The following is a 72,089-nucleotide window of genomic DNA, read 5'->3' as shown; positions in this document are numbered from 1 at the left end:
CTTGGTATACCTTTAGGAGTACCAGCACCAGCTCAGCCACCTGCTCTTTCCTCCGAAGTCTGAGTCCCAGCTTTACGGGACCCCTCCTCCAAACTTTTACATTCTAAAACTCCATCCCTTTCTTTTGCTCCTGCTGCCATGTGGGTAATAGTTGAGTCCCGCTATTACTCCGTGTTACCTCTGTGTTATTTTTTTAGTTCTCTAATACCAGCTTCAACACTTCCTTGTTTTAAAATCTCTGATGTGTGATTTTTACTTTTCCGACTGGTATAAAATGCCTACGACGTGTCAAACAATGTACTAGGTCACTTATGATATTTTTAAAATTTTCAGTAAAACACAATTTGATAGATAAAAACCATGGTTATTTCATAATTAAGAAATTTATGTCTCAGAGAAGTTCGATAATGATGCTTATAGTACTTCCAGGTTACTGCAGTCTGTCTCACTGTAAAGGCTTTGCTCCCTGTCACTAAGGAACACTGTAGTTGGACAAAGGACTTTGGAAAAAAACAAAAAAAGGAAAGCTTTTGGCATTATTTCTAGGATTATGGCTAAAGCCAGGATTATTTCTATTCGCTTTAAAGATTTCATTTGAACGAGTTTGTAACTAGAAAGCAACTCTTCTTATAAAAATGCATTCCAAAGCTAAGCTCTTGTAGCAATCTCCTCCATGATTGGACGGTCTACTCTATTTGGGTAACTTCCTTCCATTTACCTCTTGTAGATATTGAAGGCTGGGGAGGGGCTAAAATATAAGTTGGCCTCAAGAATTCTATAAATATTATTTCAATGCCTACAATGTAGTATTACGCCTCCTTTTTTGCTTGATTTTTGGTAGTGGTGGTTTGGTGACCTTTGAACCAACCAAGCACAAGTTTGTCAAATGTGGAACACAGAAGTTCTTACATGCAAGGTACTACATCTAACACTTGGCAACCTTTGTCTGTTCTCTTGAGGGGAGTCTAAAATGTATTTCAAAATAATAAAGTCCTAGAAGGCCAGTACTTGGAAACATTTGGCTAACTTAGAACAGTTCAAGTCTGCATCATTTTGAGTCTAGATTCTAGCTACTTTCTTCCCTTGTGATACTGCTCTTTGTTTTGTTTTTGTTGTTGTTTTCTCTCCTAGACAGTTACTGACCTAAGATTTCCAAATCCTATACAAATATAGAAATGTAGAGAGCTGGCATATTGTGGCATTGAGGGTTATAACCATACCCATTTTCAATTCTCTAGAGGTTCCAGCACCTGCTTCCCTTCCCACTACTTTAGGACTGACAAGGGGAAAAAGCTCTGTTCTTTATGACCTCCCCACATTAGAACCTCAAGGACATTTTCTTAAAGAACAATGTTATAAAATGGAAGATGTGCATTACTGAAATGAGCTTGTATTAATGCTACACTGCATGCATAGATGAGATAAAGAGGAATGTTGGGACTGGATTCTAACCATGATACAGTCACAAGGATTCAACTTACCCTCATCCCCTAAGTGGCTAGAATACTGAACAAGATATATGAAGAAGCTATTTTCAGATATTGGAGAACAGGAAATGCAGGAATATCATGATGCCTTAGGAAAGTGCAACATTGGAGGTGAACCTCCATCATCCTCCAGGCTTTCTGCCTTGGGGCATATCCCCAATGACCATGCAGGGAGCAGGGTCACAAGAAGAGCATAGTGGCCTCACTGAGGTGAGGAGAGATATTGAAAGAAGAGATTCTGGAGAAGAAGAGAAAATCTGTGGAATAAAGACCTCTAGAAATAAGTATGGAGAGTCTTCTTTATTCTTGGTGAAATCCTTAGTTGTGCATGCATAGAGTAAAACTTCAATGAAGTCACGGAAAGAATGACCAGAGGGCTGTCAACTGAGCGATTCCTGGGGCTTATACAGGGCAGAGAGTGTTGAATCTGTGGCTAGAATGGAGATAGTCAGTACTCAACTGGGGCATTCAGAAGAGACCCCAGAAATGTACTGTCTTGGTACTAGGACTGAATTATCTTTGAGTAAAGGCTACACTAGACCCACCTTAACAAAGCTTAAAACAAGCATTGGAAAGAGAAGCTTATCTGCAAATAACTTAGATTCCTGTCAGCACAAAGACCAATGCTATTTAAAGGAAGACAACAAAATTCAGGCACTCAATAATATTACAGTCACAATATCCAGGTATCCAGTCAAAAATTATTATACAGGACAAGAAGCAGGAAAATGAGATCTATAATCAGAAATAAAAATCTCTTAAGAGAAACAGACCCAGAAATGACAGAGATGATGAAATTAGCAGACACAGACTAAAACATATAAATATGCTCCAATGCTGAGGGAGTTAATGAATTTGAACATAATGAAAAGATAAATGAAAGATAAAAGTCCTAGAAATAAAAAAAATACTATAACTGAAATGAACATTTGCTGGATAGGATTAAGAACAGATTAGAAACTAGAGAAGAAAAGATTAGTGAACTTGAAAATGCAGCAATAGTATCTATCCAGGGTGAAGCACAGACAGAAATGAAGACTGAGAAATCCTTTGGCTAAAAAGAGCTCCCTTGCTCTTTTTAAATACATTCCCCGAGGGAGTTTAAATACATTCCCAGAGGGAGGGGCAACCACGACCCAATGGCTGTATGATACGAAGGTATAATCATTCCAGGATGTGGGCACAGCTGTCAGCCTTATGAAGACTGCACTCCTGGCAGCTGGGCTTATGTGTGCCTCATCTTGGACAGGAGATAAAGGAGCACAAGGTGGCATCCACTTTTGTTTGTTTGTTTTTGTTTTTTGAGAAATCTTGGAGTTGACTATGGAGTGTTACAAATAAACTCTGATTTATGCAAACCCTTTCTATGAAAACTCATTTAAAAAGAAAAATCACAATAGTCTTTTTTGTTTGTGATACAAAAGTCTTCCTTTAAATTCTTACTGCACTTTTTTTAAAAGTTTGTAAAATGAATTTACAGACAACCATAAATTATTTAAAAAACAAAGCTGCTTTTCGTGACAAGTAAGCTCTAAGAGGGCAGGGATTTTTGGTTGTTGCTTTCATTTATCCTTTCTTGTTGTCCCAAGCATCCAGAACAGTGTCTGTTATACCTAGAAATGCTAAGTTTTAATAAATACTGAATGAATAAATCAGTGAATCAAACAGGCTCTATTAAACAAGAAATAGTACTTTCTGTTGTTTTCCTCAAGGTGGTGCTGTGTAGTACAGTTTAAGGGCCACCTTTAAAACTAATGCTTTTTTCCTAATACAGCTTTGATATCTGATCAATTTTCTTTTATTACGTAGTTTTTAAATCTTCCCAGATCTCTGATTTTCCAGTTTTTTAGATTTATGTTCCTTGTGGGCAGAGGCTTACTAGATTGTCAGAGGCATTGGTTTTCTTGCCTTTTCCTCCCCTTGTTTATCTCTACCTAGTTGTACAAGTAGACTTGCCTTTGAACACTTCCTGAAAGATACTACATCTACTGCTTTATTTCTACCTACTATCTCTATCATTTATTATAGAAAGATTTATCTAAAGGCCTTCATACATTTAATGTTCAAGGTTTCATTTCTCTGTCTCTTCTTTTATCCAGATGTCTATTGTCCCGTATTTTTCTCAGTCGAATTTTAAATTGACCAGTTTCTTTGTTAAATAACTTTATTGAGATATATTTGACATAGAACAAACTATACATATTTAAATTATACACTTTGATATTGTGATCTATGCATACACCTGTGAAACTATCACCACAATTAAGATAATGAGCATATCCATTACTCCCAAAAGTTTCCTCCTGCCCCTTGGTGTCACTCTCCATTCCATTCCCCCTGTCTTTGCCCCACCCCATCTGAAGGCAATCACTGATGATCTCCTCGCTTTCACTATAGATTAGTTTTCATTTTCTCGAGTTTCATGTAAATGGAATCATACACTGTTTTCTCTTTTTTTCCTGGGTTTTTAAACTCATCATAATTATATGTATCAATCTTCATTTATTTCTGTGTAGTATTTCTTTGTATAGATATACCATAATTTGTTTATCTGTTCACTTATTGGTATACTTTAGGGTTATTTTATGTTTCTGGCTATTGCAAATAAAGCAGCTATAAACACTCATGCATAGACCTTTCCCTGGACACTTTTTTCTCTTGGATAAATACCTAGGGATGGAATGCCTAGATCATATGGTAAGTGCATGCTTAATTGTACAGAAATTTTCAAACAATATTCCAAATTTTCCAAATATTCCAAATTTTCAAACAATATTCCAGATGTTATACCATTTAACATTCTCACCAGCAGTGTATGAAAATTTCAGTTGCTTCACATCCTTGCCAACATTTGGGTCAGTCTTTTTCATTTTAGCTATTCTAACATACATATAGTAGCGACTGTCCTCTTTTTATTATTGATTTGTTTGTGTTTAGATACATTTTCAGATTTTCATAAATTCTATGAAATCTTGTATATACTGACTTTAATTATTAGACATAAAGGTGAAATATATGAAAGAAGAAAATGTCTTTGAAGAAGTGGGGGAGTAAAATTATGGGGGGTTATTCTCAAAAAGATTGACTCTAGAGACAATAAGGTCCACGTAGTAAGTATTAGCCTCGCATATAGGAGAAACTAGTACAAATCCAGGAGGAATAATTTGAGAGATATCATGAAACCTTTTCATCATTCCCCTTCTCCTCTGAGATCTCCTATTAGGAGAACTCCAATGACATATTTTCCCTTTGGCTCTTCAAAATGTTTCTATCTTCAAGAGTTTCCGTTTGAAACCAAATACTACTAGGAAAAGGACTACCTAAGGCCCATTCTGTCACCTAACACTGGATGAGTTTAAGTTTTGTAAGGTCTTATGGGCAAGTAGCCTTACGGTCTACAGGCTATTGACGTAACTGCACCATCAGGGCAGTATCTCTCCTCTTTACCCTCCTATAAAACTCTAAAGATTTCAGGCTATTCATAAATGCAAATACCTGACTGAGCTCTGTGGAGCTAAAAGTGTGCTATGCCCGTTCCACTGCTGCAGATACTCTGTTTTACCACAGATAATGTGCATTCTTTCACATTGTTCATGAAAAATTAACAATCTAAGCACAGGTGAATGTAAATATAAAACAATTAAATTTATCATAACAAATATGTCCATATTTGTCAACTCTGTGAGCACAGATAATCTCTGTTTTTTATTAAAATAAAGCATCTTTAATTGATTGCTCAGATAATTTCTTTTCTTTTCCAGTTTGTTCTTATGTTTTCTTTTTGGCTGATATTCAAATTCAGGAGATACACAAATTCAGATTCAAGAGATACACAAATAAAATACAGTACATACACAAATGAAACGCTAATAAAATCATCTCTATGGAACAAAGGCAGGATAGTCTACCAGAGGAATAAAAGCAAATGTGAATAAGAGATTTTTACTCTCCAAAACTATAGGCTTCATTTGGCCTCGAGAGAGCCACTGGGCAAGGCATCTTGTGACAGAAGCCACAGGGATGTTGCTAGGGCTATGAGATAGGAGCAGTATACAGAGTCCTCACCTAGAATGAATGGGCAGAGCTCAGAGAGAGACACGCCGTTGACAATGCTTCTCCTAGCCAAGGTTTTCTATGCAGCCTCCCATGGATCAACATACGTTAATCAACCCACACATCAGTATTTTCATCCTTTAGAAGCAATGATAGTATTTGCACTGGGAACTGTGATGTATGTATTAATGGGGCAGCATGAGTCAACTGTAGTAAACTTTCTAAATAATTATTTATTTACTTTTAAAATAAACTTTATTTTTAAAGCAGCTTTAAGTTCACAGCAAAATTGAGTTGAAGATACAGTGATTTCTCATCTATCCTGTCTCTACATATGCATAGCCTCTGCCATTATCAACATCCCCCACTACAGCGATGCAGTTGTTACAGCTGATCAACCTACTCTGACACATCGCTATCACCCAAAGCCCCTGGTTATGTTAGAGCTCACTGTTGGTGTTGTACATTATATGGGTTTGGACAAATGTATAATGACAACTATCTACCATTATAGTATCATACAGAATTGTTTCACTGCCCTAAACACCCTCTGTGCTCAGCCTATTCATTCCTCTCTTCCCCCTAACTCCCGGCAACCACGGATCTTTTTAATTTGTTCCAGGATATTATGTAGTTGGAATTGTGCAGTATGTAGCCTTTCATATTGATTTCTTTTACTTAGAAATGCATTTTAAGTTTCCTATATGATTTTTCATAGCTAGATAACACATTTCTTTTTATCACTGAATAATATTCGATTGTCTGCATGTACCATGGGTTATCCATTTACCTACTAAAGGACATCTTGGTTGCTTCCAAATTAGAGCAAAATTATTAATGAGGCTACTAAAACATCTATGTGCAGGTTTTATTGTGGACATACATTTTCAATTCTTTTGGGTAAATAACAAGGAGTGCAGTTTCTTGATATGGTGATGACTGGGAGAGTAAGTTCAGTTTTGAAGTAAGCTGCCAAACTGCCTTCCAAAGTGGCTGTACCATTTTGTACCCACTGGCAATGAATGAGAGTTCTTACTGATCCCCACATCCTCACTAGCATTTGGTGTTGTAGTGTTCTGAATGTTGTTCACTCTAATAGGCATGTAGTGGTATCTTGTTTTATTTGAAATTCTCTGATGACATATGATATGGAGCATCTTTTCATATGCTTATCACCTGTTTATCTTATTTTGTGAGGTATCTGTTCAGGTGTTTTGCCCATTTTTAAATCAAGTTGTTCATCTTCCCATTGTTGAGTTTTAGGAGTTATTTGTACATTTTGAATAACAATGTTTTATCAGATACATTGTTGGCAAATATTTTCTCCCAGTCTATGGCTTGTCTTCTCATTCTCTGGAGAGTGTCTTCTGCAAAGCAGGCAGTTTTTAATTTTAATGAAATCTAGCTTATCAATTATTTCTTTCATGGATTGTGCCTTTGGATTCATATCTAAAAAGTCATCACCATACCAAAGATCAGCTAGATTTTTCTCCTATGTTTTCTTCTAGGAATTTTATAGTTTTTGCATTTTACATTTAGGTCTGTAATCCACTTTGACTTAATTTTTGTGAAGGGTATGAGGTTCTTTTTTTGCATGTAGATGTCCAGTTTTTTCAGCACCATTTGCTGAAAAGACTCTTTGTTCTACTGTGTTGCCTTTGCTCCTTTGTCAATGGTCAGCTGACTGTATTTATGTGGGTCTATTTCTGAGCTTTCTATTATGCTCCATTGATCTATTTGCTCTTTCTTTCACCAGTACTGCACTGCTTGGATTATTGTACTTTATAGTATGTCTTGATGTCAATCCTCCAACTTTTTCTCCTTCAATATCGTGTTGGGTATTCTGGGTCTTTTGTATCACCATATAAACTTTAGAATCAGGTTGTCAATATTTACAATATTACTTGCTGGCATTTTGACTGAAATTGCATTGAATCTAAAAATCAAGATTGGATGAACTGACATCTTGACAATATTGAGTTTCCTGTTATGAGCATGAAATATCTCTTTATTTAGTTTTCCCTTGATTTCTTTCATCAGAGTTTTATAGTTCCCCTCACATAGTTCTTATAGATATTTTGTTAGATTTCTGTCTAAGTGTTTCATTTTTAGGGGTGGTGATGTAAATGGTATTGTGGAGACTAATTTAGACTCCACTTGTTAATTGTTGGTAAATAGAAAAGCAATTGACTTTTGTGTATTAACCTTGCATCCTGCAACCCTTCTATAATTACTTTTTAGCTCCAGAAGGTTTTTTTTTGTTAATTATTTTAGATTTTCTACATAGATAATTGTATCATCAGCAAACAGAAACATTTTTATTTCTTCCTTCTCAATCTATATACCTTTTATTCCTTTTCTTGTCTTATTGCATTAGCAGGTAACATATTTTAATGTATATTTGTTATCCCCCTTCCTCGCCTTCTCCCTTTTCTTGATGCCTGGCACATGCTGGTGATGGTAGGATTATACCAAAAAGCTATTTAAAATGAATTACATAGTATTTTGAAGTTAATAAGGTGATAACTAAGACTTTGATAGAGTTTAGCAAGTATTCAGAGTAGGGGAAAGAATAATTGAATGCTGATATTATTATGTAACCCTCACTGGAAATACTCAATGACTTGGTCTATACTTAACTTGGGCTTATGTGTAAAGACTCTGGTGCTATACCACCTTTGTCACTTTGATCAATTTACCAAACATTTCTGTGCCTTAGTCTGTCCTACTGTAAAACTGGGATAATGATTGTGCCTACTTCATGAGGTTGTTGTGAGGATTAAATTATTTAGTCTACACAAAGCTCTTAGTGAATTCCCTGGTACATAGTAAGCATGATTTAATAATTATTATAATGGTGGTACAATGTCAAAAATATTGCCTCTCAACACTAAAGAAAATACAAGAGGTACAGATGAATAGAGAGTTAGATATTCCAAACTCAAACCCTTTGATGAAATTAACATCTTTCCTATCTCAAAATTAATTTTTAAAGACAATTTTGAGACAGGAAAGATTTAATATTTTTTCAGAAATCTTCTTATTTCTGCCTCTGTTGATCTATAATTGACTTTAGCATTTATATTCTATTTCTGAAAAGCAGTTTTATGCCCAGGTATTGTGACTTTATTGTTTCACTTTATTCATGCCTTTAGCCCTTTGCATTGTTGCTATAGTTAAGTACCTTGCTTTCCTCCTGGCCTTGTAATGCAACTAATTCCTTCAACATGATCTTCGTTAATTAAAACACAGTCCAGAATTATTGCAAAATAGAAACATTTATACATTTTCTAGTATTTAATTTGTGTTTTCCAACTCAAGTGTGCCTGTTAAAAAATCAGAACCTCTGAAGACATGGATTACAGCCTAGGGACCAGGATTTTCAAAAGAGTTTGCAATCCAGATAGATATGTATAAGTGCAATGGTGAAATAAATACTTTTATTAGTTAGGGATAAGCCTTTCATATTTTTTACACAATTTTAGCATCAGAAGAGGCCTTCAGAATTCTCCCATCCATCTCAATTTCCTTAATCCAGAAAAGGCATGTCATTTACCAAATACAGTTTAAGTGGCAGAAGAAAGGCCAAAACCTATAGATTTCCAGTGCTCCTTATATCATATTCTTCTTGCCATTTTAATTCAATTTTATTATTGTTAAGTCAATGTATTTTGAAATTTAAAAAAAAATTATTTTATTTTTCGTTCTTTGGGAGATAGAAATAACACTATTAAACAACAAGCAGAGTCAGGTATATTGATCTGGAGGACAGAAGAACTAAAATTCACATACTTGTATTCTTTTCTTGAATGAATAAACATGTATTTTAAAAATCACAATGAGTATAGTCTTCATCATGGTCATCACCATCATTACCTTCAATCAATCCTTACTTTAGTCACTCAATTTGATTAGTTAATGCCAGTCTTTGAAAATGTTAACAGGTCTCTAATACCAGTGAGTAATATAATTGTTGGTCAAATATCACAAGAACATCATACAAGCTAGCTGAGTCAGAGGACATTGGAAAACAGTCCTAGTCTAGTGCTATAAATACAATTTCCCAGTTCAGGTCATTACTTGAAAGCCAAAAAATAAATCTGGGATTTTCTGTCAGTTAGGAAGACTAATCCTGTAAGAGATGCAGGTTTATAGAGAAGATATTATTCTAAATTTCTCTTGATTTTAACTGTACCACTGAGCATCTAGCCTGGAGGTGGTTTTGGTACCAGGTAACATCTGACAAAATAAGAGTTCAGAATGGAAAAGACTTATTTTACCTCAAACCAATTATGGTCTCCACTTCATTGATGCAGGACCAACTTATCCACTAGGCACAGTAGCACAGGGCACATGGCCAGTGACACTTTTAGGAACCCATGAAAATCTTACTTTCTTTCAAAACCAAAAGAAAAAAAATAAACTTTTAGGGTCAAATAATGTTTTAATTTTTTCTCATATCAAAAAACACAATGTTTTAGGGTCCACACAAGTTTAACAGAGAAACAAGATTTTAACTATTTAAAGTTACATACAAAATAATTTTTAATATTGGTATTATTATGGTGGGAAGGATCTATGAAGGCAAAAATTGCAAGTGTCCATGAAAGTCATAATGTTGCCCTGCATTGATTCATTATCTTTAAATATATTTGCTATTGTCTGATGAATTAACCATCACCACACTTTTGGTTTCAATACTTTTATGATGGTGAATTCTAGTAATCTCCCTAGGAGAACAATGCTGCTGCATATAACCTTTTGATTGTTTTCTAGTTATTTGTTAAATCACAGCCAATAGAATATTTTCGTATCACTTGCTTTCTTAGCTCCTTATTTGTTCCCTAGTCCCCACCCTTTCCTGCTTTCCTTTCCTACAGAGCACACTCTAGAATACCCAAATAGTATCAGGTAACTGATCAAGAAAATCTATTATGGGATCAAATAATAATTCGTAGTTTCAAATTTAATTAATATTCAGCCATTTGAGCAATCATGGAAAAGGTTCAGGTTAAGGTAATGATGGACCACTGAAAAGCAATTAACCTTGAGAAAGATTTATGAGATTTCTTTCTGTTTGCCATATTTGTTTTCCCTGAATGCATAGAGAACTTCCAGAGAAACACCAGAGCTCACTTTGAAAATGCTGGTCCTCCAATCTGGGCAACCGCTTGACATCACTCAAATTCTCCAGTGGATTTCTCTATGTAATTATCTATTCAGGAGATTACTTTTCTTCTTCCAATTCCAAATCTTAATGCCTCAAGGTCCAAGAGTTTGAGTTTAAAATAAGAGAACAACAGATTACTTAAAAAAAAACAAAAAACAAAAAACAAAACCCAGAGACATTAAAGCTGATAAATAGATAATATTTAAGCATCTTCTCATACCATCTTTGTTAAGACTAAGGGCTGTTTCTTGCAATTCTACATCAAGGGAACTCATGACCAGAGACTCCCGATATAATTTAATTAATAGCCCTGATGTAAATAGAGGTGTTGTTTTGCGAGTAAATTGAATGCTGTCTGTTTCAATGTCAAAAATAAAATCGACTCCATTCTCATCCATTTTCAGGGCACCTTGAGAAGGTCTGTCTTTCTGGCTATCTCCTTCTTTTCATGCTTGACATTATATATTTCAAACATATTTATTTCCCTAGTAAGCAAAGACTGGTTATTTCAACTTAATATTTTTTTAGTTTAATTAAAATTTCTTTGTTTTAATTTATACTTTTTTATAAATTTAAAAGTATATAAATTTATACTTTTTTTTGACACAGGAAATAATTTATACTTTTTTTTTTTTTTTTTGACACAGTCTCACTCTGTCCCCCAGGCTGGAGGAGTTCAGTGTCCTGAACTTGGCTCACTGCGACCTCTGCCTCCTGAGTTCAAGCAATTATTGTTCCTCAGCCTCCTGAGAAGCTGGGATTATAGGCATGCACCACCACATTCAGCTAATTTTTTAATTTTATTTATTTATTTTTTTATTTTTAATAGAGTCAGGGTTTCATCGTATTGGCCACGCTGGTCTTGAACTCCTGACCTCAAGTGATCTGCCTGCCTTGGCATCCCAAAGTGCTGGGATTACAGGCATGAGCCACTGCACCTGACCTATACATTTTTTTTTTTTTTTAATTAAAGAGTATAGAGAGCTAGACACTGGAGATTAAACCACATGTAGCTCATGAAAGCCAAACTCCTATGAGTTGAAAATCTATCAGAAACTAAGCTTGAAGTCTGTGCATATTAGGCTTTTCAGAGGATCTGATTCACATTGATTGACCATATACATTAAAATGATCACAAAATTGTTTGCAATGATAGTTTACCTAGTATGGTCAACATCACAGTCATCAACAAAGACAGTCCTGGCTCTCACGATGGCAGTCATAACATGGACTTAACAAAGATTGTCACCACAAAGCAATTGCTGCATTGGACCAAATCAGTGTTGGGACCAAAAATGCTTCAAGGTTTGGAGAAGAGAGAGAGTTTACTCTCTGAGTAAACTCACTTGAAGACAGTTACACAAAGGGGATGGATTTTACATGAGAGAAGAGATTTTACAGGGGAATTTGGGTGAAGGGGATGGTGTAAACACAGAAACAGAAATGAATCATCAGTAATGACTGATGAGAAAAATAAATAATTGAATGGCAGGTTTTAGAACCTTGAGGTACAGGAAGAGATCATCAGATCTAGCCTCTTGATTCTAAGGAGGTAAGGTTTTATTATCTCATTTTGCAGATAAAAATGTATTTTAAGGACAAACTATCTGGGGAGGTTAAATTAGGTGACTAAGTCTTTAGTTCAGTGATTTTTAAAAATAAGTTTACTGCATATGAATCACCCACAGAGTTTTTTAAACATGTAGATTTCGAGCTAAAACCCTCCAGAGCCCGACTCACTAGGTGGGCTGGGGCCTGCGATTTCCATTTTTTTATAAGACCCTCATATGGTCACCAAATGTGGGAACCTCATTTGGGAGACAGTGCTTTGATATTATAGATAACCAGGGAATATCCTGTGCCATATTCCTACGTTAAGAATAATCCTGATATAGGGGCGGAGCAAGATGGCCGAATAGGAACAGCTCCAGTCTCCAACTCCCAGCGCGAGCGACACAGAAGACCGGTGATTTCTGCATTTTCTTTTTTTTTTTTTTTTTTTTTTTTTTTTTTTTTGAGACGGAGTCTTGCTCTGCCACCCAGGCTGTAGTGCAGTGGCCGGATCTCAGCTCACTGCAAGCTCCGCCCCCGGGTTTACGCCATTCTCCTGCCTCAGCCTCCCAGTAGCTGGGACTACAGGCGCCCGCCTCGTCGCCCGGCTAGTTTTTTTTGTATTTTTAAGTAGAGACAGGGTTTCACCGTATTAGCCAGGATGGTCTCGATCTCCTGACCTCGTGATCCGCCCGTTTCGGCCTCCCAAAGTGCTGGGATTACAGGCTTGAGCCACCGCGCCCGGCCTGAGGTACTGGGGTCATCTCTCTAGGGAGTGCCGGACAATCGGTGCGGGTCAGCTGCTGCAGCCTGACCAGCGTGAGCTGAAGCAGGGCGAGGCATCGCCTCACCTGGAAGCGCAAGGGGGAAGGAAATCCCTTTTCCTAGCCAGGGGAACTGAGACACACAACACCTGGAAAATCGGGTAACTCCCACCCCAATACTGCGCTTTAAGGAAACAGGCACACCAGGAGAATATATCCCACACCTGGCCGGGAGGGTCCCACGCCCACGGAGCCTCCCTCACTGCTAACACAGCCGTCTGCGGCGATCTATCCGCAAGGCAGCAGCGAGGCTGGGGGAGGGGCGCCCGCCATTGCTGAGGCTTAAGTAGGTAAACAAAGCCGCTGGGAAGCTCGAACTGGGTGGAGCTCACAGCAGCTCAAGGAAGCCTGCCTGTCTCTGTAGACTCTACCGCTGCGGACAGCGCACAGCTGCAGTCCATTAGGGGAAAGAGCGGGGCCGCTGCAGACCCGAACGACTCTGTCTGACAGCTTTGGGGAGAGCCGTGGATCTCCTAACGCGGAGGTTGAGATCTGAGAACGGACAGACTGCCTGCTCAGGTGGGTCCCTGACCCCTGAGTAGCCTAGCTGGGAGACATCCCCTACTAGGGGCAGTCTGATACCCCACACCTCACAGGGTGGCGTCACCCCTGAGAGGAAACTTCCAAAGAAAGAATCAGACAGGTACACTCGCTGTTCAGCAATATTCTATCTTCGGCAACCTCTGCTGCTGATACCCAGGCAAACAGGTCTGGAGTGGACCTCAAGCAATCTCTAACAGACCAACAGACAGTCCTTCTGACTGTCAGACGGAAAACTATCAAACAGGAAGGACACCTATACCAAAACCCCATCAGTACGTCACCATCATCAAAGTCCAGAGACAGATAAAACCACAAAGATGGGGAAGAAGCAGGGCAGAAAAGCTGGAAATTCAAAAATAAGAGCGCATCTCCCCCTGCAAAGGAGCGCAGCCCATCGCCAGCAACGGATCAAAGCTGGTCAGAGAATGACTTTGATGAGATGAGAGAAGAAGGCTTCAGTCCATCAAACCTCTCAGAGCTAAAGGAGGAATTACGTACCCAGCGCAAAGAAACTAAAAATCTTGAAAAAAAAGTGGAAGAATTGACAGCTAGACTAATTAATGCAGAGAAGATCATAAACGAAATGACAGAGATGAAAACCATGACACGAGAAATACGTGACAAATGCACAAGCTTCGGTAACCGACTCGATCAACTGGAAGAAAGAGTATCAGCGATTGAGGATCAAATGAATGAAATGAAGCGAGAAGAGAAACCAAAAGAAAAAAGAAGAAAAAGAATGAACAAAGCCTGCAAGAAGTATGGGATTATGTAAAAAGACCAAATCTACGTCTGATTGGGGTGCCTGAAAGTGAGGGGGAAAATGGAACCAAGTTGGAAAACACTCTTCAGGATATCATCCAGGAGAACTTCCCCAACCTAGTAGGGCAGGCCAACATTCAAATTCAGGAAATACAGAGAACGCCACAAAGATACTCCTCCAGAAGAGCAACTCCAAGACACATAATTGCCAGATTCACCAAAGTTGAAATGAAGGAAAAAATCTTAAGGGCAGCCAGAGAGAAAGGTCGGGTTACCCACAAAGGGAAGCCCATCAGAATAACAGCAGACCTCTCGGCAGAAACTCTACAAGCCAGAAGAGAGTGGGGGCCAATATTCAACGTTCTTAAGAAAAGAATTTTCAACCGAGAATTTCATATCCAGCCAAACTAAGTTTCATCAGTGAAGGAGAATAAAATCCTTTACAGATAAGCAAATGCTTAGAGATTTTGTCACCACCAGGCCTGCCTTACAAGAGACCCTGAAGGAAGCCCTAAACATGGAAAGGAACAACCGGTACCAGCCATTGCAAAAACATGCCAAAATGTAAAGACCATCGAGGCTAGGAAGAAACTGCATCAACTAACGAGCAAAATAACCAGTTAATATCATAATGACAGGATCAAGTTCACACATAACAATATTAACCTTAAATGTCAATGGACTAAATGCTCCAATTAAAAGACACAGACTGGCAAACTGGATAAAGAGTCAAGACCCATCAGTCTGCTGTATTCAGGAGACCCATCTCACATGCAGAGACATACATAGGCTCAAAATAAAGGGATGGAGGAAGATCTACCAAGCAAATGGAGAACAAAAAAAGCAGGGGTTGCAATCCTAGTCTCTGATAAAACAGACTTTAAGCCATCAAAGATCAAAAGAGACAAAGAAGGCCATTACATAATGGTAAAGGGATCAATTCAACAGGAAGAGCTAACTCTCCTAAATATATATGCACCCAATACAGGAGCACCCAGATTCATAAAGCAAGTCCTTAGAGACCTACAAAGAGACTTAGACTCCCATACAATAATAATGGGAGTCTTCAACACTCCACTGTCAACATTAGACAGATCAACGAAACAGAAAGATAACAAGGATATCCAGGAATTGAACTCATCTCTGCACCAAGCGGACCTAATAGACATCTATAGAACTCTCCACCCCAAATCAACAGAATATACATTCTTCTCAGCACCACATCGCACTTATTCCAAAATTGACCACATAATTGGAAGTAAAGCACTCCTCAGCAAATGTACAAGAACAGAAATTATAACAAACTGTCTCTCAGACCACAGTGCAATCAAACTAGAACTCAGGACTAAGAAACTCAATCAAAACCGCTCAACTACATGGAAACTGAACAACCTGCTCCTGAATGACTACTGGGTACATAACGAAATGAAAGCAGAAATAAAGATGTTCTTTGAAACCAATGAGAACAAAGATACAACATACCAGAATCTCTGGGACACATTTAAAGCAGTGTGTAGAGGGAAATTTATAGCACTAAATGCCCACAAGAGAAAGCAGGAGAGATCTAAAATTGACCCTCTAACATCACAATTAAAAGAACTAGAGAGGCAAGAGCAAACACATTCAAAAGCTAGCAGAAGGCAAGAAATAACTAAGATCAGAGCAGAACTGAAGGAGATAGAGACACAAAAAACCCTCCAAAAAATCAATGAATCCAGGAGTTGTTTTTTGAAAAGATAAACAAAATTGACAGACCGCTAGCTAGACTAATAAAGAAGAAAAGAGAGAAGAATCAAATAGACGCAATAAAAAATGATAAAGGGGATATCACCACCGACCCCACAGAAATACAAACAACCATCAGAGAATACTATAAATGCCTCTACGCAAATCAACTAGAAACCTAGAAGAAATGGATAATTTCCTGGACACTTACACTCTCCCAAGACTAAACCAGGAAGAAGTTGAATCCCTGAATAGACCAATAGCAGGCTCTGAAATTGAGGCAACAATTAATAGCCTACCCACCAAAAAAAGTCCAGGACCAGATGGATTCACAGCTGAATTCTACCAGAGGTACAAGGAGGAGCTGGTACCATTCCTTCTGAAACTATTTCAATCAATAGAAAAAGAGGGAATCCTCCCTAACTCTTTTTATGAGGCCAACATCATCCTGATACCAAAGCCTGGCAGAGACACAACAAAAAAGAGAATTTTAGACCAATATCCCTGATGAACATCGATGCAAAAATCCTCAATAAAATACTGGCAAACCGGATTCAGCAGCACATCAAAAAGCTTATCCACCATGATCAAGTGGGCTTCATCCCTGGGATGCAAGGCTGGTTCAACATTCGCAAATCAATAAACGTAATCCAGCATATAAACAGAACCAAAGACAAGAACCACATAATTATCTCAATAGATGCAGAAAAGCTTTTGACAAAATTCAACAGCCCTTTATGCTAAAAACGCTCAATAAATTCGGTATTGATGGAACGTACCTCAAAATAATAAGAGCTATTTATGACAAACCCACAGCTAATATCATACTGAATGGGCAAAAACTGGAAAAATTCCCTTTGAAAACTGGCACAAGACAGGGATGCCCTCTCTTACCACTCCTATTCAACATAGTGTTGGAAGTTCTGGCTAGGGCAATCAGGCAAGAGAAAGAAATCAAGGGTATCCAGTTAGGAAAAGAAGAAGTCAAATTGTCCCTGTTTGCAGATGACATGATTGTATATTTAGAAAACCCCATGGTCTCAGCCCAAAATCTCCTTAAGCTGATAAGCAACTTCAGCAAAGTCTCAGGATACAAAATTAATGTGCAAAAATCACAAGCATTCTTATACACCAGTAACAGACAAGCAGAGAGCCAAATCAGGAATGAACTTCCATTCACAGTTGCTTCAAAGAGAATAAAATACCTAGGAATCCAGCTTACAAGGGATGTCAAGGACCTCTTCAAGGAGAACTACAAACCACTGCTCAGTGAAATCAAAGAGGACACAAACAAATGGAAGAACATACCATGCTCATGGATAGGAAGAATCAATATCGTGAAAATGGCCATACTGCCCAAGGTGATTTATAGATTCAATGCCATCCCCATCAAGCTACCATGACTTTCTTCACAGAATTGGAAAAAACGGCTTTAAAGTTCATATGGAACCAAAAAAGAGCCCGCATTGCCAAGACAATCCTAAGTCAAAAGGACAAAGCTGGAGGCGTCACGCTACCTGACTTCAAACTATACTACAAGGCTACAGTAACCAAAACAGCATGGTACTGGTACCAAAACAGAGATATAGACCAATGGAACAGAACAGAGTCCTCAGAAATAATACCACACATCTACAGCCATCTGATCTTTGACAAACCTGAGAGAAACAAGAAATGGGGAAAGGATTCCCTATTTAATAAATGGTGCTGGAAAATTGGCTAGCCATAAGTAGAAAGCTGAAACTGGATCCTTTCCTTACCCCTATACGAAAATTAATTCAAGATGGATTAGAGACTTAAATGTTAGACCTAATACCATAAAAACCCTAGAAGAAAATCTAGGTAGTACCATTCAGGACATAGGCATGGGCAAGGACTTCATGTCTAAAACACCAAAAGCAACGGCAGCAAAAGCAAAAATTGACACATGGGATCTAATTAAACTAAAGAGCTTTTGCACAGCTAAAGAAACTACCATCAGAGTGAACAGGCAACCTACAGAATGGGAGAAAATTTTTGCAACCTACTCATCTGACAAAAGGCTAATATCCAGAATCTACAAAGAACTCAAACAAATATACAAGAAAAAAACAAACAACCCCATCAAAAAGTGGGCAAAGGATATGAACAGACATTTCTCAAAAGAAGACATCCATACAGCCAACAGACACATGAAAAAATGCTCATCATCACTCGCCATCAGAGAAATGCAAATCAAAACCACAATGAGATACCATCTCACACCAGTTAGAATGGCAATCATTAAGAAGTCAGGAAACAACAGGTGTTGGAGAGGATGTGGAGAAATAGGAACACTTTTACACTGTTGGTGGGATTGTAAACTAGTTCAACCATTATGGAAAACAGTATGGCGATTCCTCAAGGATCTAGAACTAGATGTACCATATGACCCAGCCATCCCACTACTGGGTATATACCCAAAGGATTATAAATTACTCTACTACAAAGACACATGCACACGTATGTTTATTGCGGCACTATTCACAATAGCAAAGACTTGGAATCAACCCAAATGTCCATCTGTGACAGACTGGATTAAGAAAATGTGGCACATATACACCATGGAATACTATGCAGCCATCAAAAAGGATGAGTTTGCATCCTTTGTAGGGACATGGATGCAGCTGGAAACCATCATTCTTAGCAAACTATCACAAGAAGAGAAAACCAAACACCGCATGTTCTCACTCATAGGTGGGAACTGAACAATGAGATCACTTGGACTCGGGAAGGGGAACATCACACACTGGGGCCTATCATGGGGAGGGGGGAGGAGGGAGGGATTGCATTGGGGAGTTATACATGATATAAGTCATGCACATGTACCCTAGAACTTAAAGTATAAAAAAAAAAAAAAAAAAAAAAAAAAGAATATCCTGATAATTGACAATACTTGATTTATCTCATCACTGGTATTCGTTACCTGTTTTCCTAGTTTTCAAAATTTCTTTCACAGCTGAAAAATGGAGGTCTGTCATCATTGCCCAGGAATTTGGAAAGTTCTGCAAAAATCTGAGTCCAGGAAGAATGTATTTGGCTTGAGCACCCCACTTAATATATATATATTTTTATCCCATGCGGAGAGATAAGCAGCTACCTACCCAAAGCTGGATTCAAAGCAGGGAAGCAAATCCTATCTCAAACTGGTTTACAAATGTTGCAACTTAGAATGTGATTAGGGCAGTGGTATTTCAGAGAAGGGCGACTACTGACAGTCATGTGGGTGTGGGAGATAAGAGGACGTATATTATTTAAAAACAGCAAAAAAAGCAGATAGTAAATTATGATATAGTAATAAAGAGAGGGGAGTACAAAAAAAATACAGGATTGCAAGTCAAGAAGTCTCTGTGTGTGATCCTAGTCAACTTGCTTTAACTTCTGGTGCCTGCTTCATCCCCATCCTAATTCTCCCTGTCTTCATATTTCTTTTTCAATTAGCAATAATTGCACCTCAGATAAACCTCATTGGCTATGTTCTGCCACTGCACAAAGCTTTCTCTCTCTCTTTTTTTTTTTTTTTTTTTTTGGAGATGATTTCAGTAGGCTTCTAATTTGGTCTCCCAGTCACAATTGCCAGTTGCTCCTTAAACTAAGCCACTCTGCAACTAGAAATCACCTTGTTAAAACTTAAAACTTTAATCATGCCAGGCACAGTAGTTTACGTCTGTAATCCCAGCACTTTGGGATGCCCAGGCGGGTGGATCATCTGAGGTCAGGAATTCGAGACCAGTCTGGCTAACATGGTGAAACCACCGCTCTACAAAAATACAAAAATTAGCTGGGTGCAGCGGCAGGTGCCTGTAAGTCCCAGCTACTGGGGAAGGCTAAAGTAGAATTGTTTGAACCCGGGAGGTGGAGGTTGCAGTGAGCTGAGATCACACCACTGTACTCAAGCCTGGGTGACAGAGCAATATCTCAAAAAACAAATAAACAAACAAACAAGAACAAAAAAACTTTAACCAGATTTCTGAACAAATTTTCCCACTGGCAAGATCTGAGGACTTCCCTGTTGCTGAGGGACAAACTCCTTAGCATGACCTGCAGCTACAAGATCGCCTGTCCCCAAAGACTGACACCTCACGCCCTCATCGCCACCCTTCCGCACACTTTCAGCACTAGGTTGCTTTTTCCTTATTTCTGCCCATGCACTCGCCCCGCCTCCCTGCCAGCCTCCTTACACTGCTTTTCCTTCTGGTCAGCCCCTAGAATACCCTTTCTCTCCTCCTCCAGCTGGCAAGCTTGTACATATTCATCGTTCTACATTTAGCTCGGTGACACTTTTTCAAGGCAGTCTTTCCTACTCTTTGGATGGAGTTGGCACTTCCCTAATAGTTCTGGACTAAGTACATCTAGGTTGCAGTGGCATTTATCTTTTGACGACCCTCCTGGAATTTCCCAGCCAAATGAGTGAGAAACACTGTTACTGGCAGGTCTGGGCTTCAAAGTTAATTCTCCTCTTGTTCTCATTGGAGGTAGAATGGATCAGTCAGTCATATTCTTGTGCTATTCTCTTTCCATGAACATGTATAAACAAGATGAATTAGTGGGAAGGCTCACATTTCACTATAGAGGACAGTCATCCTCTTTCCTTACTTGTAGGTTCTGAAACATTTCTTCCTGGAAGCCTACCTATTTGTCCCACCGCGGTGAATTAAAGCAAAAACATTGGGCTGATACCATTACTCATTTGAAAGATACGTCAAGACTGTCCCTTCATCATCTCAGCTCACAAACCAGTAAAATCTCCCTTGAATACATTCAACAGAGTTTCTTATTGAGCAAAGAGCTTGAATAGGCACAATCATGGAGGAGTCATGAAACCAGGAAAAAATAAATAGTGGAGCCAGATCGACTTTAAGTGGCATAATGCTCTGTTTCTGCAGGATTTTCCACCTCCACTCCTTAATCTCATTTTAATCTCTATTGCAGTCATTAGATTCTAATACCATACATAAGGCCCAGCAACCTGTTTTGTTGCTGTGGTTTTATGCTAAGTGGATGATGTGGCGCCAGGTTTGGGAAATGTGAGCATGGAATTGATAACTCTCATCTGTGTAAGCAGTTTCATCCAAAATTCTTCCTCTGCCCGAACTCCTACCCCCACCTCCCAAGCGGGTCCATGATTGTTTTCGATCCTTTTTAGGCTCAATAAACTCCACATTCCCTGGCAAGTGAGCAATGGAAAAATGATGATCCTTGCTTTCTGAACTGGAAACACAGGCATAACATGGTTAAAGGGAGTTCCCCTTGACTTCTGAGGCAAATGAGAGAGGAGCTGGAAAAGTGCCTGATGCAAATGATTAGATCAAAGGGAATTCTTTGTCCCATGTCAGGTGGTGTTCCACATAATGCACACCTTGCAGTGCACAAAGTTAATAAGTGCTGTGGCCATCTATAGCTGTTCCTCCTCAAGGCCACCTCCTAATAGCAATAAATTGTGAGATGGACCTTCTCACAGCTTATTAAGACCTTTTATCTTAGCCTCTTTGTTTTTCAAAATCTTTCTGTGGCAATTCAATAAAATCACAATTCAGCTGTCCCTTTGTAATTACACCAGGAAAGGTTTGTGAACTAATTATTTCATGTATTCAAGCAGCAGAAGGGTAATTTATCAGGATGACAACATTGGGCAATGGTTCCTAAATCTGACAAGTATCCAACTCCAGGTGTGCTCTTGCTGTGTCAGGACTCCCTGCTCCACCCTAGGCCTCCAGATCTCTAAAGGGATGGGATATTACAGGCTATTTTTTAAAAGTTACCCTTGCCAGTACATGATTAGTTCTGTTTCAGAAAGACTTGTCTAGTGCCCTCTTGAAGGGCTTCTTAACATCAGTCTCCCCTTGAGAGGCTGTAAAAAGTGCAGATTTTATGTCCAACTCCAAAGGATTCTAATTGCTGGTTGGTGTCTAGAAATAGGCATTTTTAACAAACTGCCCAGATGCTTCTGAAACAGGTGGCCAGTGTATTTCACTTTAGGGAACCCTACTCCATTCAGGGTTTGGCCAAAGGTGGGCACAGGGGGAAAGAATATCACACATTTTTGAGGCTCAGCTGTTGTCTCTTCAAGGCCAGTTTCAAAGCAGACCTCCAAACATTGCATCTACTTGCGACTAGACACACCAGTGCCAGAGAGAGAATGAGGATGGGGAAGACGACTGTGGGGTCAGGGCTAGGCTCTTCCTCTAAGGGAGGAGGCCACCCCTCATATTGTCTTATGCCCAATTTCTGCCTCCAAAGAAAGAAGAAGTAAAAACTAAAAGACAGAAATGAAAGCCACAGGCAGACAGCCCGGCGCCGCACCCTGGGCCCGGTAGTTAAAGATCGACCCCTGACCTAATTGGTTCTGTTATCTATAGATTACAGACATTGTATAGAAATGCACTGTGAAAATCCCTATCTTGTTTTGTTCTGATCTAATTACCGGTGCACACAGCCCCCAGTCACGTACTCCCTGCTTGCTCAATCAGTCGCGACCCTCTCACGTGCACCCCCTTAGAGTTGTGAGCCCTTAAAAGGGACAGCAATTGCTCACTCGGGGAGCTAGGCTCTTGAGACTGAAGCCTTGTCGATGCCCCCGGCCGAATAAACGCCTTCCTTCTGTAACTTGGTGTCTGAGGAGTTTTGTCTGCCGCTCGTCCTCCTACACCTGGTGTATCTTGCTGTTTAAAGGCACATAACCAGGCAGACATTCATGCCCGCCCGCCTCATCTGCTGTAACAACTCCTCACCAACCTTGCCTGCAATGTCTTCCTGGCTTACATCCCTCCCTTTCCCCAATTTGATTTCAGCTCCAACTTTTATATTGCCACTAGAATTATTTTCATAAAAGGTAACTTTTGTTTCTCCAGGTCTTAACACTCTGCAAGCATACAGAATAATTTTTCCCGACCAAAACCAGACTCCGCTGGAAAGGATTTCAGGCCATTTGTCATTTGGCCTCTTGTACATTTCCAGCTTTATCTTCTGTGCTGATTCAAATAGCATGAACAAATGCCTCTGCCTGCAACGTGCTTTCCATGACTGTTTGGGAGACTCTTCAACTTTCAACCTTAAACTAAAGCATGATTCATCATGTGAAAGCGTCTATGACCTGTCCAAGGAGAATTACTCTTCTCTTTGAATCCTGCACATACATGTGCCATAGCTCCTATTACTCTATATTATATTTATTTATTTTAAAGTCTATTCAGCACAAAAGACTGCAACCATGTTTCAATATTATTTTATCTCAATGTTTATTCACATTAATATTAATACTTATTAATGAGTAAAAGTAATAATAGGAGCTATTCAATGATTGCTAATTACTGTGGCAAGCTTTTATGCTTTATGAGTTATGTGAATTATGCCACTTAATCCTTTTGCCATGTTAAGAAATAGGTTCCACCCATAAAAAACTGCCAGTTAATGTTAGACAAAAGGTCTGACTTCAGAGTAGGCACTTTATATTCAGTAGGCTCTTAGTAAACATTTGTTGAATGAACAAATTATTGGTATATAAATAAATGAATGAATAAATGATGCCAAGTTTTCAGAAGGTTGTTAAGTAAAAAGTTATGGCTGTTGCTACTAGCAAATGACCTGCAGGGGGTTCTTGGGCAGTATTTCTATTGGCAGAGAGAGCAAAAAGGAGGTACTAAAAGTGGTTTTTTTTTCTGTCTGAAAATTGCTTCTTCAACAATGAGGCTCACAAAGAAAACTAGAAGATAGATATGGAAATAAAATTCATGTGTAAAGAAATATACCGGAAAAAAATGACCTTAAAAGTTAAGTCAGTGGAGGGAGGGTGGGACTATGCATGGTATTTTGACCTGTTTATGCCCTGATCACTCAGTGTCTCCCTTCCTATGGCTGAAGCCACTCCACCCTTTTCCGGAGGCTTAGCCTTGCCTCCACTTCTGGAACAAACCCTGTCCTGGGAAAGCCCAAGTTTGACTGAGTCCTTGCTTAGAGACAGCATCACCTTGCCCTCTGATCTTGCAGCCCGGGCTCTAAGGCATTAATGTCCCGGTTCTAGTAATTGAGCTTTCTTCTTGTTTTTGGGACCCGGTGCCTATTTTGTGCAATAGATCCAGGGTGAAGTTGCTGGTGTTACCCCAGTGGCTGGCCTCATGTTGTTAATCAGACTCCTGGTCAAGTCCCAAGTGTGCCTTGTCCTAGAGATCCTGCTACCTCCATAAGAGGCCCACCCGACAGTGTCTGCTCACCTGGATCTCCGAATGTGCTTGGCGCTCTAGTAAAGGTACCACATCTGGCACATCAGCTTAGATTAGCGAGTTCATCTGGTTAAGTTGATGGTAGTTTGTCACCATCTGCCATGATCTATTTAGTTTTTTTCAGGGCCTAGACAGGTAAATGGAATAGGAATAGGATAAAGACCACAATCTCTGCATTCTTAAAGTCTTTGATGGTGATGCTAATATCTACAATCCTTTTAGGAATACAGTATTATTTATGATTTACCATCTTGGCTGCTGTGGAGGCTGGGGCAGAGGAAATAGCCGAAGGCCCAAGAAACAACAACAAGAAAATCTAAGTAGATGCTTAAATGTGTCCAGTACAGAGGGTGAATATTATAACTGCTAACAAAGTATACATCAGACTATAATTTAGGAAAAATAGAAAGACACTAAGAAAATAAGGTTTCAGTATGGAAGAGAACATAAAAAGTTAACTCTGTTTTGAAGCTGGTTGACTCAGAATCCGCGTGACTTTGAACAAGCCATATAACATACTGGGACCCTATTTTCTCATCCATAAAATAAAGAAAATTCATTGGAGGTCAATAACAGCAGCATAATTCCATGATTTTTAAAATTATTTTTTCGGTGTCATTATAAAATCTGTGTAATTAAAGGAATCTAGGGGAAGAGTAAAAAGTAGTACATTTATAAAACAACAATATACTTTACACTTCATGAAAGAAAAATAACATTTTGGAAAAATTAACTTAAAATATCAAAAAGTAAAGCCTAAATACTATGTGTAAAATTATCACATACCTTCTTCCATATATTTAAATGTTTTCATTTGCACTTCCAAATCATATTATTAGACAAGTATCTAACAATTAAATAGTGTACTTTTAAAAAGATATGTTCACTGAGGTTTTATGTTCCAGATATTTCTGTGGCTTTGAAATAATTGTGTTATACTCTGCATTACTATTTCTGTGGTAAGGGTTATTTTAAAATAAAGCCAATACACTTACTTAAGTAAAAAAAACATGAATATGGGAACTGAGAGTATGTCATGGACTTGATTTAATAGTCCATGTTCTGGAGTTCAGAGGAACTCAGAAGTATGTCAAAGGGCAAGGGAAAAAAAAGCCATCCAGAAAGAAGTGAGGACAATGTCCCTTGGTCTGATTTGTGAGAAAGTATGAATTACATTTGCAGAGTTTGGAAAGACAACTAGGAAAAAGAGCAAGAGCTGGAATAACTGCTTCCACGTTCCAGGGCAATCAGAAATCAAAACTCCAGAGGGACCTGGATAAAGGAAAATTTCACTTTGGAATTACTGGGAATGTTTAAGCTCATAGTCTTGCCTGAGAATCTTATTAAAAGGATTCTGATTCTTTCCTTTGGTTATACTAGAAAAGGAAAAGAAACACAGTCTTTAAAACTTGGACATGTTAGGGCAAAGAAAAAAAGCATTTCCAATTAGATGTTTTCCCTAAGCCTGAACTCCTTTCTTTCGGAATTTAAGAAATAAATAATTAAGATAATTTTAAAGAATATAAGCATATTCCAGGGAATATCTTGGAGCTGCAGCAATGCAAATATTAAAAATGTAGTTAAACTTCAATGATTATATGAAAAAGCACAGGCTTCAATGTACAAACAAACTTACAACCTCCACAATTTTTTTGCCAAAACATTAAATTATTTCCCCAGAAAAAAAAGACATAAGAGAAATCGTTGAAAGAAATCGGGGGGGCGGAGCAAGATGGCCGAATAGGAACAGCTCCTGTCTCCAACTCCCAGCGCGAGCAACACAGAAGACCGGTGATTTCTGCATTTTCAACTGAGGTACTGGGGTCATCTCACTGGGGAGTGCCAGACAATTGGTGCTGGTCAGCTGCTGCAGCCGGACCAGCGAGAGCTGAAGCAGGGCGAGGCATCGCCTCACCTGGGAAGCGCAAGGGGGAAGGGAATCCCTTTTCCTAGCCAGGGGAACTGAGAAACACAACACCTGGAAAATCGGGTAACTCCCACCCCAATACTGCGCTTTAAGCAAACTGGCACACCAGGAGAATATATCCCACACCTGGCCGGGAGGGTCCCACCCCCACGGAGCCTCCCTCATTGTTAACACAGCAGTCTGCGGTGATCTAACCGCAAGGCAGCAGCGAGGCTGGGGGAGGGGCGCTCGCCATTGCTGAGGCTTAAGTAGGTAAACAAAGCCGCTGGGAAGCTCGAACTGGGTGGAGCTCACAGCAGCTCAAGGAAACCTGCCTGTCTCTGTAGACTCCACCTCTGGGGACAGGGCACAGATAAAAAAACAACAGGGGAAGCAGCAGAGGCCGGTGCAGATGCGAACGACTCTGTCTGACAGCTTTGAAGAGAGCAGTGGATCTCCCAACACGGAGGTTGAGATCTGAGAACGGACAGACTGCCTGCTCAAGTGGGTCCCTGACCCCTGAGTAGCCTAGCTGGGAGACATCCCCCACTAGGGGCAGTCTGACACCCCACATCTCACAGGGTGGAGTACATCCCTGAGAGGAAGCTTCCAAAGTAAGAATCAGACAGGTACACTCGCTGTTCAGCAATATTCTATCTTCTGCAACCTCTGCTGCTGATACCCAGGCAAACAGGGTCTGGAGTGGACCTCAAGCAATCTCCAACAGACCTATAGCTGAGGGTCCTGACTGTCAGAAGGAAAACTATCAAACAGGAAGGACACCTATACCAAAACCCCATCAGTATGTCACCATCATCAAAGACCAGAGACAGATAAAACCACAAAGATGGGGAAAAAGCTGGGTAGAAAAGCCAGAAATTCAAAAAATAAGAGCGCATCTCCCCCTGCAAAGGAGCGCAGCCCATCGCCAGCAACGGATCAAAGCTGGTCAGAGAATGAATTTCAGGAGATGAGAGAAGAAGGCTTCAGTCCATCAAACTTCTCAGAGCTAAAGGAGGAATTACGTACTCAGCGCAAAGAAACTAAAAATCTTGAAAAAAGAGTGGAAGAATTGACAGCTAGACTAATTAATGCAGAGAAGGTCATAAACAAATGACAGAGATGAAAACCGTGACACGAGAAATACGTGACAAATGCACAAGCTTCAGTAACCGACTCAATCAACTGGAAGAAAGAGTATCAGCGATTGAGGATCAAATGAATGAAATGAAGCAAGAAGAGAAACCAAAAGAAAAAAGAAGAAAAAGAAATGAACAAAGCCTGCAAGAAGTATGGGATTACGTAAAAAGACCAAATCTACGTCTGATTGGGGTGCCTGAAAGTGAGGGGGAAAATGGAACCAAGTTGGAAAACACTCTTCAGGATATCATCCAGGAGAACTTCCCCAACCTAGTAGGGCAGGCCAACATTCAAATTCAGGAAATACAGAGAACGCCACAAAGATACTCCTCCAGAAGAGCAACTCCAAGACACATAATTGCCAGATTCACCAAAGTTGAAATGAAGGAAAAAATCTTAAGGGCAGCCAGAGAGAAAGGTCGGGTTACCACAAAGGGAAGCCCATCAGACTAACAGGATCTCTCGGCAGAAACTCTACAAGCCAGAAGAGAGTGGGGGCCAATAGTCAACGTTCTTAAAGAAAAGAATTTTCAACCCAGAATTTCATATCCAGCCAAACTAAGTTTCATCAGTGAAGGAGAAATAAAATCCTTTACAGATAAGCACCACCAGGCCTGCCTTACAAGAGACCCTGAAGGAAGCCCTAAACATGGAAAGGAACAACCGGTACCAGCCATTGCAAAAACATGCCAAAATGTAAAGACCATCGAGGCTAGAAAGAAACTGCATCAACTAACGAGCAAAATAACCAGTTAATATCATAATGACAGGATCAAGTTCACACATAACAATATTAACCTTAAATGTCAATGGACTAAATGCTCCAATTAAAAGACACAGACTGGCAAACTGGATAAAGAGTCAAGACCCATCAGTCTGCTGTATTCAGGAGACCCATCTCACATGCAGAGACATACATAGGCTCAAAATAAAGGGATGGAGGAAGATCTACCAAGCAAATGGAGAACAAAAAAAAGCAGGGGTTGCAATCCTAGTCTCTGATAAAACAGACTTTAAACCATCAAAGATCAAAAGAGACAAAGAAGGCCATTACATAATGGTAAAGGGATCAATTCAACAGGAAGAGCTAACTATCCTAATATATATGCATCCAATACAGGAGCACCCAGATTCATAAAGCAAGTCCTTAGAGACTTACAAAGAGACTTAGTCTCCCATACAATAATAATGGGAGACTTCAACACTCCACTGTCAACATTAGACAGATCAACGAGACAGAAAGTTAACAAGGATATCCAGGAATTGAACTCATCTCTGCACCAAGCGGACCTAATAAACATCTATAGAATTCTCCACCCAAATCAACAGAATATACATTCTTCTCAGCACCACATCGCACTTATTCCAAAATTGACCACATAGTTGGAAGTAAAGCACTCCTCAGCAAATGTAAAAGAACAGAAATTATAACAAACTGTCTCTCAGACCACAGTGCAATCAAACTAGAACTCAGGACTAAGAAACTCAATCAAAACCGCTCAACTACATGGAAACTGAACAATCTGCTCCTGAATGACTACTGGGTACATAACGAAATGAAAGCAGAAATAAAGATGTTCTTTGAAATCAATGAGAACAAAGATACAACATACCAGAATCTCTGGGACATTTAAAGCAGTGTGTAGAGGGAAATTTATAGCACTAAATGCCCACAAGAGAAAGCAGGAAAGATCTAAAATTGACACTCTAACATCACAATTAAAAGAACTAGAGAGGCAAGAGCAAACACATTCAAAAGCCAGCAGAAGGCAAGAAATGACTAAGATCAGAGCAGAACTGAAGGAGATAGAGACACAAAAACCCCTCCAAAAAATCAATGAATCCAGGAGTTGGTTTTTTGAAAAGATCAACAAAATTGACAGACCGCTAGCAAGACTAATAAAGAAGAAAAGAGAGAGGAATCAAATAGATGCAATAAAAAATGATAAAGGGGATATCACCACGGACCCCACAGAAATACAAACTACCATCAGAGAATACTATAAACACCTCTACGCAAATCAACTAGAAAATCTAGAAGAAATGGATAATTTCCTGGACACTTACACTCTCCCAAGACTAAACCAGGAAGAAGTTGAATCCCTGAATAGACCAATAGCAGGCTCTGAAATCGAGGCAACAATCAATAGCCTACCCACCAAAAAAAGTCCAGGACCAGATGGATTCACAGCTGAATTCTACCAGAGGTACAAGGAGGAGCTGGTACCATTCCTTCTGAAACTATTCCAATCAATAGAAAAAGAGGGAATCCTCCCTAACTCATTTTATGAGGCCAACATCATCCTGATACCAAAGCCTGGCAGAGACACAACAAAAAAAGAAAATTTTAGACCAATATCCCTGATGAACATCGATGCAAAAATCCTCAATAAAATACTGGCAAACCGGATTCAGCAGCACATCAAAAAGCTTATCCACCATGATCAAGTGGGCTTCATCCCTGGGATGCAAGGCTGGTTTAACATTCGCAAATCAATAAACGTAATCCAGCATATAAACAGAACCAAAGACAAGAACACATGATTATCTCAATAGATGCAGAAAAGGCTTTTGACAAAATTCAACAGCCCTTCATGCTACAAACGCTCAATAAATTCGGTATTGATGGAACGTACCTCAAAATCATAAGAGCTATTTATGACAAACCACAGCTAATATCATACTGAATGGGCAAAAACTGGAAAAATTCCCTTTGAAAACTGGCACAAGACAGGGATGCCCTCTCTCACCACTCTATTCAACATAGTGTTGGAAGTTCTAGCTAGGGCAATCAGGAAGAGAAAGAAATCAAGGGTATTCAGTTAGGAAAAGAAGAAGTCAAATTGTCCCTGTTTGCAGATGACATGATTGTATATTTAGAAAACCCATTGTCTCAGCCAGAATCTCCTTAGCTGATAAGCAACTTCAGCAAAGTCTCAGGATACAAAATTAATGTGCAAAAATCACAAGCATTCTTATACACCAGTAACAGATAAACAGAGAGCCAAATCATGAATGAACTTCCATTCACAATTGCTTCAAAGAGAATAAAATACGTAGGAATCCAACTTACAAGGGATGTCAAGGACCTCTTCAAGGAGAACTACAAACCACTGCTCAGTGAAATAAAAGAGGACATAAACAAATGGAAGAACATACCATGCTCATGGATAGGAAGAATCAATATCGTGAAGATGGCCATACTGCCCAAGGTTATTTATAGATTCAATGCCATCCCCATCAAGCTACCAATGACTTTCTTCACAGAATTGGAAAAAAAGGCTTTAAAGTTCATATGGAACCAAAAAAGAGCCCGCATTGCCAAGGACAATCCTAAGTCAAAAGGACAAAGCTGGAGGCGTCACGCTACCTGACTTCAAACTATACTACAAGGCTACAGTAACCAAAACAGCATGGTACTGGTACCAAAACAGAGATATAGACCAATGGAACAGAACAGAGTCCTCAGAAATAATACCACACATCTACAGCCATCTGATCTTTGACAAACCTGAGAGAAACAAGAAATGGGGAAAGGATTCCCTATTCAATAAATGGTGCTGGGAAAATTGGCTAGCCATAAGTAGAAAGCTGAAACTGGATCCTTTCCTTACCCCTTATACGAAGATTAATTCAAGAAGGATTAGAGGCTTAAATGTTAGACCTAATACCATAAAAACCCTAGAAGAAAATCTAGGTAGTACCATTCAGGACATAGGCATGGGCAAGGACTTCATGTCTAAAACACCCAAAGCAATGGCAGCAAAAGCCAAAATCGACAAATGGGATCTAATTAAACTAAAGAGCTTTTGCACAGCAAAAGAAACTACCATCAGAGTGAACAGGCAACCTACAGAATGGGAGAAAATTTTTGCAACCTACTCATCTGACAAAGGGCTAATATCCAGAATCTACAAAGAACTCAAACAAATATACAAGAAAAAAACAAACAACCCCATCAAAAAGTGGGCAAAGGATATGAACAGACATTTCTCAAAAGAAGACATTCATACAGCCAACAGACACATGAAAAAATGCTCATCATCACTCGCCATCAGAGAAATGCAAATCAAAACCACAATGAGATACCATCTCACACCAGTTAGTACGGCAATCATTAAAAAATCAGGAAACAACAGGTGTTGGAGAGGATGTGGAGAAATAGGAACACTTTTACACTGTTGGTGGGATTGTAAACTAGTTCAACCATTATGGAAAACAGTATGGCAATTCCTCAAGGATCTAGAACTAGATGTACCATATGACCCAGCCATCCCACTACTAGGTATATACCCAAAGGATTATAAATTATTCTACTACAAAGATACATGCACACGTATGTTTATTGCAGCACTATTCACAATAGCAAAGACTTGGAATCAACCCAAATGCCCATCCGTGACAGACTGGATTAAGAAAATGTGGCACATATACACCATGGAATACTATGCAGCCATCAAAAAGGATGAGTTTGCATCCTTTGTAGGGACATGGATGCAGCTGGACACCATCATTCTTAGCACACTATCACAAGAAGAGAAAAGCAAACACCACATGTTCTCACTCATAGGTGGGAACTGAACAACAAGATCACTTGGACTCGAGAAGGGGAACATCACACACTGGGGCCTATTATGGGGAGGGGGGAGGGGAGAGGGATTGCATTGGGGAGGTATACATGATATAAATGACGAATTGATGGGTGCTGATGAGTTGATGGGTGCAGCACACCAACGTGGCACAAGTATACATATGTAACAAACCTGCACGTTATGCACATGTACCCTAGAGCTTGAAGTATAATAAAAATAAATAAATAAATAAATAAATAAAAAAGAAAAAAATCAATTCATGTCAAAGCAATGCATGATTCTTTACACACACACGCAGTGTTAACCTATTCAGAAATAATCAAGGGGTTCTCTTTATTTGCACTAGGTGAAACTGTTGTTACCTAGAATTTTCATTCATTATTTTTTAACACTAGTAACTATCAGCAGAGATTTTCAAAGAAGTTTTTAAGCATTTGTATTCCTCGATATACCTCTGAAAATGACTGATATTTTTGTTTGGGCAAACCAAATTATTCTTGGTCGAATTCCTTGCTCTCTGCAATACTAACGATTGGAGGCAGCTTCATGATGCACAGAGCCATGGGAGGGTTATGAAAAGGACAGATGGTCCCAAAGGTACACTCTTTGTCATGGAAATCGTAATGTTAGGAAACACAATCAACAGTTTCCTCAAGGTTAAATCAGTTTTTATGCTGGGTTTTTCTCTGTTGATTTCCATGTTTAAGGAAGTACTGTACTATTTAAATGTGCCTTTAATTGTTGTATATTTATTGCAAATTAGCTCTTAATTTGATTAGGCTACCTAGTTTCCTGACTGATAAACCTGTTCCTACAACACAGTCTTTAGTACATGTAGGAGACTCTCTAATAAAATACACTTCAGAGAATCAGCATTAAAAGAGAATTAAAATCACAAGGTCTTTTTATCTCAGAAAAAAATTTAATATTTTAAACCTGTTTCCTATACCTGCTATGAGAAAACAATCATCTGCCTTGAGAGCTATGCAAATTCTCAAGCACCCTTTGGAAGGTCTGGTTTTTTGGGGTTTTTTGTTTTGTTTTGTTTTTCTGAGATGGGGTCTTGCTATGTTGGCCAGGCTGGTCTCAAACTCCTGGGCCCAAGTGAACCTCCTGATCAGACTCCCGAGTAGCTGAGATTAGAGGTGTGAGCCACCATCCCCTGCTGTAAGGTCTTGAGAAAGTAGTTATGACCTAGATATAGTCCCAGCAATTTACATGCCTCATTATTTCAGAAGCTGAAGAAGCTTCTGAAACAATTGAAGGTTGTAGACTTCACCTCTCCAATTGAAATTTTAAAAGGTCCCATCATCTGCTCAAAGTCTTTTCAAGAAAAGTTGCTTCAAAGTCTTCACTCACACACTTTTACGTTTTAGCAGAAGACCATGAATACTAATGTTTACATATAATGTTACTTATTTTCTCATTCAATTCTTTTCCCAAGCTGGGTCCTTGATGATAGACAGCCAGATACTCAGTCTGTCACCAAATATGTGTCGAGTGACTATTGACTACTGTGAACCAGGGTCTGTGCAAGCTTCTGGCTCTTGGTCTAGTACTCAAGTTTGTGTTTTTAAAATCTACTTGCTTTGTGCCCATTTTGGCTATTTCAAGTGGTAAGTCCCATTGAAAACAAGTCCCATTTTAAGCCAGTTCCTCTGAGAGGAAATAGATCATCCATTGGTAGGAGTTTAAAGACCATGATCTCTTTGGAGGGCACTTCAAAACTTTAAATATATATTAACATTTAAATATATATAGCCATTGGTCCATCAATTCTACCTCTAGCATGAATTATAGCAAAATATTTATACAACTAGACAAATATATATACGTACAAAAATGTTGACTAAAACAATTTTTAATCATGAAAAGCCAGAGAATTGGCTAAAATGTGGCACATATGTAAATGGCATAATTGGCAGCAATTTTTTAAAAAGTGAGACATATCTATATCCATTGACATGAAAAGATGACCACATGTATTACTAAGTGGAGATGAAGGTTATGGAAGAGTGTATACATACATAGTCTTGATATTGTGAAAGAAAAATAAAGCTTGGGGCCCCCAAATCACTAAGCTAAAGGGAAAAGTCAAGCTGGGAACTGGTTAGGGCAAACCTGCCTACCAATCTATTCAAAGTCGCCCCTCTGCTCACTGAGATAAATGCGTATCTGACTGCCTCCTTTGGAGAGACTAATCAGAAACTCAAAAGAATGCAACTACTTGTCTTTTATCTGCCTATGACCTGGAAGCTCCGTCCCTGCTTAGAGTTGTCCTGTATGTTTGTTTTGAGATGTCCCACCTTTCTGGACCAAACCAATGTTCATCTTACATATATTGATGGATGTCTCATGTCTCCCTAAAATGTATAAAACCAGACTGTGCTCTGGCCACCTTGGGCACATGTCATCAAGACCTTCTAGGCCAGGCGCAGTGGCTCCCGCCTGTAATCCCAGGACTTTGGGAGGCCGAGGTGGGCGGATCATGAGGTCAGGAGATCAAGACCATCCTGGCTAACACGGTGAAACCCCCGTCTCTACTACAAATACAAAAAACTAGCCGGGCGAGGTGGCGGGCATCTGTAATCCCAGCTACTCAGGAGGCTGAGGCAGGAGAATGGCATGAACCCAGGAGGCGGAGTTTGCAGTGAGCGGAGATCGCGCCACTGCACTCCAGCCTGGGCAACGGTGAAAGACTCTGTCTCAAAAAAAAAAAAAAAAAAAAAAAAAAAAAACCTCCTGAGGCTGTGTCATAGGCACGTGTCCTCAACCTTGTCAAAACAAACTTTCTAAACTAACTGAGAGCTGTCTCAGACTTTTGGGGTTCACAATATTATCGAATGTCTTTAATAAAATTCATATTTCATGTGTATGTTTGCATATGTATTGAAAAAGACTGAAAAGTGTATTCATGGAATTGTTAAAACTTATGATCACTGAAGAATGGGACAATTACTTTCTCTTCTATATAGTTTGAATTTTTGTATCAAGTATATATTAATCCTTAAAACATCAAAAATATTCTCATCTGGAGAAGAAAATGATCCACTATGAAAGAAAGAGAGTGTTAACATGGTATTATCTCTTGAGAAAAAAAAATTCTTGTTCTGAATCACGGATATCAAGAAAACTCATTTTGAATTTTATGAATTTCTATAGCTGAGATTGGTCTCAAAATTAAATTTTCACTCCAGAATTATTGCTAAAGAGAGCTCAGTGTTTTGAGAGTTTTGAGACCAAAGATGACACTCAGAAAGGCTATTTTGCATCAGAGAAAATTTTCTAATTTTTCCCAGCCCAGGACATACAACCCCAAGTTTGTGATTTGTCTTCTAGGACTCTATTACTATGATTACTACTATTATTAATAGGAGCTGCCACCTGCTGAGTAAGGTATATGTTAAAGAACATGTGAAAGTATATGCTAGGCAACATGCAAAATACTTGGCATTTAAGATTGTTAATAAACAGTATCCATAAAGCATAGTTTTTCAGTTTTACAGATGAGAAAGCTGAGTATCCCAGAAATTAACTAGCTTGCCAAAGGTCACAAGCTAGTGAATAGTCGCGATCAAATTTCAACATGTCTTAATACCAGAGCTCATGGACTTTTTATTCTATAGCACAGTTTATAAGGCAACCAAGAAAATGTCACAGGTATGTTCATGTCCATTGAATATAAGCTTTAATACAATGACGAAGTTGTAAAGAATGATAGTCTCTTCATAGCATAGAGTCTTGCAGCAGAAGGAATAACACCTAGATGTGGAGAATCTTGGCAAGCCACATAATAAATGCAGGAATACACATTTCACCCAGTGAGAGAGGATTTTCGTAAGAGGGAAGTTAACACCCAGATGGCAAATGTATTTCACAGATGCCTGATGTTTGTGGTTTCTTACTCGATCAGAGTTCACTGGGGGAAATCTCACAGCAAAAGTGCCTCCCAGAAAGAATATTCAGTGTTTCCTTGTAATCAAAATTGTTCCTGGATGAACTGCTCCTGTTCTGTCTCTTCACCAGCATCTCATCACAGTTAGTGCCTATTGTGGCATCTGCTGCTATCTGGTGCTTCCATTCTAGCACATGGTTCTCACTTTGTCTGCAACCTTAAGGTACCTGTGTCTTCATCCCAATGTGCTATCTCTCACTTTTCCCCTTCCTCTCTCATTCCTCTTTACTTTTCTTCTCCTTATTTTTCTCTTTCTCCTCCTCTCTAACCCCTTCCCCATTTTTCTCTCTCTCAAACATTATTTCCCAAGTGTCTACTATGAACCAGAAACTCTGTCTACTGTTTGCCAGAAATGCTGTGGATGTATAGCTCCCCCTTCAAGAAGCTCACAGTCTGAGGCCAGGTGCTGTGGCTCACACCTGTAATCCCAGCACTTTGGGAGACCAAGGTGGATGGATCACTTCAGATCAGGAGATCCAGACCAGCCTGGCCAACATGGTGAAACCCCATCTCCACTAAAAATACAAAATGAGCCAGGTGTGGTGATGCACACCTGTACTCCCAGCTACCCAGAGGCTGAGGCATAAGAATAGCTTGGACCCGGAAGGCAGAGGTTGCAGTGAGCTGAGATTGAGCCATTGCACTCCAGTTGGGCGAAAGAGGAAGACTCTGCCAAAAAAAAAAAAAAAAAAAAAAAAAAAAAAAAAAGCTCACAGTCTGGAGGTCAGAAACATAACCACATATGGTTATGATGTGCAAAGTGCTATGAGATCATAGCAGAATTATGGCTTTTGAGAGAAATTGAATTAAAGTCTCATGTTCCTTAAATCCATTTGCATGTTACACTCTTATAAAGTTTACAATGTGTTTAAAAACTGCTTTGCTTATTGATTAAAGAGTTTCAGGCTTTCTGGAAGGAGGAGCACAGATTAATGGAAAGAGTAATGGACTCAGAAAACCTGGTACCTTGAGTCCAGGAATTCAAGACCAGCTCGTACAACATAATGAAATCCTGTATTTACTAAAAATACAAAAAATTAATCAGGCATGGTGACATGTGCCTGTAGTGCCAGCTATTCAGGGAGGCTGAGATGGGAGAATCACCTGAGCCTCGGAAGTCAAGGGTGCAGTGAGCTGAGATCAGCTCAGGTAACTGGAGTGAGACCCTATCTACAAAAAAAAAAAAAAGAAGAAGAAGAAGAAGAAGAAAATCTGGTTACTAGTGCAACTCTGCCACATTGTTTATCTAACCTTGATCCATTTTCTCATGAAAAACTAACTTCACTATATATATATATAATATCTTCTACCTATAATATTTTGAAATTTCTTGAATTCTAAAGGGTCTGAATGTTTTTTAGGACATATATCCACACGAAATAAGACCATCAGTTGGTACAAACATTTTGGAGAGAAATTTGGCAGTACATTTTAGTTTAGTTTAGTTTAGTTTAGTTAGTTTAGTTTAGTTTATTGAGATGGATTCTCGCTTAGTCGCCCAGGCTGGAGTGCAGTGGCGCGATCTCGGCTCACTGCAAGCTCTGCCTCCTGGGTTCACGCCATTCTCCTGCCTCAGCCTCCTGAGCAGCTGGGACTACAGGTGTCCACTACCACACCCGGCTAATTTTTTGTATTTTTAGTAGAGACGGGGTTTCAGGAAGTACATTTTTAAAGTCTTAAAATGTCTATTTATTTGACCTAGCATTTTCATTTCCAAAAATGTATCCTAAGGATATCACTGGAAATATCTGTTTTGATAATTGTACAATGGTGGTCACTGGGGTACAATATTCTCTACTGCAGCAAAAAAGTCCTGGAAACAAACAAGGCATTTTATTGTAAAATACTGATTACATGTGGTATATAATATGGTATACATTCCATCAGTGAATACTTTGGAGTCGTTAAAAATGGTATGGTACCAGTGTACTTATGGACACAGAATCATATTCAGAGTACATGGTTGTATTCTCAGTGCCTACACTACTGCTGGATACATAGTCGATTTTAAATACATTTTATGAATATTCTTCAAGTGAAAAAGTCAATTCTGAAGCAGTGTGGACTATAATGCCATTTATGAAATAGTATATTAATATATACAAAAAGTCTGGGGAATGTACATCAAAATGTTCAGTGGTAATTTCTGGATGAGTATTTATTAGTACATTTTATTTTCAAATATCTCCACCAATTTCCTACTCCCACCCCAATCCATTTTCTACTCTTCATCCAAGATATTCTTGGAAAAACTCAAATCTGACCATGCTACTACCTCACTAAATTTCCTCAGTTATTCTATACTGCTCTTTAGCTAAATCCACAATGTTCAGCCTAGCTCGTGAGGCCTTCCTTGCTCTAAACACTAATTCTCTACTGCCCTCATACACACTCTTGCCACTCAGCATTTTTCCAGTTGCCATAAGGCAGAGCCTCCCTCATGTTCCCAGACTCCTATTACGTGCCCCCATAAACTGCTCTCTCTGTGTAGAACAGTACCTCTTGGGCCTTGCTTTTCCCAGCACACTCTGAGCCATCCTTCAGCCTTATTTTGGATGTCAGGGCTTTGGGAAGTCATTGCTGATACCCTCCACCCTGATCAAGGCTGCATGAGGTACTATTTCACTCCCATCACATCCTGTGTTTTTTTTGTTTTTTTGTTTGTTTGTTTTTGAGACAGAGTCTCGCTCTGTCACCCAGGCTGGAATGCAGTGGTGCCATCTCAGCTCACTGCAAGCTCTAGCTCCCGAGTTCATGCCATTCTCCTGCCTCAGGCTCTCGAGTAGCTGGGACTACAGGCACCCGCCACCATGCTGGGCTAATTTTTTTGTATTTTTAGTAGAGATGGGGTTTCATCATGTTATCCAGGATGGTCTTGATCTCCTGACCTCGTGATCCCCCCACCTTGGCCTCCCAAAGTGCTGGGATTACAGATGTAAGCTGCCACGCCTGGCCTTTTTTTTTTTTTTTTTTAAACTTATAATCCTTTGACCCCATAGTGGTCCTCATGTGCCTTTCCCCACTTTTTTATTTATTCTTGGACCAGAGCATCAAGCACAGTGACTGGCACTTACTAGGCATTTAGTGAGTACATGGTTCAATGTCATCTTTGCATTTAACTCTATTTGTGCAATTTAAATTACAGAACATGTATGCTATTTTTAAAAGCAGATAAAATGTAAATGGACTGAGATTGGCAAAAGTGGGGCTATGAACAGAAGTTTGGAAGAGACAGGGTATGTTCTTTCCTTGTGGACTGAAAACAATTCTTATAAAAACAAGTAGCAGTTTACATACTATCACAGCTTCGGAGGGCCACACGTGAAATTTCTCCCTGGACTCTGTCACAAACAACATTGGGGAGGGGGTCAATCAGGATTTAAATGCAAATACTTACATCTGCCATTTATACCTCAATGTGATTTAAATTAACCTGATTGATTTCCTCCTATTTCAACAATGAACTAGACAGAACTACCACATATCAGACATAAGCCTTGGGGATACGAGGATGCGTAAGACATATCCCCTATCCCAAGAGAGCTCACACCTGGGAATTAGAAGGGGAATAACTTAATGTTAGATGAATACAAAGAAGAGAACAAATGTGAAATGTTTACGTGTGTGTGTGTGTGTGTGTTTCTGTCTGTCCCCTTGGACATTTTCTAGGGATTTGTTCTCTTTGGCCCCCAGTCAGTTCATAATGAAGCTTGCTTTACTATGTAAAGACAAAGTAGGGCATACTACTTTACACTCAGACTGCACTTTGCCAGCTCCTTTGTTAGCTCCTTCTTGTACCCACTATACTACGTATGAAGACTCCCTTTAATGAGTAAGAGGGTAAGTGAAGTGTTGGGCAACACTTCAAGGCACAACCTAAGTCTATAATTAGGTATCACCCTTGAAGTGATCCATAGCCTATGGCTTACTCACTCTTTCCAAAACTGTCACCATTTTGAAGTTAGAGTCGAGTCAGTGACCGCTCACTGTGCAGTAAATGACACACAAACTTGTACAGAGCTACGTTTACTTTGCCTCTTAAACCCCAGATAGGAAATGTAAAACAATTCTCATCTTAAATGTTCCCACTAGTCCATGGGGAGAGAGAACCAAATGAAATATGCTTGATTTTCCTGTCAGGGTTTCATCTTAAAACACTAACAAACCCCAAAACATTGGTAATAATAATGCATTAAGAAAGGAACTTTATTTCAAATAAAAGGAGAGCCTTGGCATGAACCTTTCCTTAACCTATGACATACAATGCTGTGAAAACACTCGCCCTCATCAGGGCTTTGTCCCTACTCCTCATCATCCAGAGAGAGGGTATGTTTCCTCTTCCACTTAAAAATCATCAGAAAAAAATACCCTCATTTCCTCCAAAAGAAATAAACACAGGCAAAGGTCAGAGGGACGCATTCCATGGAAGCTGTCCATAGGAGAGCAAAGTGCAAGGCAGATGGCCTGAGCCAGGGCTATTAAGCACTGAAGGTCTAGAGCCATGTCCCCAGTCTCCACATCCCCAAAGAAAAGCAAAACTCTGGCTACTGAAGACCCCTTCCCACAGCCCTAAGGAAACATTCTGACCTAGTATGTGCATGTCCATGCTGTATTGGGGTACATGTGAATGAAAGTATAGTCACCTCTGTGGGAATTCTTTTCATAGTCGAAAGCAAATTGTCTCCTATGCACCTTGTTTCTGAGTACCAAGCCCCTCCAAAAGGGAAGGAGCGTCCTATATACTTTCTATATTGTTTCTCAGTATCTATCACTGCTACCCCATTGTCTCATTCCAGTACCCTTGCTCAACCCCCATCACCTCTTAACTCTTGCCTTGTGAGCAGATTTACATCTGCTCACTCTATCCTTTATAATCCACTCTGCCTAGGGCCACTGTATTCATTGTTCTAAAACTGAGATAGGAGCCCATGGGGGGGGGGGGTTTAAACACATACACAAGCATTAAGCATGAATATGTAGTCTAAATCCACATCTTATTCCTTTTGTTAATTAATTTATTAATTCAAGTATTTGGTGAGGAATCAGGTGCCAGGGACTTTAAGTTATGCACAGGATAAAGTTCAGGATGGAGAAGGGAAGTCAGGAATGAGGGGAGATCAGGAATGGGGTGAGTGTACCTCTCATCTTGTATGCATTACATGCTAATGAAAGGTGATAAAAGTGTAAAAAAAATTGGAAGAGCTACAAGTGCCTTCTGTACAAAACATGCTAACATCAAGAACACTATCAAAACAAAACTCCTTTAAAAAGGCTTTGTACGTTTCTTTGATCCCAGGCTGGTAACTAGAATGGGAACATAGATTACAAAACAGAGAAACAAATTGTGTCTTATTTATTATATTCCCTTACCCCCTCGTAGTACAGTGCCTTAAGCATAACAGGTTTGCAAAAAGATTTTTTGTAAATTATTTGCCAGCATGAATTTTATACAATGAAACTATGTTTGAAAATGCCAGTAGTATGATTTCTACTAGTTTTCAAGAAAGGATGACCACCAAAATTTTGGTGAAGTCCAGATTATCTTCATTAATGCTTAGCAAGTATTTCCTTCAAACAGCATTGAGGCCAAGGTCGTAAAATATTGAATTAGTTTTTTCATGTGATTCTCCTTATTTTTCATTGCTTCATTCACATAGCAATCCATCAACATTGTGATGAAAGACGATAGTAATTTGATGAACAAACATTCCGTTTTCTCCACGTCAGCAAGAGTAACTCTTAGGTATCAAGATAAAGATAATTTCTTTAGGAACTGAACAGTTGTTTACATTCCTGTTTATACTACAGAGCACGAGTTTTGGGCCTCTGCATTCAATTTCTGGACAGTTTATCATCCAGAAGGAGTTCTCTGCCCTACACAAGATGAAACCTAGTGGATCTACATTGAGCTGCTTTTAAGGGCAATATCTCTCAGGTAAGAAACTCTACCAAGCCTTGTTACTCTTAACAAGTGATCATATGAAATGTCTTCCTTTGAATTCAACTACCTTCTCACATCTTACTTGTCTCATTGCTGTTTAAGTTACCAAGGTCCTTTACTATAGGTTACTACTATTCTTGTTTATATTAACTCATTAAAAGAGCCAATAGTTATTTCTAGAAAATCTCAGCTACGCCATTTCTCCAGCGGTGACCAGGCACTGAATATGCTGATATAGAAGATGATGCTACTGGCCCACAAATATATTCTTCAAATTTTGTTGTTGTTGTTGTTTTTTACAGGCGTGCTGGTGTACTCTCACTAACCCATCTAAGAACAGTTTCTTTCAGGGATTGTATTGAATATGTAATTACTTTGTATCTACAATGAATTAATCTAAACAAAAATCCCTTCCTTAATGGACCTTGGACTTTGCTCACCAGGAACATATATCTGTATATGTCAGGGTGGCTGTGTTTGGGTGAAATTGTTCTGAAAGTCAACAGAACCAGCAACTCCTGCAGTTTCCTATGCCGGAAACAATCTCTTTCCTGATCTTCCTGTGGCTGTCTTCTCATCATTCAGCTGACAGCTCAATTGTCTACCTTCTTTGACGGACTTTCCCAGATTGCCCCATCTAGTGCTCCAACCCTCACAGTGGCCATTACATCAGAGTACCCCATTCTGTTGGCTCTGAAACATAGCACTACCTGTGATTGGCTTATTTATTTCATACAAGTCTCCTTGTATATGACCTTCTCCAGTAGTAGAATGTAAGCTCCATGAGAGCAAGCAAATGCCTCCCCTGGCTGGCTCACTGTTGAATCCCCATTGGTTAGCACAATGCCTGATCACATGTTGAATAAATAAGCAAAGCTTGCTGTTAGTATGGTACTCTAAAACTGCACAGCCCAAGAGAAGCATAATGTAAGCCACAGATATAATCTAAAATTTTCTAGTAGCCACATTAGGAAAGTAAAAAAGAAATAGGTTAAATTAATTTTGTAATATATTCTATTTAACCTAACATATCTAAAATGTTGTCATTTCAACATGTAATCGATGTAAGAAAATTAATAATATAGTATACACTTTTATATTGTCTTCAAAATCTGGTATATATTTTATACTAACAGTTCATCTCAATTCATCTAAATTTTCTTCTGAAATACTTGTCCAATATTTAGATTTCATAAAATTTACAATGAAAAAGCAGATTGGCATAGCCACATTGGTTCAAACATATTTAAAAGTTTTTCAATAACTGAATTGAGGATGATTTCTTACATTTTAATTAAAATTAAGTAAAATTAAAAGTTCAATTTCTCAGTCATACTAGCCACATTTTAAGAGCCACATGTGACCAGAGATTACACTACTGGACAGTCAATCTCTAAAACAATAATTCACAATAAAAAAGTCATGGAATCAACCTAAGTGGCCATCAATGGATGACTGGATAAAGACAATGTGATATATACTTACCATGGAATATCACTCAGCCATAAAAAGGAATGAGATCATTTCTTTTGCAGCAATATAGGTAAAACTGGAGACCATTATCTTAAGTGAAATAAATCAGAAACAGAAAGTCAAATACCACATATTCTCACTTGTAAGTGGGAGCTAAACAATGTGTACACACAGACATACAAAGTGGAATAATAGACAATTGGAGACTCCAAAAGGTAGGAAGCTGGGAGGGGGCAAGGGATAAGAAATTACCTATTGGGTCTGGGCAAGGTGGCTCACGCCTGCAATTCCAGCACTTTGGGAGACTGAGGTGAGTGGATCACCTGAGGTCATGAGTTCGAGACCAACCTGGCCAACATGGTGAAACCCTGTCTCTACTAAAAATACAAAAAAAAGAAAAATTGGCTGGGCGCGGTGGCTCACGCCTATAATCCCAGCACTTTGAGAGGCCGAGGCAGGTGGATCACGAGGTCAGGAGATTGAGACCATCCTGGCGAACACGGTGAAACCCCGTTTCTACTAAAAAAAAAAAAAAAAGAAAAAAAAATTAGCCAGGTGTGGTGGCGGGCGCCTGTAGTCCCAGCTTCTCAGGAGGCTGAGACAGGAGAATGGTGTGAACCTGGGAGGCAACGGAGCTTGCAGTGAGCAGAGATACCTGGGAGACAGAGTGAGACTCCGTCTCAAAAAAAAAAAAGAAAAGAAAAAAGAAAAATTATCCAGGCATGGTGGTGGGTGCCTGTAATCCCAGCTACCAGGGAAGCTGAGGTAGGAGAATTGCTTGAATCCGGGAGGCAGAGGTTGCAGTGAGCCAAGATCGTGCCACTGCATTCCAGCCTGGGCAACAAAGTCAAAACTCCATCAAAAAAGGAAGAAAGAAAAGAAAGAAAGAAAAGAAAGAAAAGAAAGAAGGAAAGAAGGAAGGAAGGAAAGAATTACCAATTGGGTACAATATACACTACTTGGGTGATGGTTACACTAAAATTCCAGACTTTATTATTACTCAATATACGTATGTAACAAAAATGCACAGGTAGTCCTAAATCTATAGAAACAAAAATTTTTAAAAACCAAATTGCAGTGTTACAATACATAAAGTATGTATTCAAATTCAATCATTTAAAAACCTGTCTGAAGAAAATTAATTTAAAACATTATCAAAAACATCCCTCTATTAAGATTTGTCACTTTTATTTACTTTCCATCTGAATGGTCTTATTCAATGAGAAACAGGTGGATCACTAAAAGCAAGCCTACCTGATGGCACATCACCACAGTCTATGTATCTATGCAACAGTCCAGAGTAGATAAGCGTTATTACTGTGCCATTAACAAATGCAAAACCTAACTTTACCAGGCTATCATAGCAACTTGCTTTCCTACAGAAAATCCTGTTGCTTACAGAATTTCCTGCCACAAACATTTTTGGGAAGCCCTCAGGATACTTACACAGGCTTGTGAATCAATCATATTCTCAGCAGGTACTGTTCAGTGGGATACACAGTGTAGCGATACATCACTCTGAAATATTTCAGTTTCTTTTTTCTCCCCCTACATCTGGGTAAGTTCGTGGGAATTTGCAGCACATGTGAACATCTTCCATCATTCTTGCATGGGGCAAAGGGAATTGAAAACCACAATTACTTTAGAAAACTAGTTTCACAAATTGGTCACTGTATAAAAGAAGGATATTGGTTTTGGTAGCTTGCGACCACAACATTTCTGATCTGAATAAATTCGGAACTTATAACACAGTTCAGAAATTGAATGCACTTTCTCAGTATGAGTAAAGTATTTTAGAATGAGGCCCATTTTTCAAAGGATCTGTGGAAATCAATGTTATGCTCTCGTTTAGGAGATGGAAAGAGTGAGGTTAAATTATCATTTTGATGAAATCTATAGTCCAGATTACTGGTGGATGAATTGAAAGTACTTTTTTATTCATATAAAACATTTGAAATCAGAAATCTGGAGTACTTTTAAATCCCATTATTTATTTTGTTTTCATTGCCAGGTAATTCCTGAGACAGTACTGCCCCAAAGAGCCTTTGCAATTGTGTAAGAATCTCCGAGGCAGTTCTTATGTTCCACAATTCAAAAGAACCGCATAACTGCAATTTAAATACCTTCTCCCCCAAAATAAGGTCAAAGTTTATCTCAAAATAATTTCCCCTCTCTACACTGGGACAAATGTGTATAGGAATAATAGAAAATATGTATAGCAACTCCTCAATTCAAAAGAACCACATAACTGCAATTTAAATACCCTCCCCCAAAATAAGGTCAAAGTTTATTTCAAAATAATTTCCCCTCTCTACACTGGGATAAATATGTATAGGAATAATAGGGGGAAATTCAGTGCACTGAGCATTAAGCTGTCAAAACAGGAATGTTTAAAATATCCTGTTAGTGGTTTAAAAATAATTTGTACTCTAAGTCCAATGACTATTTGCCAGGGAGAACCAAAGTTGAGAGATGTCTATTAAAAACATGACTCAGAGAAAAAAATGCAGAGGCCGGTAATGAAGAAAATGATTGGATATCATTCCCAATTGGTCATTCCTAAGATCACGTGTTCTGAGCACCTTTAAAAGGAAGTTATCTGGACTCAAGAGGGTCACAGCACTCTCCTGAAAACTGCAGCTTCCTTCTCACCTTGAAGAATAGTCCTAGAACTTACAAAATGTGTGATGCTTTTGTAGGTACCTGGAAACTTGTCTCCAGTGAAAACTTTGATGATTATATGAAAGAAGTAGGTAAGGAAATGCATTGTGGAATGACTGGATTTATAATATTTTCTTTTGGGAACAAGAGTTTATAGCTGTGTTTATAGCAATGTCTGGAAGCCCTGGCCAGAAATGAAAATGCTGCTTTCTATAGAAAGGCTGCACACACAGCGAGTGATAATCATCTGTTTATAGAGAAATTCTGAACCAAAGCTACAACGAATGCTTCTTGAAGGTGTACCAATATTAAAAAGTGTTTAAATTGAATGTTCTTGGCCTTTAAAAATGATAAGATTTGATTTTAATTGCAAAACTTGGGTATCCTTGGTTTACTTAGCTCTTTGCCTGTTTCTCTTTCATCCCCTTTTGCATATAAAATAAGCAATAACTTGGAAAAAAGTTAGTAAGCAATAACTTGGAAAAAAGTTAGTATGCAATGAAATTTCAGTTTCATTTGAAACTGAAAGCATTCTAGTTCCCTTAATGCAATGTTCTTTTTCAATAACTATATGTTAGCCAATTATTTTCTTGTCTCAATGCTAATCTATTAAAATATGTGGTTGTTTTATGATAGACAAAAATTTTAATTTCAGAAATATGTTTCTTAAACGGCTTAAATACTTCCTTTGACTAGAAATGACATAGGATGCCACAGAATTATCAACCAATTTAAAAGGAGAATGTTATGTACATAACATATCCATTCTTTGATAGTAGAGGTTTTTAATTTTTTAGATGCTATTAACATTGTCAGCATGTCATTGGATGAATGTCTCTCAGATAACTATGGAGGTAAAGTAGAAGAGACAACTGCTCTCTCAGGCAGCTTCTACTTTGAAAGCCTTTCTCCCTCAACCCCATGCATGACAGTCCATGAAAGTCAGAACTGGGGTTAGCAAACTGGGGAGGAATTTTATGCAATCTTAGGGTTTAGAATGTAATTATTAAATCTCAAAACACTTAACCCTCCTGTAAATTATACAGCATATACTTTTTTGCTTGTCTGTAACTATGTTTCTTGTTTTTAGATGATAGGAAAATTGGTGACTTTAGCGTGAGGGAGACTTTCTAGGATAAACTAGAGTGAGTCAATAAACTAGTTAATATGCACTGATGCAGAAATGCCAGGATTTGGGGCCATTTAACTATTTATTTTTAGAAAAATTTTATACTTTTAATATTTATATTTTCTAATAACACTGTGTTTTTAAATTATAAAGGACTGATGATAATTAAAGTCAATGAAACACCTTCTGCATGAAATTGAGGATGAGTGAACAGGTATTGTCTTCATCAGTCACATAAAAGCAAAATCAAGCAAATGGAGACTATGGTTTTTCCCAAGGTCAGCCATTCTAGAATCACATTCAGTTTTGCCTCCATTCATGAAGCGGACTCACTCCATACATCTAATGTTATATTTTGTAACAGAGCCAGGACTTGAAGACACACCTGTGGCCATTTTTCAGACAGACAGTGAAATCAGAGCCTCAGAATTACTTATTTTGCACCATGTGTCTCTCCCAGTTCTTCCCAATTTCTAACCTTTGGTTGCCTTTAGTCAAAGAAAGAGTTTAGATTTACATGCACATGTTTAAAAAATTCAACACATCTATGACTAATAAATTCTACATGACATACACAGTGACAGCAAGTTACTGCTATGTTTGGCTGTAAATTATTCATTCCATACCTTGCACAAGAAAATATATTCTCCTTTTTAAGAAAGAAAAGTTCACAACTTAGGCGATTGGAAATCTAAGTATTGGCTTCTAACCTATTCTAAACTAAGAAACATTGATTTCTTAAATGTTAAAGTTTTCACAATTTGATGACTAGTCCCTTTTTAAATATCCCCTATAAATTATTAGGAATGATAGCATCATTCTAAAATGTTATAAATGTAGGAAACATTTTGCCTTTTGTATAAATTCATCAAAATCTTCATCTCATGGTGGAGTAATTTGAGAAAGAAGCACAGAAAAGTAGACTTGGCAACAAATGCTATGAAATGTGACTTTTGTACACTCAAAACTGACAAACATTTAACTAACTAACTCTACATTAATCCCCAAAATTCTGTTGAAAATTCTGTCTTTGTGCCTTCTTAAATGTAATATTGAGTATCTAAGATGGAACGGTCAAGTATTTTATTAAGAGAGAAAAACAATAGTGGCTAACATTTTAAATATATATCTTCCCAAAGATTTAACCTTTATACATATTTTTGTTGAAAATAAACAACGGGTCTCCTGAGAAGGTGTATCCAGACCAAAGAAAGGGAAATTTAAAGAATAGGCCTACACTTATTGTTTCTCAGAGGTTGTGTTTGTGTGTCTGTGTGTGTGTGTGTTTAAGTGTTAACCTGATTTTATCTGCAGGCACTGTCTAAATTAGGCCTTTAAGAAACTCACTGTGTCTTTTTCCTCTTACATACACACCTGTGGGCAGACACACATTGTCTGGCTTGGCTAAGTACGTGCCAACCTGACATCTTTTCTATTCCTAACTGTAGGAGTGGGCTTTGCCACCAGGAAAGTGGCAGGCATGGCCAAACCTAACATGATCATCAGTGTGAATGGGGATGTGATCACCATTAAATCCGAAAGTACCTTTAAAAATACTGAGATTTCCTTCAAACTGGGCCAGGAATTTGACGAAGTCACCGCAGATGACAGGAAAGTCAAGGTGAGAAATAAGGAACTGGCACAGAGTACATGCCTGGTTTCTAAATCGCCACTGCTTATAAGAAATCATTTTATGATAAAAGGAGGAAAACCATTCTATGATAAGCCAAAGATCCCTGAACTCCTACATCTAAACCGTGTTTCCTTACATATAGCGTTGGTGAATTTTTCCCCATTTTCTTAAGTTGCCCTCATGTTAAAAAATTATTATTATTTTTAGAGACAGGGTCTCACTCTGTCAATCAGGCTGCAGTGACATGGTTCAATCATATTTCACTACAGCCTTGAATTCCTGGGCTCAGGTGTTTCTCCCACTTCAGCCTCCTGAGTAGCTGGTAACACAGCTGTGTGCCATCACGCCCAGCTAATGTTTTAATTTTTTTGTAGAGACAGAGTTTTACTATGTTGTCCTGGCTCGTCTCAAACTCCTGGCCTCAAGCAATCCTCCTGCCTTGGCCTCCCTAAGTGCTGGAATTACAGTTGTGAGCCACCACACCTGGCCTGTCTCCATATTAACAAAAAATGATTAATTAACATAATTTATTTGAGTCATACAATACATAGAGTATTTCAAGTGAATTAAAATATTACAATAATGTAAGAGAATGTTTAGAAAAATGGAAGAAAGAGAGAAACCACCCATACTACTATCATCTCAATGTAAATTTCTTTTTTATATTCCTTCACAATATTTTTCCAATTACATAATTTGTATAACACTCTGGACATAACGTATCTATAAGTGGTTACGTTGTTGGTTTTGAGACTCATTTTTTTTTCTTGTTGCAATATATTCTTGTCATTTAGAATTACTAATTACCTCAAAATATTCCTTTGAACAAAGACACCGTACTTTAAATTTTATTTTCTGCCTCCATATGCAAATTGTAATCACGTTTTCTTATGCCTACAGAGCACCATAACCTTAGACGGAGGTGTCCTGGTACATGTGCAGAAATGGGATGGAAAATCAACCACCATAAAGAGAAAACGAGAGGATGACAAACTGGTGATCGTGAGTATCTTCTGGCTACTTAATTCTGGATCTTACTGCTAGGTAATCTCATGATCACTATTCCACTTAAGGAAACAGATTTTCCTTTTGATTATCTAAAACAGAAAGATGATTTTATTGGAATTATGCTTCCACTCTGTCATTTGCCCTTCATGCTTTTGAGCTCAACAAGGGCATGCTGTGTTCTAGGAAGCATTCTCTGCCTGCTTCCAGGCATCCTAAGGCTGTCTCCAGTGGTGCCCCCACCACACTGTATTATCTATCTCTGCTTATGTTTCTCACTCACCATACAGATTTTAAGGCACCTGGAGGGGAAAACTTGTATTTTCCTGGTCTTTGTATCTCCCTATCTTATTACAACATATGGGTACATACATAGAAGTCCAGAAATAAATATCTTTTGAATGAATATTGTTTTATTCCCAACATTGAGAGATACAATAAATAAATCCATAGTTTAGTCGTGGTGATTGACCAAGAATTGTTTTCTGTGTCTAGGAATGCATCATGAAAGGCGTCACTTCCACCAGAGTTTATGAGAGAGCATAAGCCAAGAGGCGTTGACCTGGACTGAAGTTTGCATTGAACTCTACAACATTCTGTTGGATATATTGTTCAAAAAGATGTTGTTGTTTTCCATGATTTAGCAAGCAACTAATTTGCTCCCAAGCTGATTTTATTCAATATGGTTATGTTAGTTAAATAAACTTTTTTTAGATTTAGAAGGTGATATAATGATGTATTCATTGTGCTTATGATATATTCTTAGTCATAATTGAGTGAAGGAAATGGGAAATTTGCATTATTGTTTTGTTCTGATATAAATAATAAAATATTTCATAATAATTCAAGGTAAAGAGGGATATCTATGAATTCCCTAGGTAGGAGATAACAAGTATGTACCATTACTAAATATTAAATCCTTCTTTGTCATAGCTACAGTTAAATAGGTATATCTCAGAAACCTAAGGTAGTTTTACACGTAGTGAAATTGTCCACAGCCAGCTGGCCCAAGTGCTCACGTTTTATACCTGCTCTGTCTTAGTGCATTGCATGAGAGGAGTATATACAGTAGTTCCCCCTTATCCACAGGGGTACATTCCAAGACCTCCAGGGGGTGACTGAAACCACAGATAGTACCAAATCCTATATATACTATGTTTTTTTCTATACATATATACCTACAATAAAGTTTAATTTTTAAATTAGGCACCATAACTAATAATAAAACAGAACAGTTATAACAATATACTATAATGAAAGTTATGTATGTGATCTCTCTTTCTCTCTCTCTCTCAAAATATTTTGAATATCTCTCCAGAATTCAGTGCAAATAATTCCATCATATTCATTTCAGAAAAGTGACAATAGTCTTGTACATGAGTAGATTCAAATTTTATTGCCACGGTTTCCAAACTTTTATTTTTCTCACCAGTAAAATTTTTGATTCAAATAAAATATCCAAGGAATTTCAGCTTATAAAATACACAAAAGTGGCCGGGCGCGGTGGCTCAAGCCTGTAATCCCAGCACTTTGGGAGGCTGAGACGGGCGGATCACAAGGTCTGCAGATCGAGACCATCCTGGCTAACACGGTGAAACCCCGTCTCTACTAAAAAATACAAAAAACTAGCCGGGCGAGGTGGCGGGCGCCTGTAGTCCCAGCTACCCGGGAGGCTGAGGCAGGAGAATGGCGGGAACCCGGGAGACGGAGCTTGCAGTGAGCCAGGATCCGGCCACTGCACTCCAGCCCGGGCAACAGAGCGAAACCCCGTCTCAAAAAAAAAAAAAAACACAAAAGTGATAATGAGTTTTCCAAGGTACTGTGTGTGTGAATGTGCATGTCTGTGTATGTGTCATCTGTATGTTTTTCCCACCTCTTGTAGAAGTTACGAAGCACCTTTCCAGATTATTGAGATTTCCTGTACAGAGACTGAAATTTACAAATCACATGCTTACATTTTATAGTAAGACAAAATCTGCCGAAGTGTATGTTGCTGTTAATATAATTCTGTTTGTGATTCTCTCTTTAAAAATAAGTCCAAAGATTTTCATTTTCTGCATACTTATCCTATACATAACACCACGATATGGAGAGGCCAGAAGAGGTGGACTAGTTCCCTGACGATAAGCATTTTTTTTTTATAAGAACATAGAGTTAGACTCTCACTTTGGGTTTGAGGAACTTAAATAGAGAAGATGTATAAGCATATGCTAGGACAATTCTTGGTAAACAAATATTTATTAAGCACTAATGATGGCACCAGGCACTTTGCAAGCTTTAAATCATTTGTCATCAAAATAATCTGATGGGAGGATTTGGATTTCTGTTTACAGATAAAGAAATTGAGGCACAGAGCTTAACATCATAAAACCAAGTAAGAAATAGATATAAGAATCTGAAATTCAAGAGAGCTATCCTGTCTTGAACATAGACCTGGAAGCCGTAAGTGTCCAAGTGGTAACTTCAGTCAGAAAATGTAATAAAGTGAATCTGAAGAGGATTCTGGAAGATGGCAGAGTAGGATGAGCAGGAATATGTCTTCCTACCTAGACAAAAAATGCACAGGCAGAATCTGTCTAATGCATCTATTTTGAAACTCTGAAATCTATTGAATGCTTGCAATATTCAGGGGAAGTCTTGGATGATAAGTTGCAGTTAATTTTGGCCAATTTCAGCTCTTAACCCAGTTGCAGATACTCATACCCACCCACAACCCTCATAGGAGGCAGCTGTGGACATGTTCCTGGAACAGCTTGCAGTCATCTTGCAGGAACTAGGATGGGAAGTAAGAACCAAGTTTCCCAAATGTTATGGATCTGTGTTTTGATTAATGATTGCTGTTTCTCATCACAGAAGTGCAGACACATTGGCCAGCAGCTATTATTGCACACACACACACACACACACACACACACACAAAACACCCCTTATTGTTGTAAGTCATTTCTTCTTGGGCTGAAGTAGCTTCAAGTGTATTTAAAAAGTCAGCTCCTTCCCTACATCCCACATCATATATGTTTTTCTTTTTTCCTTTTAAGCTCCAGACATTAAAGACTAGGACATTCAAGTAACCACATATATGAGGAAAATTAAAAAGTCAGTATGCATATGTAAGGAAATCACAGGCTCAGGAAGAACCTGAGAAGACCTTAAGTTTATTCCTTAGGCTAACTCTAAAGATAGATAGCCTACAACAATAAAAAATTAAATAAAACAAAAACAGCAGTTCCTCAGGTGGGGAAGAATCTGATTACCAGAGTTATCACAATATTAGATTCAGATATTCAGTTTTCAACAAAAAAAATCACAAGACATATAAAGTAATGGCAAAGTATGGCCCATTCAAGAAATAAATTAATATACCAACAAAAACTCTTCTTGACAAAGACCAGATGGTAACCTATTAGACAAAGACTTTAAAATTACTTCCTTAAATATGCTCAAAGAATTAAAGGATAATGTAGAGAAAGTCAAGAAAATGAGGAATAGACAAAAGAAAATATCAGTAAATAAATAGAAAACCAAAAAGGAAACCAATGGAAAATCTAGAGCTGAAAAGTACAACAATGGAAATAAAAAATCCACTAGCAGGATTCAAAGACATATTTGAGCAGATAGCAAAAACAATCAGTGCCACTGAAGACAGGGCAATGAAAATTACTGAGTTTGAGGAACATTTCTTAAAAAATCAAGAAAAATGAACAGAACCTAAGGAACATGTGGGACAGCATCAAGCAGACCAACATATGCATTGAGAGAGTCTCAGAGGGAGAAGAGACAGAAAGAGGCAGAGAGAATAAGAAATAATGACCAAAAACTTCCCAAATTTGGTGAAAGGCATAACTATAAACATCAAAGAAGCTCAACAAATTTCAACTAGAATGAACTCAAAGAGACCCATACTGAGATACATTCTAATCAAACTTAAAAAGCCAAAGATGAGAGAATCTTGAAAGCAGCAAGAGAGAAGCAACTCACCATATTCAAGGGATTCTTAATAAGATTATCAGCAGATTTTTTTATTGGAAACTTTGGATGTCAGAAGGCATTAGGCTGATAATATATTCAAAATGCTAAAATAAAAGAAACCTGTCAACCAAGAATCCTGTATTAGGCAAAACCATCTTTCAAAGTGAAGGTACAATTAAGACTTTCCCAGAAAAAAAAAAGCTGAAGGAGTTTGTTACTCTTAGACCTACCCTACAAGATGCCCTACAAATGCGAAAGGAAGTCCTGCAGGTTGAAATGAAAGAACACTCCATAGTAACTTAAAGCCATATGAAGAAATAAAGATCTTGATAAAGGTAAATATGTGAGCAATTCTAAAATCTAGTATTGTAGTAACAACAGTTTGTAACTCCACTTTTTATTTTCTACACTATTTAAAAGACTATACAATTTTAGTCTAAAACTGAAAATATTTAGACTTTTAGTCTAAAAACTAACATTATTTTAGCTTTGGTTTGTGACTCTATATTTTGTTTTTCACATAAAGAAACTGATGCATTTTTAACATTATGGTTTTTGTCTTTGGACACAATGTATGAAAGTGTAATTTTGTGACATGAATAGTTGAACCAGATAGGAGAGAATTGTAAATAAGCAGAATGTTTATATGTTACTGAAGTTAAATTGGTATAAATTCAAATTAGAGTGTTATAACTTTAGGGTGTTAAATATAATCCCCATGGTAACCAGAAAAATATAGCTATAGAATATACACAAAAAGGAATAAGAAGCAAATTAAAGTGTTCATATAAAACAACCAAGTAAACACAAAATAAGACAGTAATGCAGAAGACGAAATGCAAAAAGTTATAATGCATATAGTAAACAAACAGCAAATGACAGAAGTAAGTGAATGGATTAAACTTTCCAATCAAAAGGTAAAGATTGTCAGAATAAAGTTTTAAAAAATGATCCAACTGTACACAAGAGACTTATTTTAGACCCAAAGACAAAAATAGATTGATAATAAAACAATGGAAAAATAAATTTCATGCAAATGGTAACCAAAAGAGAACAGGGATTGGTATACTAATACCAGATGAAATAGACTTCAAATAAAAAAAATTACACACAAGAGACAAAGAAGGGCAATATATATCAAGGAAAGTTTCAGTACATCTAGAAGGTATAACAATTATAAATATTTACTCACCTAATGACAATAAAAACCAAACAGAAAAACAAACATTTCTACAGTAATAGTTGGAGGTTTCAATAATACCTTCCTCCTCCAACCCCCATGGATACAACAACCAGACAGAAGACAAGTAAATAGAGGATTTAAACAACACAATAAACCAACTAGATACAACAGACATATATAGAACACTCCATCAAATAACAGCAGCATACACATTCTTCTTAACTGTAAATGGAAAGTTTTCCAAGATAGACCATATGTTAGGCCATAAACTAAGTCTTAATAGATGTTACAGGATAGATAATATGTACAGTATCTTCATGAAGTCAATCACAAGTAAAACTAAAAAATTCACAAAATTGTGCAAATTAAGCAACACTCTTAAAAAAAACTTTTAAGTTCAAGGGTACAAGTTCAAGTTTGTTACATAAGTAAACTTGTGTTATTGGGGTTTGTTGAACAGATTATTTCATTAGTTAGATATTACACCTAGTACTCATTAGTTATTTTTCCTGATCTTCTTTCTTCTCTCACCCTCCACCCTCTGAAAGGCCCCAGTGTGCGTTGTTCCCCTATATGTGTCCATGTGCAACACACTTTTAATACATGAATCAAATAATTAATCAAAAGGGAAGTGTGAAAAGACTTAGAATTGAATAAAAATGAAAACACAACATACCAGAACTTATGGGGTACAGTGAAAGTAGTGCTCTGGAGGAAATATAGAGCTATAAATACTTAAATTAGCAAACAAGAAAGATCTCAAATAAAAAATGTAACTTTACAACTTAATGAACTGAGAAAGAACAAAATAAACTCAAAGCTAGCAGAAGCCAGAAAATAATAAAAATTGGAGCAGAGATATACAAAATAGAGATACAGAAAACAATAGAAAAAAAATCAATGAAACCAAGTTAGTTCTTTGAAAAGATTTAAAAAAAAATTGACAGAGCCAGGTGCAGTGGCTCATGCATGTAATCCCAGCACTTTGGGAGACCAAGGTGGGCAGATCACTTGAGGTCAGGAGTTCAAGACCAGCCTGGCCAACATGGTGAAATGCCATCTTTACTAAAAATACTAAAAGTAGCCATGTGTGGAGGCACGGCACACACCTGTAGTCCCAGCTACTCAGGAGGCTAAGGCTGGACAATCGCTTGAACCTGGGAGACTGAGGTTGTAGTGACCCAAGATTACACCATTGCACTCCAGGCTGTGTGACAGTGAGACTCCATCTCAAAAAAAAAAAAAAATTGGCAGATTTTTAGATAAATGGACTAAGAATAAAAAAGAGGGAAAACTCAAATTATTAAAATCAGAAATGGAAGTTAGCATATTACCACCAATTCTATAGAAATAAAAATAATTAGAAGAGAGAACTATGAAAAATTGCACACAAATGAAATAACCTTATGAAATGGACAGATTTTGAGAAACACAAAACTTATCAAGACTAAATTATAAAGAAATAAATTTAAAAATCTGAACAGATCCATAGTTAGCAAGGAAATTAAATCAAAAAATATTTCAATAAAGAAAATCCCTTGACCTCCTGGCTTCACAGGTGAATTTTGCCAACTATTTAAAGAATAACTAACATCAATTTTTCTCAAAGTTTTTTCAAACTATTGAAGAGAAGGAGACACTTTCTAACTCATTATATGAAGCCAGCATTATCCTGATACCAAATCCAGATGGAGACACTACAAGAAAATAAAACTACAGAGTAATATCCCCTAGGAACATTGATGCAAAATCTTCAAGAAAGTACTAGCAACACAACGAAGCAGGATTTATTCCGGGAATTCAAGGATGGCTCAAAGTATAACAATTGATTGACATAATACATTCTATTAATACAGTGAAGATTGACATAATACATTCTATTAATACAGTGAAGGACCAAAAAACACAGTCATTTCAATTGATGCAGAAAAAGCATTTCACAAAATTCAACACCCTTTCATGATTAAAAAAAAAAATTCTCAAAAAACTAAGAATAAAAGGAAACTACTTCAACATAATAAAGGCCAATTATGACAAGCCCATAGCTAACATCATACGTAATGGTGAAATACCTGAAGGCTTTTTCTTTCAGATCAGGATCAAGGCAAGGATGCCAGCTTTCACCATTTCTGTTCAGCATAGTACTGGAAGTCCTAGTTAGAGCAATTAGTCAAGAAAAATAAATATAGGTGATCCAAGCTGGAAAGAAAGAAGTAAAATTGTCTCTGCATATGATCTGATCTTATGTGTAAAAACCCTAAAGATTCCACACAAAATACTGTTAGAAAGAATAGCAAAGTTTCAGGCATAAAATTAACATAAAAATCAGTTATAATCCTATACACTAAGTAATATAAAGGAAATTATGAAAAGAATTTCATTTATAGTATCATCAAAAATAATAAAATATTTGGGAATTATTCCATGTGATGAAAAACTTGTACAATGAAAACTGCAAAATTTTGCTGAAATAAATTAAGACATAAATAAATGGAAAGACATCCCATGATTATGAATTGGAAGACTCAATACTGGTAAGATGTTAATACTACCCAAAGCAATCTACAGATTTAATGTAATCCTTTTCAAAATTTCAATGACATTTTTCACAAAAATAGAAAAATCTATACTAAAATTCATAAAATTTCAAAGGACCCCAAATGGCCAAAATGATCTTGAAAAAGAACGTGTTTGGAGGTATCAAACTCTCTGCTGTCAAAACTTATTTCAAAGCTATAATAATCAAAACAGTGTGGTCTTGGCAGAAAGGTAGACACAAGGACTATCTTGGTCCATTTAGGCTATAATAAATAGACACAAACTGGGAAGCTACACATAATAGAAATTTATTTACCACAGTTCTTGAAGCTGGGAAGTCTAAGATTAAAGTGTTATTCAATGTCTGGGAAGGGTCCACTTACTGCCTTCTCATTGTGTCCTCATATGGTGGAAGCGATAAGCTACTTCTCTGGGGTTTCCTTTATAAGAGCTTGAATCTCAATCAAGAGGGTTTCACTCTCATGATACAATCAACTCCAAAAGGCTTTTCCTCCTAATACCATCACCTTGGAGGTTAAGATTTCAACATATGAATTTTGGGGGTACAAAAGCATTTAGACCATAGTAAAGAAGAAAACATAGAGCAAAATGTTCATGCCATTGGATTTGGCAGTGATTTCCTGAATATGACACAAAAGGGACAGGCAACAAAAGAAAAGTCAAGTTGTACTTTATGAAAGTTAAACATTTTGTACATCAAAAGACACTACCAACAGTGTGGAAAGGTAACCCATCTGTAGACCTGGAGAAAATATTTGTGAATCATATCTCTGAGAAGGGATTAATACCCAGAATAGTGGGGCACACTGGCTCATGCCTATAATCCCAGCTACTCACTTAGAGGGGGCAGTGAGCTATAATTCCACCACTGCATTCCAGCCTGGGTGACAGAGTGAGATCTCATCACCAAGAAAAAAAAAAAAAAAAAAAAAAGAACATCTAGAGAACCTGTAAACTCAACAAGAAGAAACAAACAATCTGATTTACAAAATGGGCCAAGAACTTGAATAGACATTTCTCCAACGAAGATATATAAGGTAGGGTGTGGTGGCTCACACCTATAATCACAGCACTTTGGGAGGCTGAAGAGGGCAGATCCTTTGAGGCCATGAGTTTGAGACCAGTCTGGCCAACATAGTGAAACCCCATCTCCACAAAAAATACAAAAAAATTAGCTGGGCACGGTGGTGCATGCCTGTAGTTCCAGCTGCTCAGGAGGCTGAGGCAAGAGAATCGTTTGAGCCTGGGAGGCGGAGGTTGTAGTGAGCTGAGGTCATGCCACTGTACTCCAGCCTGAGTGACAGAGAGAGATTCTGTCTCACAAAAAAAAAAAGAAGAAGAAGAAGATATATAAATGTCCAATAAGCACATGAAAAGATGCTCAACATCCCTGTGACTATATGAATAAAATGATATATATATATATAAATTTATTTTTGTCCATGGTTCTTGGCTCAGAACTCCCACAGCCTTGTTATTTCTTAAGTAGCTAGGTATTTGGCCTTCTGTCTTTGATCCCTGAAGCAGCTTCAGAAAAGTGTCAGAGCAATAAATGTGAAGGACAGCCTTTTGTTATAATACTGGCCTCAGAAAACAGAATCTCTGTGTCTCTCTTTGACCTTCTCTTGCCCGCCTTTCATCTGCTCCCTTTGTGACAGGCTAGGTCTCACTAATGCGGGCCTCCATTACAACTGTCCCAGCACTGACTGAGTAACAAGGTTAAACATTAAAAGATGACTGAGCCAGTGCCCTTATACAAAAGCTGGAGTGCAACAACGAGCCCACCAAGAATTTCTGCCTAGTCTTTTCCTGGGCCTTGAAGCATGACAAGATAACGAAGGAATTATTAATAGGATTCTTTTAGGATTTAACAAGTTTCATTGGGGGTCTGAAGAAACTCCCCAGGCCTCCACAAACAAGTTTATTGGTGTCTAAAGGAACTCCCCAAACCTTCATGATTTAGCAGGAGACAAGATAAAGGTAATCACCCCAGCACCTAGACCCATTTAAATTAAGTAAACTTACTGAAGCTCCAGAAGGGACTCAGACCTTAGCTACAGATTAAAAGAAGTTGATCACTTATGTCTTTAGAGGAATGCACACTTACACATAGACATATAGCTCAGAAGGTATAGAAGCTCTGGAAAACTTTGTAATTTTGAGTTGGTCTGGCAATAATTTCCAGGCCTTCTCCCTGCAACCAGTTACAGAAATAAAAACTTTCTTCCTCCTCACTTCTGCATCTTGTTATTGGGCCACAAGAAACAGCAGCTCAACCTTCAGTTTGGTCCGGGAACATTTTTTCTCCCCAAGGCAGGTCATAAAAGCTAAAAATATACTTTTCTCTTACCCTACCACTCTGTGTTGGAGCTGGCCATGAAAAAATGCTCTGACTTACCTTGTCTGATTGTAGGTGATCATAATAAAAAATCTGACAACAAAGATAATCTCTGGACCGCTTGGCTTCACAGGTGAATTTTACCAAACATTTAAAGAACTACACCAATCCTTCTCATATTTTTCCAAAATGTTGAAGAGAAGGAAACCCTTTTTAATTCATTCTACTAGGCCAGTATTATCCTGATAGTAACGCCAGTCAGAGACACTACAAGAAAGGGGTCCTGTTCCACACCCTGGAGGAAGGAAATCTGCACAGGGAAACCAAGAAGAACTAAACAGGTAGGCCTTACTGGGTTTCCTCACTCAGTCTTTTGTATTATAATCATACTTTTTTGGTCCAATTACATTTCTACATTGTTGTCTATGTTTCAATGATGACTACCCAATGACATCTCCATAAAGTCTGAAGAGATACCAGGGTTACAGAGAGCTTCCAGTAGCTGAACACAGGAGGTTTCTGGAGGGTGGAGCAGCTGGGGAAGCTTCATGCTCCTGACCCCATACCTCACCCTATGCATCTCTTCATCTGTATCCTTTGTAATATCCTTTATAATAAACCAGTAAACATAGTGTTTCCTTGAATTCTGTGAGCTGCTCTGGTAAATTAATCAAACCCCAGGAGGCGGTCATGGAAACCCCAACTTGAACCTTGTTGGTCAGAAGTTCCAGCGGCCTGGACTTGCTACTGGTGTCTGAAGTTGGGGGCAGTCTTGTGGGATTGATCTTATCTCCAGGGAGATTGTGTCAGAATTGAATTAGAGGACACTCAGCTGGTGTCTGCTGTAGAACCCATTACTAGCTTATTGGTGGGGAGAAATCCCTACACACTTGGTCACAGAAGTTTTCAGTGTTGATTGTTGTAGTATGAGAGCAGAGGAAAAATAGTTTGTGTTTTTTCCACTCAGAATCACTAATTATTAGGGAAATGCAAATCAAAACCACAATGAGATACCTTCTCACACCTATCAGAATAACTACTACTACTAAAAATCGGAAAATAACAAGTGTTAGCAAGGATGGAGAGGAATTGGAACCCTTGTACGCTGTTGGTAGAAAAGTAAAATGGTACAGCCACTGTAAAACACAGTATGGCAGTTCCTCAACAATTTAAAAATAGAATTACCATGTGATCCAGCAATTCTACGTCTGGATGTATACCCCCAAAACTGAAAGCAGGGTCTCAGAGAGATATTTGTACACCCATGTTTACAGCAGGTTATTTGCAATAGCTAAAACATGGAAGCAACTCAAGCATCCATGGACAGATGTATAGACAAGCAAAATGTAGTATATAGACACAATGAATTATTACTCAGTTTTAAAAAGAAGGAAATTCTGACACATGCTACAACACAGATGAACCTTGAGGACATGATGGTAAGTAAAATAAGCCAGTGATGAAAGGGCAAATACTGTATTTTTTCGCTTACATGAGGTACCTAGAGTAGTCAAAATCACAGATAGAAAGTATTAATAGAACCATGGTTTCCAGGGTCTGTGGGAAAAGGGGAATAGAAAGTTGCTATTTAACAGGCATAGAGTTTCAATTTTGCGAGATGAAAAGAGTTCTGGAGGTGGTTGGTGGTGATGGTTGCACAACAATGTGAATGTACTTAACACCACTGCAATGCATGCTTAAAATGGTTAAGATAGTAAATATTTTGTGTATTTTACCACAATAACTCTCACACCAAAAAAAAAAAAAAAAAGGTGATGTTATAACCAAAGGAGAAGGGAGAATTAAAAAAAGAGTTGAAGGTGTACAAGTGGATGTCCCGGGCCCCTAACCCCAAATGTATCATGAGCACTTCCTTCCACCCTCTCCCTTAAACTTGCTCCTCACCCTCTTTTTCACATCTCGGCAATGTTAGAATGTTCCATCTTATTTTTCATTTCAAAAATCTGAAAATCATTCTTGAATAATCCTCCTTCCTCACTCTATAACATTTATTTTATTTTTTAAAATATTGATTATATTAACTTCAAACTTATTTACTATATTTGCTTTTCTTCTTCCCACAGCCAATAGTACCGTAATTTTTTCTTTAATTACTTCAGCGTTCTCTCTTTAGGTCTCTATCATCTCCGGTCTTTCCAAGCCCTGGAGATGTTATGAATGACTAAATAATAGAAATCTGACTGGGACACTCACTGATTAAAACCTTTTAGTGACTCTCATTGTAGGCAGAAAAGGTCCAATCCCGTTAGCATGGCATGTGGAAACTGTCTTATGTTTGCCTTTCCTTATCTAACTCTCCAGTTTTATCAAGTCTCTGTTCTCTTCACATTTCTTGCTTCCATCATGCCAACTTGCATCTTCTTTTTGCCTCGAGGTTTCTGTTTGTTTTGTACTTTACATTCTGCTTCTTCCTGGGCCGAATTCATTTTTTCCCACTCCCTTCTTCTCGAGCCTTCCTCATCCCTAATGGTGCCTCTGTGCTAATCCTTTACAAAGTCCGTTTACGTAGGTATATTTGTGAATTTAGTTATTTTTGAAAATGGAGTCTTCGAATCTAATTATTATTTTTCAATTGGTGTGGAATCATAGAGTAAGAAGATCCAGTTCAATATAAATTTGATAGATAAGTCAAATTCACGTTCCTGTATTTTCACCATAAAACTAAGTCCATAGATACATCCAAGAAAGATCTTCAAGTAACAGCTTCCCAATTTATCCCATTTATCTTGCCTGGGATCTCTGTGAAGCTCATATAATTTTCCACTTTTTGACATTGTTTCCATCAATACTTACATAGAGGCATAGAGGACACTGTACTCTGAAAGGAAGAGAGGCAGGATTAAGTGGGTATCTCTCCAAAACACACAGTGTGGTCGTAGAGTCCATCTATATTTTGAAGCAGATATGAATAATCCAAAAAGCCAGCCACTTCATCTTTAGAAACACAGGATCAAGTTAAGTAATGAGCTGGCTATCCCCTCTTCCCTAATTCCCACTGTAGCCATCATAGGGCTACAACTTCTGATTTAGAAATACTCCTTTCAAAGTCTGAAGCAATACTGACCTCAGTTTTCATGTGAAAATTACTTGTCAGCTTTCAGCAGATGACCCAGCCTCTTGCTTAGAACAGTGAATTTTTTCCCAGTGTCTCCAGTACTAAAAGACGAGGAATGACTAAAGATCTGTTCCTGATTAAAGGAGACTAAAGAGACATGATGGCTGAAAGCAACGCATGATCATGGATAGGATTCTGGGTCAGAAAGGCTGGGTTTTTTCCCCTTTTTTTTCAGTAGGAAAAGGAAAAACTGTCAGGACAATTGGTAAGGTTTGAGTGGGGTCTGTGCGTTAGATAGCAGTTTTGTCATCAGTGTTGATTTCCTGATTTTGATGGGCAATTTAGAAGAAATCCTTGTTTGGAGAAGAGTGGGGCAACATTTCTCAACTTACCCTCAATGACTGAACAACAAACAGCTTGCTTCTTATGAAGAGAGAGAGGGAGGGAGGGAGAAAGAGAGAGAGAGGTGGGGACAAAAGTGTCAGAATGTTGACAATTGTGGAATCTGGGCAAAGAGTATATATGGGAGTTTTCTGTGTTGTTCAGGAAGTGTTTTTGTAATTGTTTCAAAATTAAAAGGTAACCAAAAAAAAAAAAAACCAACAAAATAGAATAAAGTCTGGGGAAGGAGGTGGCATGAAACAAGAGAAAGTATCCATTGCCAAAAAATGAATTTGCCTAAAAATTCTTTACATGTTAATAAATATGATATGCATAACTCCTTAGAAAGAAATTACTATTTTTTAGCAAAGACTTGGATCCAACCTAAATGCCCATCAATGATAGACTGGATAAAGAAAATGTGGCACATATACACCATGGAATACTACACAGCCTTAAAAAAGAATGAGTTCATGTCCTTTGCAAGGACGTGGATGAAACTGGAAGCCATCATTCTCAGCAAACTAACACAGGAACAGAAAACCAAACACTGCATGTTCTTACTCATAAATGAGAGCTGAACAATGAGAACACATAGACACAGGGAGGGGAACATCACACACCTGGGCCTGTCGGGGGGTGGGGGCCAAGGGGAGGGAGAGCATCAGGACAAATACCGAATGCATGCGGGGCTTAAAACCTAGATGACAGGTTGATAGGTGCAGCAAACCACCATGGCACATGCATATGTATGTAACAATCCTGCACGTTCTGCGCATGTATCCCAGAACTTAAAGTAAAAATAAAAATAAAAAATAATAGTGCTACTACACGTGAATTTTCAAGGTAGTCAGCCGCCTCCGTATGTTCTTAAATAGTGAGCACTTCAAATAAATAACCTTCACCAAAAACAAAAGAAAGAAATTGCCATTTTTATATATACTTATTAAGCAGTAAATAATAGATAAGAAATGGACTCATTTTGTAACTAGTAAAAATAAACTGGAAGTTGTCCTATTAAAAAAATTATTTGCTCAGAGTTAATTTGGTATGGTTGTTTTAAGAAAAATTTTTATTATAAGTGAAGTGATCCAGGAGTAAAAACAATGTAAAAATTCTCTTGAAATCCCCATATATAAAAACTTATTGGAAAAAGTGATGTTTTTAAAAATATTTATGTTAAGCAAATTGTCTCTTGAAATTATAACATCAGTTTCTCTAGTGTAGAAAATACTAGCAAATAGAGGACTGTTTCAATGGTAAATATCACATTCAGACTATTTATTAACCAAAGTTAATTTCAAAATACTTGTTTTCCTTATTGGATATTATAATATCATCTTAAAAAGAAAAATTTTAAATACTGAATTACTTTTCAGATTCCTAGATTAAATGTACACTTTGAAAAGTTATTATATTACTGCATCTATAAAAATTGAAATTGAATGATGAACACAGTAAGGAATGTGATACTTAGAGGTGTCACTGCATGTGGAAATAAAAATCTTGAGATGCTTTATCAAATCCAGCTAAAGTACTGTATGTGCAGCAATAAATTATCAGACATATTTCTGAATACTTGTGTAGCTTCCAGTATATGTTTAACTTTACCAGTATCCATCATCAGTGGCAACCGTAGCATCTTAAAATTAAAAATTATTAAAAACTACTTGATGTCTTAAAATGTCACAAGAAAGTCAATATAGAAAATGAGATGTTGAAGGATCATAGAAAAATGACATATTGGAGAAATAAGTCTTGAAACTGTCATAAAAACAAGACATGTAACTATTCTATAACAAATTACAGTATTCTAGTTCCTTTACTAGGATTAACATTAGAAACAATCTAATTTTAATTTTTTTCTACTTGAGGAAATGGTGCTCACTTTTCTTTTTATGATCAAACCAAAGTGCCAAAGGCTAGAGGTGGTAGCAACAGAAATAGCAGAGAATGTTCTTAGTTGAGAAGGGAGACTTGTGCTATGTAACTGAGAAAGATGAAGAGAGTCTGAGCATCCCTCCACCATCTGATAATGGCCAGAATAAAACGCCTGTCACAGGACCAGGTCAGGAGAGGATAATGTACTAAAACCCTGTCTTCAGTCACTGTTAGAGAGTTAAAGAACACTAATGAGAATTGCCAGTTAAAAAAATACTATTTATTTCTTTGGTCACTCATCCATAAAACATTTATTGAACACTTATGATATGCCAGATAGTGTCTTAAGGATACAGAAGTGAGTGGAAAATATTTTCTTTTTTTGATATACTCATAGAATAGCTCAGGAGACAGCTGGGAAATAGCAATTTGCCGTACTATGAAATAAGCTGTCTAATATACTTCTGTTAAACATTTATTTCTATCTTCACACCATGGGGATTATCTAGCTCTGAACCAGTCTCTCAGAGAAAGAGATGTTTGAGTTGGTTTGGGAAGATGGGTATATGCTGTCATGAGGCCAGCTCTACGTGATTCATGCAACTGGTTGTTGTGAAGGTCCAAATTCACCCTTTGGTGAAGCTATTTACAAAGGCATAGTAATTATGAGGACTTGTTCTGCAAGTAACAAGAGCTCAGAGACAAAATTCTTTATAAGAATGGAATTTATTAACTAACATAATATGAATTTTTGAAATAAAGTGACCTTCGGTTCCTTCCACATTTCTGCTCTGCTATCCTCAGTTCTGGCCCCATCTTTGAGGAGGTAACACATGGATGCAGCAGTTGTAAATATCACGTGCGATAGAAAAATGTGTAGAGGCAAGAGAGAGACTGTCTCTCCCTTTGGTTCTTTCCTGGGGTGGGGAATTTTACAGAAGCCAGAATTTTTATTTTATTTTATTTTAAGTTCTGGGATGCATGTGCAGAATGTACAGGTTTGTTGTATAAGTAAATGTGTGCCATGGTGGTTTGCTGCACCTATCAACCCATCACCTAGGTATCAAGCCCCACATGCATTAGCTGTTTATCCTGATGCTCTCCCTTCCTCTATAGCCCTGGCCCCAACAGGCTCCAGTGTGTATTGTTCTCCTTGTGTCCATGTGTTCTCATTGTTCAGCTCCCGCTTATAAGTGAGAACATGAGGTGTTTGGTTTTCTCTTCCTGTGTTAATTTGCTGAGGACAATTGAAACCAGAAATCTGATGTTAGCTTTTGTCTCATGGGCCAACTGAGTTCTAAAATGGACTATGGGAATATCATTCTATGACAGGAGAGTCAAAACAACAAGGAAGGTTATGCTGATGGGAGACCTTTGCTACACGATCCAGCTAGCCAACAGGCATAGCAATGTATGCTTGCTATCTTTAAAGCAGAGAGTGAATACACATCTAGAACCAGTTAAGCAAATGTTTAACAACTTGCTGTATATTTGAACATCAGCTCTAAATGCACTTTCAACTGCTGAGGCACTTATTTTGAGCTTGGGTCTTAGTTTCCTGAAATTAACTCCAGGATTTTCACTTACCCTGTTTTGCACTATAGATAATTTAATAATTGTTCCATCTATAAAGATATCACATTATATGTTTTTATCAAAAGTAATTCTTTATTCCACTTAAGTTACTGCTTTACAGTACCAAAATATCAACCTTTTGTTTATTTTGTTCACAAAGACATGGTTTGAATAAATATTTTCTGAACTAAATAAATACTTTATAAAAGCAGGTAAAAATGTAACTATTGTTCTTCTGGTCCTTGACACTAACTTTCCAACATCTTCTAAACTTAACTGGAGTTCAAAACTGTAATGTAAATCCACAGCTACTGAATCTAATCCTTCTTACTAAACTCAGTATCTGCAAAGTCCACTTCCATTATTGGAGTTACAGAAGATGGTTTCAGAAGTAATTGCACTGAGATTTAAATTATTTGCTGCCTTTGTCTTTCTTTTAGAATGCAGATTCCAAACATCTTTTTCTACATGAAACTTCCCAAAATTTTTTCTTATAATTTAAAATATCTTTTAATATAGAGTTTACTTTGTAAGCCTGAAAGACAAATTTTCTAGGCATTAGCTCTGCTTCCTTTTTAGAGCTTAAACCACACACCATTACTCAATGATAATTGTCACCTTTTTTTCCTGTCCTCAATTACCTTTGATTAACAACAATGATAATATATTAATAATATCTTCCACTTCCCTCCAAGCAATTGTAGGTATTTCAGTCACATTAACTAATATCAACCCATCAACCCTGTAAGGAAGGGAAGGGAAGATATTATTTTAATGAAGAGGATGTTTGAGCACTGTGACTTACCCAAACAAAAAACAGCTGAGGTGGATCAAGAAAGGATTTCTTGTCCTAGGTGGGAAAACATCTCAGCCAGGTGTTTATCAATTTGTTAGGATATTCCTTCAGGGTTGACTCAGCATTCATTGTTCAAAAAGCTGATGTCTATTGAAAATTGTCACCGTTCCACAAGTAATATTTATCAGGTGACTCGGGTGCAAATCGTTTTGCTAGAAGCTAAAATCATTGACCAGAATTTAATTTTACATGCTAATTTTCTATCTCTTAATTTGGAGGTAAATAAAATGAGTCAAATACTGGTACCCAGAATCTTTAGTCTTGCTGCTATTGCCCATTGGCCATTTCAGAAGAGTCATGTGACGAAGATGCTCTTTAAACTAAGCTACTGGCAGCACCTTAAAGCCTGTCTTTTTTTGGTTTTCAATTACAAGCGGCTCTTCTCAGCAAGTGTTCCATGATGGTCGAGCCCTTCTTGGGAACCTGGAAGCTGGTCTCCAGTGAAAACTTTGAGGATTACATGAAAGAACTGGGTGAGAAATACCATTACAAATTCGGAAATTGGCAAAGCATTTTGTGATGTGGTTGGGTTTGTACTTTACCATGAATTTTCCTACAATTATCTTTCTTTTGTGATCCTAGGGTATATTCCTGTAGACTAACATAATTTCTGCATCTACTTTTGCTTTTTTAAATTACTAGTAATAATTGTCTCTTTTTGGGAGACTAGGCCCACAGACACCTCTGTCCCGTCATAATCCATATATTTAAGCCCATTTATCCTTTTTGAAAATACTTCATCCTAACTTCTAGAAAGAATTTCATTTTAGCTTGGTCATTTCATTTAATAACATTTTTCCCAGTTTCAAATTTATAGATAGTAATCACTACCTACAATTAAATCGATCAATTAAATTTGTTTCAAGGTTTGCTTTAGTTATAGCTTTAAAACAGCAGTATCAACAAACAAAATTTCTAGCTGGTTAATTTTTACAGTTCTCATACATGTGAGAGATATTTTACAAACATGATTTTGAAGAATTACAAATCTGAAGAAACAGAACATTTTTACTCATTGAATGTCTCACCCTGATATTCCTCAGAATTATAAACTCTACCTGTCCTTTAATCTCTAACTCAAGTCATATAGTTACACATTAATTATAATGACTTGGGTGTATAATAACTAAACTGTTCTTTACTAATAGAAGAACAGCAATTATTTAATATTTTTCACATTTAATTAAGAGAAACCTCCCTTGCAATAGTAAACTGTATACAAAGCCAAGGACTTTCTTATCTTTACTTTTTTTTAACTTACTTAAAATGCTCAATGGATGCTTACAATTATTAATTATATTCACTCATTCTAGACAATGGAATAACAATGCCTTATCCCCATAATAAGTCAATATGCTTATAAATGTAATATTTGTTCCTCTGATGTAGTCAATATTAACTTTCTCAGAGGGTCATAAGAAACAAGTTTTTCTATCTCTTCATAGATTTATAGACTCACTTGTTTTGAATTAAAATTGGGGGGGTATATAAAACACTTGGGCCTTATGGCCAGAATAGCACTTGTATTGACTGGGAGCTGGGTTTAGGCATACTACAAGCAGGAATAACAGCTGAGCAGTTTCTATATGCCAGTACCACGCTAAGCCCTTTCATTTAACCTTTTAAAACATCTGCTGGCTGGGTACAGTGGCTCATGCCTGTAATCCCAGCACTTTGGGAGGCCAAGGCAGGCGGATCACCTGAGGTCAGGAGTTCGAGATCAGCCTGGCCAACATGGTGAAACCCCGTCTCTACTAAAACTACAAAAATTAGCTGGGCGTGGTGGCATGTGCCTGTAATCCCAGCTACTCGGGGGACTGAGGCAGGAGTATCGCTTGAACCTGGGAGGCAGAGGTTGCAGTGAGCTGAGATCGTGCCACTACACTCCAGCCTAGGCAACAGAGCGAGACTTTGTCTCAAAACAAAAAACAAACAAACAAAAAAACCCCTGCAAGGTTAAGTATACAGTTATCCACACTTTACTATTGAGAAAACTGAAGGTTAGGAGAGGTAAATAATATGCCCAAGCTAGCAAGTGGCTAAGTTAGAACCTGGGTTTTAACCATCTCACTCTTCTTTGTGATGCAAATGTCTAACACTGCTTCTCTGCAGCGAGATGTGTCATATCAGTTCCAGAATCTAAATGTGAAATGGAGCTTGATATCAGGACAGAGAGGGAGTCAGCTCTTCTGCCCACCAACTGCAGGAGTCAAGTTTGACAATGGGAAATTCCCAACCAGAACAACAGGGCCAGGCTCTAAGTCAAACTCCTCCCACACCCACACGGTTGTTGTAACACTCCACAAGGTGAAGTGCAAGCATTTGATCTCTTGAAAGGCACCACACAAATTTACATTTTAGAGGAGGTGTAATAGTCTCAGAGAGTGAATTTAGCTTTTCAAAATGTCACATATACACCTTATGACTGGGAGGATCTAGCTCAACCCAGATATCACACAGAACATGAAATAAGTTACTGTACATTATCCAAAATTTCAAAATAGGTAAAGTAAGCATTCTTTGAAAATTGACTTCCAAAGTGATTGTTAACAATGTCTTCATAAGGTCCAAGGTTATCTCTGTCTTACAGGAGTGAATTTTGCAGTCCGGAGCATGGCAGGGTTAGTGAAGCCGACAGTAACTATTAGTGTTGATGGGAAAACGATGACCATAAGAATGGAAAGTTCTTTCCAGAACACTAAGATCTCCTTCAAGCTGGGGGAAGAATTTGATGAAACCACAGCAGACAACCGGAAAGTAAAGGTCAGAACTAATTCTTCCTGGTGTTCAACAATCAGGAAAAAGCTAGAAGGTGGTTAGGCATGGTTTACTCTGTAACTTGATTTATCACCAAGTCCATCTAGGCTTGTTCTGTTGATATTCTCACATCTCTAAAGTTAATCCTTTTGCTAATTATTTTGATGGTTAACAACAGGGTTTAAAAAATTCAAATTGTTTTCGCTTCATTTTTTCTTATCTCTTTGTCATTCTATGAAAGAGCACATAGAAAGAAACAAACACAAATAGCTAATGCATTGTTTGCCTAAGAAAGAGCACTAATTGAATAATCTCTTGAGACTTCTTCTAGTTGGATAGTACTAAATCATGACAACCAAAGTGAGGATTTTAAGGAAAGAATTTCAGAATTGAAATTAAAAAGTAGATATCTGCTCTCATGTAGGTTAGAAGGTAGTGAGTTGCTACTTCTAACTGATTTCTTTATGCATTTGTAGAGCATCATAACATTAGAGAATGGCTCAATGATTCATGTCCAAAAATGGCTTGGCAAAGAGACAACAATCAAAAGAAAAATTGTGGGTGAAAAAATGGTAGTGGTAAGTTTTCTTTAAATTGTTCTGATTTGATACATGCCTTTCAAGTTACTCAATTGTTTTTGCATCCTGAATTAAGGGTTTGGTCTGAGGAGAAAGGGGCAGGGCGAGTTTAGCCTGTTATCTACCAACTCTAATAGATTCCTCTTTGCTTTTAGGAATGTAAAATGAATAATATTGTCAGCACCAGAATCTATGAAAAGGTGTGAAGAAAGGTCCACAGCAATGAAAACGTGTTCACTGACAGGGAACTGGTACTTGAAGAAGATATGCCTCAGGGCTAGTGACTTTTTAAAAAATGTCTCAATATAAATTTGCTCAATAAAAACATCAAATTAAGCGGAGTTTTGAAGCTATTTGATAATGAGGATTAGGAACAGACCAATGAATTGATGAGGCAAGAAGCAACTTGCCTGTGGTGTGATTGTAACAGCACCAAAGTCCCCTCTGTCCTCTGCCCACCTGACTTCCATAGTCCTTGAGCTCTCACTGAAGGACCCACTCTGTTTAGGTTAAGGCATTCTATCAAAGCCATGTGGAAATTCAGGTGACCTCCTAGGTAGCACAGATTCTAAAAACCAACATTGCTGACTTTTTATTTTTTCAGAAGTCTATCCCACTTAAAGCAGATACATAGATTAAATGATGGTGATATAGACAGATAGATAGCATTAAATAGAGACTGGATGTCATACACTATGGATAAGTTGCTATAAAAGAGCATTTAAAACAGTCATCTCATTTCTCCATAAATCCATTTAAAATAATCAGGCTGGTGTATCTGTCACAACTGTTTACAACCTGGCCTTTGCAGAATGACATTTTATTACATGCCAGTCCTGAATTTCTAAATGCCTAGTAAGAATATAATTGTTAGAGCTGCACAGAGTCCCTTAATAGTTTCACCAAAGGCTGTTAGTAGAAATTCATGTTCTCATGGCTCAGGGTAAAACAGCCTAATGGAGGTAAAATTAAAGGACAAAGCCTAAAATGCTGTGTGTACCTATAGCAGTGGAAAAAGGAGAAAGAAAGAGGAGGAATTTTGTAAATAATCATTTTTTGCCTTAAATTTAAACATAGATAATATTTGGTCAAATGTAAGTCCTTAGAGTCATGCCTATTCACTAGAGTAGAATGACCATGTAATTTGTC

General features: G+C 38.0%; 2 protein-coding genes across 2 annotated transcripts; both read left to right on the top strand.

The window, feature by feature from the left end:
- Window positions 1-45,950: 45,950 nt before the first annotated feature.
- On the top strand, window positions 45,951-50,635 carry FABP4 (fatty acid binding protein 4). The gene is made up of 4 exons (XM_033202735.1): window positions 45,951-46,112; window positions 48,598-48,770; window positions 49,683-49,784; window positions 50,283-50,635. Exons 1-4 carry the CDS (start codon window positions 46,040-46,042, stop codon window positions 50,331-50,333), a joined length of 399 nt encoding a protein of 132 aa, XP_033058626.1. The 5' UTR covers window positions 45,951-46,039; the 3' UTR covers window positions 50,334-50,635.
- A 17,297-nt stretch (window positions 50,636-67,932) lies between these two features.
- FABP9 (fatty acid binding protein 9) lies at window positions 67,933-71,276 on the top strand. Its single transcript, XM_033202734.1, has 4 exons — window positions 67,933-68,078; window positions 70,196-70,368; window positions 70,839-70,940; window positions 71,096-71,276. Exons 1-4 carry the CDS (start codon window positions 68,003-68,005, stop codon window positions 71,144-71,146), a joined length of 402 nt encoding a protein of 133 aa, XP_033058625.1. The 5' UTR covers window positions 67,933-68,002; the 3' UTR covers window positions 71,147-71,276.
- The last annotated feature ends 813 nt before the right edge of the window (window positions 71,277-72,089 follow it).

Source organism: Trachypithecus francoisi, unplaced genomic scaffold, assembly GCF_009764315.1.
Source record: "Trachypithecus francoisi isolate TF-2019V2 unplaced genomic scaffold, Tfra_2.0 Lachesis_group7, whole genome shotgun sequence".
Lineage (NCBI taxonomy): Eukaryota > Metazoa > Chordata > Mammalia > Primates > Cercopithecidae > Trachypithecus > Trachypithecus francoisi.
Note: the sequence above shows the minus strand (reverse complement) of the source record. Positions and strands in the feature narration are given on the sequence as shown.

Coding starts and splice junctions, on each gene's coding strand:
- FABP9 (XM_033202734.1), top strand. CDS start 68,003: ATGATGGTCGAGCCCTTCTTGGGAACCTGGAAGCTGGTCTCCAGTGAA. Junction 68,079..70,195: donor GGATTACATGAAAGAACTGG/GTGAGAAATACC, acceptor TCTGTCTTACAG/GAGTGAATTTTGCAGTCCGG. Junction 70,941..71,095: donor TGGGTGAAAAAATGGTAGTG/GTAAGTTTTCTT, acceptor CTTTGCTTTTAG/GAATGTAAAATGAATAATAT.
- FABP4 (XM_033202735.1), top strand. CDS start 46,040: ATGTGTGATGCTTTTGTAGGTACCTGGAAACTTGTCTCCAGTGAAAAC. Junction 46,113..48,597: donor TGATTATATGAAAGAAGTAG/GTAAGGAAATGC, acceptor TCCTAACTGTAG/GAGTGGGCTTTGCCACCAGG. Junction 48,771..49,682: donor CAGATGACAGGAAAGTCAAG/GTGAGAAATAAG, acceptor TTATGCCTACAG/AGCACCATAACCTTAGACGG.